Source organism: Ascaphus truei, chromosome 7 (assembly GCF_040206685.1).
Source record: "Ascaphus truei isolate aAscTru1 chromosome 7, aAscTru1.hap1, whole genome shotgun sequence".
In the NCBI taxonomy this organism is placed as follows: domain Eukaryota; kingdom Metazoa; phylum Chordata; class Amphibia; order Anura; family Ascaphidae; genus Ascaphus; species Ascaphus truei.
This window is the reverse complement of record NC_134489.1, coordinates 107,621,879-107,693,967: the sequence shown is the minus strand read 5'-3', so window position 1 is coordinate 107,693,967 and position 72,089 is coordinate 107,621,879. Positions and strand designations below refer to the sequence as shown.

Sequence of the window (72,089 nt, the reverse complement as noted above, 5' to 3'; positions counted from 1 at the left end):
GGGTTGGGGTTCCTTACAATGCATCTGATCTCAGACGCACTATTAGAGAGGGTTGGGGTTCCCTACAATGCATCTGATCACAGACGTGCTATTAGAGAGGGTTGGGGTTCCTTACAATGCATCTGATCTCAGACGCGCTATTAGAGGGTTGGGGTTCCTTACAATGCATCTGATCTCAGACATGCTATTAGAGAGGGTTGGGGTTCCGTACAATGTATCTGATCTCAGACGCGCTATTAGAGAGGGTTGGGGTTCCTTACAATGCATCTGATCTCAGACGCGCTACTAGAGAGGGTTGGGGTTCCGTACAATGTATCTGATCTCAGACGCGCTATTAGAGAGGGTTGGGGTTCCTTACAATGCATCTGATCTCAGACGCGCTATTAGAGAGGGTTGGGGTTCCTTACAATGCATCTGATCTCAGACACGCTATTAGAGGGTTGGGGTTCCTTACAATGCATCTGATCACAGATGCGTTATTAGAAAGGGTTGGGGTTCCTTACTATGCATCTGATCTCAGACACGCTATTAGAGAGGGTTGGGGTTCCTTGCAATGCATCTGATCACAGATGCGTTATTAGAGAGGGTTGGCGTTCCTTACAATGCATCTGATCTCAGATGCGCTATTAGAGAGGGTTGGGGTTCCTTATAATGCATCTGATCTCAGACGCGCTATTAGAGAGGAAAACAAAAAGAATTGCGCTCAATGTGGTCTGTGCTAAAACAAAATAGTGACTTATATATAAATTAATAATACAACCTGATAAGTGAGGTTTTATGCTGCTGATCAGTGGGAATGGTTTAAACACCAAGCTAGATAGAGACAAAAAGAGAACAGCGCAAAAAAACCATTGTGTAGTATATATAAATAATTTTATAAAGGGTAAGGTGAGTATTGCACGTACATCAAAAAGAAGGGTTAAAAGCAAGACATGTTAGGGACATGTTACCACTCGGCAGGCACAACGGGATACAGGCACCAGGAATTGGACGTCCTCCCTCAAGATGCTGGTATCTGGATGCAGAGTATACAGCTCAGCTCGGTTCACAGCGTTGGGGAACCTTCCCGCGCCTTCACGGAACTCGCAGCAGTTGATTTCGGGGGTAGATCACCGCGTCTCTTCCTGCTTAGTCCACGTTGGCGTGTGACGTCATCCGGCAGCGTCTCTCAGCCGGTCGCGTCTTTAGTGCGTCACTCCTTGGCGATTTGCAGTCGGGCAGTATACAGAGTCCCATACAGGTCCCGCAATGAAATAAATGTCCCAATATAATGCCGCAATGGGAGTATATGTAAAGAATAAAGGAACGCGCCCTCTCCTACGCGTTTCGTACTTTCGTACTTCGTCAGGGAATGATGGAGGAGATTCCAAGGGCGGTTCTTATACACTCAGCATTATTGCTATTGGTTCAGAGTAATTGTATTCAACTCCCCCCACCTGGAGAGACATTCACTCATCCCGTGGAGGGACTCAAGTTACAAAAACATTTTAGAAAAACCATACATGGGATAGAGCACACTTAAATTAATAATAAACTTTAATAATTCAAATCAAGACTTTAAAAATATATATATATATCAAATCAAGACTAAAAATAAAGAGACAAAAAGTTAGTCACAAAATAAAAATCACATTTAGAGATGTAAAGTGCTAACTCCCAATGGTTAAGAATAACATAGATTAACATATGATTTCTAGTGAATATATATAAATACACATGGAAATCTATAGGGTAATGTAATGGTCTAGGAATAGATCTTAGGGGATGATTTTTAACAAAATTTATAGAATTAATACCTTTAATGATTATCAGAATACCTTCTCTCTCGAAATAACTCTAACAAACTTCATCCCCTAAGATCTATTCCTAGACCATTACATTACCCTATAGATTTCCATGTGTATTTATATATATTCACTAGAAATCATATGTTAATCTATGTTATTCTTAACTATTGGGAGTTAGCACTTTACATCTCTAAATGTGATTTTTATTTTGTGACTAACTTTTTGTCTCTTTATTTTTAGAGTCTTGATTTGAATTATTAAAGTTTATTATTAATTTAAGTGTGCTCTATCCCATGTATGGTTTTTCTAAAATGTTTTTGTAACTTGAGTCCCTCCACGGGATGAGTGAATGTCTCTCCAGGTGGGGGGAGTTGAATACAATTACTCTGAACCAATAGCAATAATGCTGAGTGTATAAGAACCGCCCTTGGAATCTCCTCCATCATTCCCTGACGAAGTACGAAAGTACGAAACGCATAGGAGAGGGCGCGTTCCTTTATTCTTTACATATACTCCCATTGCGGCATTATATTGGGACATTTATTTCATTGCGGGACCTGTATGGGACTCTGTATACTGCCCGACTGCAAATCGCCAAGGAGTGACGCACTAAAGACGCGACCGGCTGAGAGACGCTGCCGGATGACGTCACACGCCAACGTGGACTAAGCAGGAAGAGACGCGGTGATCTACCCCCGAAATCAACTGCTGCGAGTTCCGTGAAGGCGCGGGAAGGTTCCCCAACGCTGTGAACCGAGCTGAGCTGTACACTCTGCATCCAGATACCAGCATCTTGAGGGAGGACGTCCAATTCCTGGTGCCTGTATCCCGTTGTGCCTGCCGAGTGGTAACATGTCCCTAACATGTCTTGCTTTTAACCCTTCTTTTTGATGTACGTGCAATACTCACCTTACCCTTTATAAAATTATTTATATATACTACACAATGGTTTTTTTGCGCTGTTCTCTTTTTGTCGCTATTAGAGAGGGTTGGGGTTCCTTACAATGCATCTGATCTCAGGCACGCTATTAGAGGGTTGGGGTTCCTTACAATGCATCTGATCTCAGACACACTATTAGAGAGGGTTGGGGTTCCTTACAATGTATCAGATCTCAGACGCGCTATTAGAGAGGGTTGGGGTTCCTTACAATGCATCTGATCTCAGACGTGCTATTAGAGAGGGTTGGGGTTCCTTACAATGCATCTGATCTCAGACGCGCTATTAGAGGGTTGGGGTTCCTTACAATGCATCTGATCTCAGACACGCTATTAGAGCGGGTTGGGGTTCCTTACAATGTATCTGATCTCAGACGCGCTATTAGGTAGGGGGTTGGGGTTCCTTACAATGCATCTTATCTCAGACGCGCAATTAGAGAGGGTTGGGGTTCCTTACAATGCATCTGATCTCAGACGTGCTATTAGAGAGGGTTGGGGTTCCTTACAATGCATCTGATCTCAGACGCGCTATTAGAGTGGGTTGGGGTTCCTTACAATGCATCTGATCTCAGACACGCTATTAGAGAGGGTTGGGGTTCCTTACAATGCATCTGATCTCAGACGCACTATTAGAGGGTTGGGGTTACTTACAATGCATCTGATCTCAGACACGCTATTAGAGAGGGTTGGGGTTCCTTACAATGCATCTGATCTCAGAAGTGCTATTAGAGTGGGTTGGGGTTCCATACAATGCATCTGATCTCAGACACGCTATTAGAGAGGGTTGGGGTTCCTTACAATGCATCTGATCTCAGATGCACTATTAGAGAGGGTTGGGGTTCCTTACAATGCATCTGATCTCAGACACGCTATTAGAGGGTTGGGGTTCCTTACAATGCATCTGATCTCAGACACGCTATTAGAGAGGGTTGGGGTTCCTTACAATGCATCTGATCTCAGACACACTATTAGAGAGGGTTGGGGTTCCTTACAATGCATCTGATCTCAGACGCGCTATTAGAGAGGGTTTTGGTTCCTTACAATGCATCTGATCTCAGATGCGCTATTAGAGAGGGTTGGGGTTCCTTACAATGCATCTGATCTCAGACGCGCTATTAGAGAGGGTTGGGGTTCCTTACAATGCATCTGATCTCAGACGCGCTATTAGAGAGGGTTTTGGTTCCTTACAATGCATCCGATCTAAGACGCTCTATTAGAGAGGGTTGGGGTTCCTTACAATGCATCTGATCACAGATGCGTTATTAGAGAGGGTTGGGGTTCCTTACAATGCATCTGATCACAGATGCGTTATTAGAGAGGGATGGGGTTCCTTACTATGCATCTGATCTCAGACACGCTATTAGAGAGGGTTGGGGTTCCTTGCAATGCATCTGATCACAGATGCGTTATTAGAGAGGGTTGGGGTTCCTTACAATGCATCTGATCTCAGACGCGCTATTAGAGAGGGTTGGGGTTCCTTACAATGCATCTGATCTCAGGCACGCTATTAGAGGGTTGGGGTTCCTTACAATGCATCTGATCTCAGACACACTATTAGAGAGGGTTGGGGTTCCTTACAATGTATCTGATCTCAGACGCGCTATTAGAGAGGATTGGGGTTCCTTACAATGCATCTGATCTCAGACGCGCTATTAGAGGGTTGGGGTTCCTTACAATGCATCTGATCTCAGACACGCTATTAGAGCGGGTTGGGGTTCCTTACAATGTATCTGATCTCAGACGCGCTATTAGGTAGGGGGTTGGGGTTCCTTACAATGCATCTTATCTCAGACGCGCAATTAGAGAGGGTTGGGGTTCCTTACAATGCATCTGATCTCAGACGTGCTATTAGAGAGAGTTGGGGTTCCTTACAATGCATCTGATCTCAGACGCGCTATTAGAGTGGGTTGGGGTTCCTTACAATGCATCTGATCTCAGACGCACTATTAGAGAGGGTTGGGGTTCCTTACAATGCATCTGATCTCAGACACGCTATTAGAGGGTTGGGGTTACTTACAATGCATCTGATCTCAAATACGCTATTAGAGAGGGTTGGGGTTCCTTACAATGCATCTGATCTCAGAAGTGCTATTAGAGTGGGTTGGGGTTCCATACAATGCATCTGATCTCAGACACGCTATTAGAGAGGGTTGGGGTTCCTTACAATGCATCTGATCTCAGACGCACTATTAGAGAGGGTTGGGGTTCCTTACAATGCATCTGATCTCAGACACGCTATTAGAGGGTTGCGGTTCCTTACAATGCATCTGATCTCAGACACGCTATTAGAGAGGGTTGGGGTTCCTTACAATGCATCTGATCTCAGACGCACTATTAGAGAGGGTTGGGGTTCCTTACAATGCATCTGATCTCAGACGCGCTATTAGAGAGGGTTTTGGTTCCTTACAATGCATCTGATCTCAGATGCGCTATTAGAGAGGGTTGGGGTTCCTTACAATGAATTTGATCTCAGACGCTCTATTAGAGAGGGTTGGGGTTCCTTACAATGCTTCTGATCTCAGACACACTATTAGAGAGGGTTGGGGTTCCTTACAATGCATCTGATCACAGATGCGTTATTAGAGAGGGTTGGGGTTCCTTACAATGCATCTGATCTCAGGCACGCTATTAGAGGGTTGGGGTTCCTTACAATGCATCTGATCTCAGACACACTATTAGAGAGGGTTGGGGTTCCTTACAATGTATCTGATCTCAGACGCGCTATTAGAGAGGATTGGGGTTCCTTACAATGCATCTGATCTCAGACGTGCTATTAGAGAGGGTTGGGGTTCCTTACAATGCATCTGATCTCAGACGCGCTATTAGAGGGTTGGGGTTCCTTACAATGCATCTGATCTCAGAAGTGCTATTAGAGAGGGTTGGGGTTCCTTACAATGCATCTGATCTCAGACGCGCTATTAGAGTGGGTTGGGGTTCCTTACAATGCATCTGATCTCAGACACGCTATTAGAGAGGGTTGGGGTTCCTTACAATGCATCTGATCTCAGACGCACTATTAGAGAGGGTTGGGGTTCCTTACAATGCATCTGATCTCAGACACGCTATTAGAGGGTTGGGGTTACTTACAATGCATCTGATCTCAAACACGCTATTAGAGAGGGTTGGGGTTCCTTACAATGCATCTGATCTCAGAAGTGCTATTAGAGTGGGTTGGGGTTCCATACAATGCATCTGATCTCAGACACGCTATTAGAGAGGGTTGGGGTTCCTTACAATGCATCTGATCTCAGACGCACTATTAGAGAGGGTTGGGGTTCCTTACAATGCATCTGATCTCAGACACGCTATTAGAGGGTTGCGGTTCCTTACAATGCATCTGATCTCAGACACGCTATTAGAGAGGGTTGGGGTTCCTTACAATGCATCTGATCTCAGACGCACTATTAGAGAGGGTTGGGGTTCCTTACAATGCATCTGATCTCAGACGCGCTATTAGAGAGGGTTTTGGTTCCTTACAATGCATCTGATCTCAGATGCGCTATTAGAGAGGGTTGGGGTTCCTTACAATGCATCTGATCTCAGACGCGCTATTAGAGAGGGTTGGGGTTCCTTACAATGCTTCTGATCTCAGACACGCTATTAGAGAGGGTTGGGGTTCCTTACAATGCATCTGATCACAGATGCGTTATTAGAGAGGGTTGGGGTTCCTTACAATGCATCTGATCACAGATGCGTTATTAGAGAGGGTTGGGGTTCCTTACAATGCATCTGATCTCAGACGCGCTATTAGAGAGGGTTGGGGTTCCTTACAATGCATCTGATCTCAGACGCGCTATTAGAGAGGGTTTTGGTTCCTTACAATGCATCCGATCTCAGACGCTCTATTAGAGAGGGTTGGGGTTCCTTACAATGCATCTGATCACAGATGCGTTATTAGAGAGGGTTGGGATTCCTTACAATGCATCTGATCACAGATGCGTTATTAGAGAGGGTTGGGGTTCCTTACAATGCATCTGATCTCAGACACGCTATTAGAGAGGGTTGGGGTTCCTTAAAATGCATCTGATCTCAGACGCGCTATTAGAGAGGGTTGGGGTTCCTTACAATGCATCTGATCTCAGACGCGCTATTAGAGAGGGTTTTGGTTCCTTACAATGCATCCGATCTCAGACGCTCTATTAGAGAGGGTTGGGGTTCCTTACAATGCATCTGATCACAGATGCGTTATTAGAGAGGGTTGGGATTCCTTACAATGCATCTGATCTCAGACACGCTATTAGAGAGGGTTGGGGTTCCTTACAATGCATCTGATCACAGATGCGTTATTAGAGAGGGTTGGGGTTCCTTACAATGCATCTGATCACAGATGCGTTATTAGAGAGGGTTGGGGTTCCTTACAATGCATCTGATCTCAGACGCGCTATTAGAGAGGGTTGGGGTTCCTTACAATGCATCTGATCTCAGACGCGCTATTAGAGAGGGTTTTGGTTCCTTACAATGCATCCGATCTCAGACGCTCTATTAGAGAGGGTTGGGGTTCCTTACAATGCATCTGATCACAGATGCGTTATTAGAGAGGGTTGGGGTTCCTTACAATGCATCTGATCTCAGACGCGCTATTAGAGAGGGTTGGGGTTCCTTACAATGCATCTGATCTCAGACCGCTATTAGAGAGGGTTGGGGTTCCTTACAATGCATCTGATCTCAGACACGCTATTAGAGAGGGTTGGGGTTCCTTACAATGTATCTGATCTCAGACGCGCTATTAGAGAGGGTTGGGGTTCCTTACAATGCATCTGATCTCAGACGCGCTATTAAGAGAGGGTTGGGGTTCCTTACAATGCATCTGATCTCAGACGTGCTATTAGAGAGGGTTGGGGTTCCTTACAATGCATCTGATCTCAGACGCGCTATTAGAGTGGGTTGGGGTTCCTTACAATGCATCTGATCTCAGACACGCTATTAGAGAGGGTTGGAGTTCCTTACAATGCATCCGATCTCAGACGTACTATTAGAGAGGGTTGGGTTTCCTTACAATGCATCTGATCTCAGACGCACTATTAGAGAGGGTTGGGGTTCCTTACAATGCATCTGATCTCAGACGCGCTATTAGAGTGGGTTGGGGTTCCTTACAATGCATCTGATCTCAGACGCACTATTAGAGAGGGTTGGGGTTCCTTACAATGCATCTGATCTCAGACGCGCTATTAGAGTGGGTTGGGGTTCCTTACAATGCATCTGATCTCAGACGTGCTATTAGAGAGGGCTGGGGTTCCTTACAATGCATCTGATCTCAGACGCGCTATTAGAGAGGGTTGGGGTTCCTTACAATGCATCTGATCTCAGACACGCTATTAGAGTGGGTTGGGGTTCCTTACAATGCATCTGATCTCAGACGCGCTATTAGAGAGGGTTGGGGTTCCTTACAATGCATCTGATCTCAGACGCGCTATTAGAGAGGGTTGGGGCTCCTTACAATGCATCTGATCTCAGACGCACTATTAGAGAGGGTTGGGGATCCTTACAATGCATCTGATCTCAGACACGCTATTAGAGAGGGTTTTGGTTCCTTACAATGCATCCGATCTCAGACGCGCTATTAGAGAGGGTTGGGGTTCCTTACAATGCATCTGATCTCAGACGCGCTATTAGAGAGGGTTTTGGTTCCTTACAATGCATCCGATCTCAGACGCTCTATTAGAGAGGGTTGGGGTTCCTTACAATGCATCTGATCTCAGACGCGCTATTAGAGAGGGTTTTGGTTCCTTACAATGCATCTGATCTCAGACGCGCTATTAGAGAGGGTTGGGGATCCTTACAATGCATCTGAACTCAGACGCGCTATTAGAGAGGGTTTTGGTTCCTTACAATGCATCCGATCTCAGACGCACTATTAGAGAAGGTTGGGGTTCCTTACAATGCATCTGATCTCAGATGCACTATTAGAGAGGGTTGGGGGTTCCTCAGAATTTCACTTGGGGTTCCTTACCCAAAAAACGGTTAGAAACCACTGGTATAACAAGATCAAAGCCCAGAGATTGCCAGATAAAAGCAGGAATCTGCGCTACTTTATTTTTTTTTTTATATAGTATTTAACTTTATTCAATTTCATTGTTGTGTTTTTTTGCCGGTATATCAAATAGGCAAAGATGGTCGTGAGGTCGCCTGATAGCAAGCGGACATCTTGTCTTTCAAACAAGTGTTTCTCTCTGGGAGTTATACAACTTCTATTTTGTGATTCAGCTCCAAGAGATCCAAAATTATTCCTAACACAAATATAATATTCTTAATAATGCAGATTGCTGTTATAAAAATATATATATATATTTAAAATAATTTCTGATATTTTATACCATAAATGTTTACACATTACATCACACAAGCCAATGTTTAGGATAAAGTTATTGTTCTGCTTCACCAAATTCTCTGTCTTTCTAATCTCCTCTGTGACTCTTCCCTCAAACTTAGCACCACAATGAACTAAGAATAGTCACAAGATTAATGGTTAAAACTAGAGGACTGATGTCCTTATTAAAGAAGATATAATCAGACAAGTACATAAAAACACTTTGTTCCTTCCAGCCTCCAACAGCGTCATACCTCACGGATCTGGCGAGACCAGTCACTCACAAGATGGTTCCTGCGAAAGAAACTGACAGGCATGAACTGTACAGTTTAAAGGCCACGCGAGTTCGCGCTGATGGGTGATTACTCATCACGTTTTAGCTACGTTGCTTGATAAATAGTAAATACACTTTTACATACAATTAAAACAAAGTATTAATACAATTCTACATAGCACTGCGTTGCCACCTTAAAAAAAAAACAGAACAAAGAATATTAACTGTATATTCATGTGTCTCCAGAAAACCATACACGTAAAATAATATTTAAAGGGACGCAATAAACTGGACATTTAAATGGCCGTCCTACAGAATCTACAATGGATGACATTTCGGATCCCTGTTTGTTCACAGAACCATAAACATTTGGTGGCCATATTGAACCCCCTAAAGAGGGGGAACACACTGTTACCTTTACACTCCGAAGCCAGGGGGACCCGGGGGCTTAAAGTAACACGGTCCCACCCTGGAGGACGCCCGGATTCCAGTGCTCGTAAAATAAATGCTTCCTTTAAAGTGCTAATCCAAGATAGCTGCTTTCCCCCACCGTTTATACATAGAATTGAAACAGGGGGTCTTCGGAGCCGAACCCCATTAATTTAAACTCCAGAGACCCCCTGCTCCCTGAGATACTCGCCTCCGTAGGGGGCGCCAGTAGCCACTGTGCTCGGCTAGCAGGGGTCACTTTATGGCTGCATTTCAAAGCTCCTGCTCCCTGCGGGCCAATAGGAAGCCGTGATGTCATCCAGTGCGGCTTCCTATTGGTCCACGTGATGCAGGCGCTTTACACTTGGCTGAGAAGCTCTGTGTCTCCGGGAAGCCGGGCCAAATAAATAAAGAGGGGTTACATCTTGAATCTATTGATTTTGTGCGAGGAATTCCGGCAGGTGTAAGAAGCGTCTAAAAGCTCCGCCGATCAGGGCACATTGGAGTCACTTGGAGTTTCTTTGTGATGGAGAAAAACAATGAGATCCTAAAACTGCACCCCCCCCGCATGTAACTCCCCTTTACTCCTCCTGTACTTCCATATAACCACTCCCCAAAACTCGCTGGTGCAAGAGGGGCAAAAGCAAAGCACCTTGATACAATGCCTGTCAGAGATGCACCTTGATACAATGCCTGTCAGAGATGCACCTTGATACAATGCCTGTCAGAGATGCACCTTGATACAATGCCTGTCAGAGATGCACCTTGATACAATGCCTGTCAGAGATGCACCTTGATACAATGCCTGTCAGAGATGCACCTTGATACAATGCCTGTCAGAGATGCACCTTGATACAATGCCTGTCAGAGATGCACCTTGATACAATGCCTGTCAGAGATGCACCTTGATACAATGCCTGTCAGAGATGCGCCTTGATACAATGCCTGTCAGAGATGCGCCTTGATACAATGCCTGTCAGAGATGCGCCTTGATACAATGCCTGTCAGAGATGCGCCTTGATACAATGCCTGTCAGAGATGCGCCTTGATACAATGCCTGTCAGAGATGCGCCTTGATACAATGCCTGTCAGAGATGCGCCTTGATACAATGCCTGTCAGAGATGCGCCTTGATACAATGCCTGTCAGAGATGCACCTTGATACAATGCCTGTCAGAGATGCACCTTGATACAATGCCTGTCAGAGATGCACCTTGATACAATGCCTGTCAGAGATGCACCTTGATACAATGCCTGTCAGAGATGCACCTTGATACAATGCCTGTCAGAGATGCACCTTGATACAATGCCTGTCAGAGATGCACCTTGATACAATGCCTGTCAGAGATGCACCTTGATACAATGCCTGTCAGAGATGCACCTTGATACAATGCCTGTCAGAGATGCACCTTGATACAATGCCTATCAGAGATGCACCTTGATACAATGCCTGTCAGAGATGCACCTTGATACAATGCCTGTCAGAGATGCACCTTGATACAATGCCTGTCAGAGATGCACCTTGATACAATGCCTGTCAGAGATGCACCTTGATACAATGCCTGTCAGAGATGCACCTTGATACAATGCCTGTCAGAGATGCACCTTGATACAATGCCTGTCAGAGATGCACCTTGATACAATGCCTGTCAGAGATGCACCTTGATACAATGCCTGTCAGAGATGCACCTTGATACAATGCCTGTCAGAGATGCACCTTGATACAATGCCTGTCAGAGATGCACCTTGATACAATGCCTGTCAGAGATGCACCTTGATACAATGCCTGTCAGAGATGCACCTTGATACAATGCCTGTCAGAGATGCACCTTGATACAATGCCTGTCAGAGATGCACCTTGATACAATGCCTGTCAGAGATGCACCTTGATACAATGCCTGTCAGAGATGCACCTTGATACAATGCCTGTCAGAGATGCACCTTGATACAATGCCTGTCAGAGATGCACCTTGATACAATGCCTGTCAGAGATGCACCTTGATACAATGCCTGTCAGAGATGAACTTGATACAATGCCTGTCAGAGATGCACCTTGATACAATGCCTGTCAGAGATGCACCTTGATACAATGCCTGTCAGAGATGCACCTTGATACAATGCCTGTCAGAGATGCACCTTGATACAATGCCTGTCAGAGATGCACCTTGATACAATGCCTGTCAGAGATGCACCTTGATACAATGCCTGTCAGAGATGCACCTTGATACAATGCCTGTCAGAGATGCACCTTGATACAATGCCTGTCAGAGATGCACCTTGATACAATGCCTGTCAGAGATGCACCTTGATACAATGCCTGTCAGAGATGCACCTTGATACAATGCCTGTCAGAGATGCACCTTGATACAATGCCTGTCAGAGATGCACCTTGTCAATCACTATTTTTAACTCCAGAACACATCAAAACAGGGGTTCTCAACTCCAGTCCTCAACCCCCCCCCCCCCCCCCACAGGTCAGGTGTTCAGGATATCCCTGCTTCAGCACAGGTGGCTCAATCAGTGGCTCAGTCGGAAAGCATGCATCAGCACAGGTGGCTTAATCAGTCCCTGCTTCAGCACAGGTGGCTCTTCGACTAAGCCCCTGATTGAGCCACCTGTGCTGAAGCTGGGATACCCTAAACACCTGACTTGTTGGGGGGCGGGGGGGTGACGAGCCCCCCTTCAGTCTGCATACTAGGCGTTGAAAATTGCTTTTTTTGTGTGCAAAATCCACGCACGGAAATGTCATATTAACTGAAGCTTGTGTCCCCCTAAGTACTAACCTGAAATCTCTCAACCTGCCACATCAGCGTCCAAAGTGATTGTTTTTATTTTGTTCGCGCATAGAAACGGCCGGTGCTAGGCGAACGGATGTAAATGATATGTACTCAAATAAAATATTCCTGTGCGCCCAAATAAAAGGAGAAAGTGCTTCAAAATCTCTGCGTAATTCCCAAAAAGTCAGCGCAGAATTAAGCTGCTATGTATCAAGCAAAAATGCATTTGACGCACCATGGATATTTAATCATATAGGTTAATAAAATGCATTATTTTCACAGTATGGTTATTATTCACATTATTACAGTAATAATGTATATTTGCTAATACCGGTTGAGAATTTAAAGAAAACACACAACGTTATGAGTCAAAATGAATTTCAATAATGAACTAAGCGTTGTGTGTAAAGTGACACAATGATCTTCTTACATATGATGCTGATTTTATAAAGGTTCGTTCCACTTTATAGCACAAAACTTTTTATGCACAACAACATGTCAAGTATGAAGAGAGAGTGGCTCAGTGAGTAAAGACACTGACTGGCACTGAGTGTGAGGCAGGAGAAGGAGTGACTCAGTGAGTAAAGACACTGACTGGCACTGAGTGTGAGGCAGGAGAAGGAGCGGCTCAGTGAGTAACGACACTGACTGGCACGGAGTGTGAAGCAGGGGAACCTGGGAGAAGGAGCGGCTCAGTGAGTAACGACACTGACTGGCACTGAGTGTGAGTCAGGGGAACCTGGTTCAATTCCCGGTGTCGGCTCCTTGTGACCTTGGGCAAGTCACTTTATCTCCCTGTGCCTCAGGCGCCAAAAAATAGATTGTAAGCTCTGCGGGGCAGGCACCTCAGCCTGCAAAAAAAAACCAATGTCTCTGTAAAGCGCTATGTAAAAAACTAGCAACGCTATATAAGAACATACTAAAAAAAAATCTAAAGCTATAGACCAAGCGGGCTCAACTCCAGTCCTTAGTCAAAGGACTGAGTCACTGATTGAGCCACCTGTGCTGAAGCAGGGACTGATTGAGCCAGCAGGGATATCCTGAAAACCTGACCTGTTGGGGGTCTTGAGGGCTGCAGTTGAGCACCCCTGATCTAGACCAAGGCCCATGGACTAGTCTGAGTTGTATTGTCCTTGATACTTCAGTTCACTGCTCAATGCTAACTTACTGACTTCAAGGCCCCACAAACTGGTAGAAACCATCTCTTCTCTGCAAAATGAGCCTATCTGGGGCAATATGACACAGGAGGTCAGTGGGGAGCAGCCAAAGTTTGTTACAGGCATTTGAGACAAATACTAGACATTTCTTCTGTCTGACACACAACTGCTTTTAATATGACACTCCATTACCCACTTCTGTGCGGGAGGCACTTAAAGTATTATCTCTTGGTTATATATATATATATATATATATATATATATATATATATGTAACGGGTATTCCCTCTATCCCAATCAGAGAGATTGGGTGTGTGGGTGGAAACCTATGTGTTACCAGGTGTGGTGCAGTATACCTGTCAGGCTCACAGGAGGTCTGAGGCTCCGCCAGTGAGAGCCTGGGGTGAATCCTCTGGAACGTTCTCGGTTTCAGCGCCTCCACCTGTGTGGGGTTCTAGGGATGTAGAAGGTTGCCTACACAGGACCCGTATGTACAATAACCACATACACAGGAATGTATATAACCACCTGACCGTAACGCAGAATAATCACACACTTATAATACTAATACTACCCCTAGAGGGTAACTCCACAATATAACTCAGTCCCAAGTGTCTTTCACTCCACTAGGAGTGTACCTACCCACCACCGTGTACCCCCACACCGTGTCCACAGCCTAACCCCTTTGTCCCGTGGTCAGCGCTGCCACTATGTGTAATTATAAGATGTATAGGATACGTTGGTGCACTTAGGAAGGTACCTGCCGAGCGCTCCTGCACTCGGGCCTGCAAGCAACTTCGAAAAGGATCTGCCGCTTGGTGATCCCGTCTGATCCGGTGTTTCCTCGCACGAGGGTCCGCGAGGGGCGATCCCACCCTGGAGATAGTCTCTGTCTCTTTAGCACAGACTTGAGCCCAAGTCTCCTCTCGGTGAACGCAGCGTCCGCTGTGTCCCTATCTAACACTAGTACTACTGTGACAGGGTCCCTAGCCTAGGGCCTGTCCCTGTAGCACCACAAACTGGGGAGTTCAAGACCTATCTGGGGCCTAAGGGGTTACTGGCCTAATGCAGTGGGTCACTGACCCCTGCACTCACCTCCTTCTCCTAGCTCTTCCCGGTCTTGACTGATTAGCGTGGGCTCAGCGCGCGAAATGTATCAAAAGCCCTGCTGCAGGACAATCCTAAGCCTTATCGGCTCCCTGGCGTCACATGGGCCGCTGCTGAGGCTCATGGGACTTGTAGTACCTTCCAAGAGGCTTCCCTGGTAGGCTAGCGTTCGCGCGCTGCAACTGCGCATGCGCCACTATTCAGGGCCGCCGGGGACTCACTGCGTGTGCGCGAACTTGCGCAACATGGCGGCACCCTGCACGGGAGCCGCCGGAGCGCTCCCTACTCAGCCCCCACCCTCCAGATTGGCCGTCGGGTCTGCCGCTTGGCTCCGGCAGCACCCACCAACGATCCCGGCCACGGAGGTAATGGGGGTCGCAGAGCAACGAGGGGTGACCTGGCTACATATATTATACACAGTGGTGTGAAAAAGAAAGTACATCCTCTTTGAATTCTATGGTTTTACATATCAGGACATAATAACAATCATCTGTTCCTTAGCAGGTCTTAAAATTAGGTAAATACAACCTCAGATGAGCAACAACACATGACATATTACACCGTGTCATGATTTATTTAACAAAAATAAAGCCAAAATGGAGAAGCCATGTGTGAAAAACTAAGTACAGGCATACCTCGCATTAACGTACGCAATGGGACCGGAGCATGTATGTAAAGCGAAAATGTACTTAAAGTGAAGCACTACCTTTCCCCCACTTATCGATGCATGTAGTGTACTGCAATCGTCATATACGTGCATAACTGATGTAAATAACGCGTTTGTAACAGGCTCTATAGTCTCCCCGCTTGCGCACAGCTTCGGTACAGGTAGGGAGCCGGTATTGCTGTTCAGGATGTGCTGACAGGCGCATGCGTGAGCTGCTGTTTGCCTATTGGGCGATATGTCCTTACTCGCGAGTGTACTTAAAGTGAGTGTCCTTAAACTGGGGTATGCTTGTACACCCTTTCTGCTTCCATAGGAATTAAGATGCTAAGTAGCAGACAGGTCTTGGGAGACACGGTCGAAGGCCTTCTCCATGTCCAAGCAGACCAGGCCCGCATATACGTGCCGGTCTTTGATGTAGTGGACTGTGTCTCTGATTAAGGTGCAGCTGCCTGCGATCCTGCGGTTAGGGACGCCGCACGTCTGGTCTGGGTGGATGATCTGTTGGATGACCTTCTTTAGTCTGTTTGCAAGTACTTTCGCTAGGATCTTGTAGTCTACGTTTCAACCTTGATGGGTATCAGCAGTGTGAGGTTGGTTTATACTTGCTTTGCAATTTTCTAGGCTGGGTAGGTTTACCATATACATTTTAAGTTATGGTGGGTGAAAAAGGCAACAGAAAACCTGCACCGTTAGCGTATAGCCAATAAAGAATATCACTTGTGAGCACACTCACATGTCTTAGGCTGAGTCCCCGCTGGCGCTGAGCTCGCTATGCGCTTGGCGCGCTTACCTTCTGCAATGTGGATCAGCACATCCCCTCTCCCGCTGTGCTCGCGCGCTCATGCGCGTGCACACACGCTCTCCCAAGCGTTGTGCTTGGGGAGACAAGGGAGAGATACTTTCGTGCTGAGAGCAGGGTCACATGACCCTGCTCTGACCAATGGTAAGAGAGAGGGGGCGTGTTCTACTCTCCTGTCACACACACACAAACATTACATTTTTAGCCCAGAGGGAGCAGAGAGAAGTGGAAAGGGGTGGGGCAAACGGACTACTGCTGGGGTGGGGGGGCAAACGGACTACTGCTGGGGTGGGGGGGCAAACGGACTACTGCTGGGGTGGGGGGGCAAACGGACTACTGCTGGGGTGGGGGAGCAAACTGACTATTGCTGGGGTGGGGGGGCAAACGGACTACTGCTGGGGTGGGGGGGCAAACGGACTACTGCTGGGGTGGGGGGGCAAACGGACTACTGCTGGGGTGGGGGAGCAAACAGACTACTGCTGGGGTGGGGGAGCAAACGGACTACTGCTGGGGTGGGGGGGCAAACTGACTACTGCTGGGGTGGGGGGGCAAACGGACTACTGCTGGGGTGGGGGAGCAAACTGACTACTGCTGGGGTGGGGTGGCAAACGGACTACTGCTGGGGTGGGGGGGCAAACTGACTACTGCTGGGGTGGGGGGGGCAAACGGGCTGCTGCTGGGGGGGGCAAACGGGCTGCTGCTGGGGTGGGGGGGCAAACGGGCTGCTGCTGGGGGGGCAAACGGACTACTGCTGGGGTGGGGGAGCAAACGGACTACTGCTGGGGTGGGGGGGCAAACTGACTACTGCTGGGGTGGGGGGGCAAACTGACTACTGCTGGGGTGGGGGGCAAATGGACTACTGCTGGGGTGGGGGGGCAAACTGACTACTGCTGGGGTGGGGGTGGGGGCAAACGGACTACTGCTGGGGTGGGGGGCAAACTGACTACTGCTGGGGTGGGGGAGCAAACGGACTACTGCTGGGGTGGGGGGCAAACTGACTACTGCTGGGGTGGGGGGGCAAACGGACTATTGCTGGGGTGGGGGGGCAAACTGACTACTGCTGGGGTGGGGGGGGCAAACGGACTACTGCTGGGGTGGGGGGGCAAACGGACTACTGCTGGGGTGGGGGGGCAAACTGACTACTGCTGGGGTGGGGGGGGCAAATGGGCTGCTGGGGTGGGGGGGCAAACGGACTACTGCTGGGGTGGGGGGGCAAACGGGCTGCTGCTGGGGTGGCAAACGGACTACTGCTGGGGTGGCAAACGGACTACTGCTGGGGTGGGGGGGCAAACGGACTACTGCTGGGGTGGGAGGGCAAATGGGCTGCTGCTGGGGTGGGGGGGCAAACGGACTACTGCTGGGGTGGGAGGGGCAAACGGGCTGCTGCTGGGGTGGGGGGGCAAACGGGATGCTGCTGGGGTGGGGGGGCAAACGGACTACTGCTGGGGTGGGGGGGCAAACGGACTACTGCTGGGGTGGGGGGGCAAACGGACTACTGCTGGGGTGGGGGGGCAAACGGACTACTGCTGGGGTGGGGGGGCAAACGGACTACTGCTGGGGTGGGGGAGCAAACGGACTACTGCTGGGGTGGGGGGGCAAACTGACTACTGCTGGGGTGGGGGGGCAAACTGACTACTGCTGGGGTGGGGGGCAAATGGACTACTGCTGGGGTGGGGGGGCAAACTGACTACTGCTGGGGTGGGGGTGGGGGCAAACGGACTACTGCTGGGGTGGGGGGCAAACTGACTACTGCTGGGGTGGGGGAGCAAACGGACTACTGCTGGGGTGGGGGGCAAACTGACTACTGCTGGGGTGGGGGGGCAAACGGACTATTGCTGGGGTGGGGGGGCAAACTGACTACTGCTGGGGTGGGGGGGGCAAACGGACTACTGCTGGGGTGGGGGGGCAAACGGACTACTGCTGGGGTGGGGGGGCAAACTGACTACTGCTGGGGTGGGGGGGGCAAATGGGCTGCTGGGGTGGGGGGGCAAACGGACTACTGCTGGGGTGGGGGGGCAAACGGGCTGCTGCTGGGGTGGCAAACGGACTACTGCTGGGGTGGGGGGGCAAACGGACTACTGCTGGGGTGGGGGGGCAAACGGACTACTGCTGGGGTGGGGGGGCAAACGGGCTGCTGCTGGGGTGGGGGAGCAAACGGACTACTGCTGGGGTGGGGGGGCAAACAGACTACTGCTGGGGTGGGGGAGCAAACGGACTACTGCTGGGGTGGGGGGGCAAACTGACTACTGCTGGGGTGGGGGGGGGGCAAACGGGCTGCTGCTGGGGGGGGCAAACGGGCTGCTGCTGGGGTGGGGGGGCAAACGGGCTGCTGCTGGGGGGGCAAACGGACTACTGCTGGGGTGGGGGAGCAAACGGACTACTGCTGGGGTGGGGGGGCAAACTGACTACTGCTGGGGTGGGGGGGCAAACTGACTACTGCTGGGGTGGGGGGGGGCAAACGGACTACTGCTGGGGTGGGGGGCAAACTGACTACTGCTGGGGTGGGGGAGCAAACGGACTACTGCTGGGGTGGGGGGCAAACTGACTACTGCTGGGGTGGGGGGGCAAACGGACTATTGCTGGGGTGGGGGGGCAAACTGACTACTGCTGGGGTGGGGGGGCAAACGGACTACTGCTGGGGTGGGGGAGCAAACTGACTACTGCTGGGGTGGGGGGGGGGCAAATGGGCTGCTGGGGTGGGGGGGCAAACGGACTACTGCTGGGGTGGGGGGGCAAACGGGCTGCTGCTGGGGTGGGGGAGCAAACTGACTACTGCTGGGGTGGGGGGGCAAACGGACTACTGCTGGGGTGGGGGAGCAAACTGACTACTGCTGGGGTGGGGGGGGCAAATGGGCTGCTGGGGTGGGGGGGCAAACGGACTACTGCTGGGGTGGGAGGGCAAACGGACTACTGCTGTGGTGGGGGGGCAAACGGACTACTGCTGGGGTGGGAGGGCAAATGGGCTGCTGCTGGGGTGGGGGGGCAAACGGACTACTGCTGGGGTGGGAGGGGCAAACGGGCTGCTGCTGGGGTGGGGGGGCAAACGGGCTACTGCTGGGGTGGGGGGGCAAACGGACTACTGCTGGGGTGGGGGGGCAAACGGGCTGCTGCTGGGGTGGGGGCAAACAGACTACTGCTTGTGTGGAGAGGCAAATGGACTACTGCTGGGGTGGGGGGGGCAAACGGGCTGCTGCTGGGGTGGGGGGGGGCAAACGGACTACTGCTGGGGTGGGGGGCAAACTGACTACTGCTGGGGTGGGGGGGCAAACGGACTATTGCTGGGGTGGGGGGGCAAACGGGCTGCTGCTGGGGTGGGGGGGCAAACGGGCTGCTGCTGGGGTGGGGGGGCAAACGGACTACTGCTGGGGTGGGGAGGCAAATGGGCTGCCGCTGGGGTGAGGGGGCAAACGGACAACTTCTGGGGTGGAAGGGCAAATGGACTACTGCTGGGGTGGTGGGGGGGGGGGGGCAAACGGGCTGCTGCTGGGGTGGTGGGGGGGGAAACGGGCTGCTGCTGGGGTGGGGGGGCAAACGGAGTGGTTTGGTGGGGGGAGAAGGGAGAGAGGGGGGAGAAGGGCGAGAGAGAGGGGGGAGAAGGGAGAGAGAGATGGGCGGGAAGAAGGGAGAGAGAGAGGAGGGGAGAAGGGAGAGAGAGAGGAGGGGAGAAGGGAGAGAGAGAGGGGGAGAAGGGAGAGAGAGGGGGAAAAGGGAGAGAAGAGAGGGGGAGAAGGGAGAGAAGAGAGGGGGAGAAGGGAGAGGGGAGGAGAAGGGAGAGAGAGAGGGGGGGAGAAGGGAGAGAGAGAGGGGGAGAAGGGAGAGAGAGAGGGGGGAGAAGGGAGAGAGAGAGAGGGGGGAGAAGGGAGAGAGAGGGGGGAGAAGGGAGTGAGAGAGGGGGGAGAAGGGAGAGAGAGATGGAGAAGAGAGTGAGAGAGGGGGGAGAAGGGAGAGAGAGAGAGCAATGGGGGGAGAGAGAGCGCAATGGGGGGGGGGGGGGGAGAGACATACACAGAAACACAGACAGCCCCTATACAGCCAATGAAACACCCCCTCCCATAATAGCCACGCCCCCCGCACCTGCTCTAAAAATGTTGCAGGACAGCGATCGCTAATGCTTGGAGAGCTAGTAACATCACCGCTCTCCAAGCATGAGCAAGCACAGCGGCAGCGTGGCCGCAGCCTTAGGCCTCGCCCAGGGTTCCGGCGGGCGTGCTGAGGCTCAGGGAAAGCGGGTGCTTTCGCTGGCCTTAGACATTGCTATTTCCCCCCGAAGAAGTCTCTGTTTGAGATGAAACGCGTAGGGAGTGTTTTGTGATTTATTGTCCAGTTTTATATCATTCATATGCCACTCTGACTTACGGGACTTTTATTGTTTGGTACTCAAAACCAAGTACAGCCATACTATTGACATCCTTGCGGGGATCGCCGCAGTCTATCCGGAGAGCCCAGTGACTTCACCAAATCTCGCGAGACTGTTACCAGAGGCTCATTGCGGTGACGAAGGGCTGGAAGTAGAGAGACACTCCCCACTTGCTCCGGTACACGGAGTAGAATCGCAGTGTTGCTGTGTTCCTTCACATCGGACGGTGATACCGGAGCGGCTGTATCCTGCACCTGGGCTGGCGATAGAGTATTACTCATGAATGCTTTTATTCCCTATATGTTTGTGAGTGTGCATTTTTATATATCCAACCCCATATAAATTTGTAAACCGTAATACGCTATGAGTACGCCTGTTTTTTGTTTGTTTTTTCTGTAGATATTTTGGAGGGAGTGGTTACCCCCGGCATTCAGGCTGCAAAGACCCATCTGGACAGCGTGTGGAGCTGGATTTTGATTTGTATTTTATTTTACACTAGCTGAGAGACCCGGCGTTGCCCGGGATTGAATGGTCCCGCTCCCCCTCTCTGTCCACTCACCCCCTATCTCTGCTCCCCATTGCCCTCTCTCTGTGGGTGGGTGAGTTAGTGACTGGGTGAGTTAGTGACTGGGCGGGTGAGTTAGTCAGTTAGTGATTGGGTGGGTGAGTTTGTGAGCGGGCGTGTTAGTGAGGGCGGGTAAGTGAGTTAGTGAGCGGGGTCTCAGCTAGTGACTGGGTGGGTGGGTGAGTTAGTGAGTGGGTGGGTGAGTTAGTGACTGGGTGGGTGAGTGAGTTAGTGACTGGGTGAGTTAGTGACTGGGTGGGTGAGTGAGTTAGTGACTGGGTGGGTGAGTGAGTTAGTGACTGGGTGGGTGAGTGAGTTAGTGACTGGGTGGGTGAGTGATTGAGTTAGTGACTGGGTGGGTGAGTTAGTGACTGGGTGGGTGGGTTAGTGAGTGGGTGAGTTAGTGACTGGGTGGGTGAGTTAGTGACTGGGTGGGTGAGTTAGTGACTGGGTGTGTGGGTGAGTTATTGACTGGGTGTGTGGGTGAGTTATTGACTGTGGGTGGGTGAGTTCGTGACTGGGTGGGTCAGTGAGTTAGTGACTGGGTGGGTGGGTAAGTGAGTTAGTGACTGGGTGGTTGAGTTAGTGACACTTGAGTTAGTGACTGGGTGGGTGGGTGAGTTAGTGACATGAGTTAGTGACTGGGTGGGTGGATGAGTTAGTGACTGGGTGGGTGAGTTAGTGAGTGAGTGAGTTAGTGACTGGGTGGGTGAGTTAGTGAGTGGGTGGGTGAGTTAGTGACTGGGTGGGTGGGTGAGTGAGTTAGTGACTGGGTGGGTGAGTTAGTGGCTGGGTGGGTGAGTTAGTGACTGGGTGGGTGGGTGAGTTAGTGACTGGGTGGGTGGGCGAGTGAGTGAGTTAGTGTCTGGGTGGGTGAGTTAGTGACTGGGTGGGTGGTGAGTTAGTGACTGGGTGGGTGGTGAGTTAGTGACTGGGTGGATGGGTGAGTTAGTGACTGGGTGAGTTAGTGGCTGGGTGTGTGAGTTAGTGGCTGGGTGGGGGAGTTAGTGACTGGGTGGGTGGGCGAGTGAGTGAGTTAGTGTCTGGGTGGGTGAGTTAGTGACTGGGTGGGTGGTGAGTTAGTGACTGGATGGGTGGGTGAGTTAGTGACTGGGTGGGTGAGTTAGTGACTGGGTGGGTGAGTTAGTGACTGGGTGGGTGAGTGAGTTAGTGACTGGGTGAGTTAGTGACTGGGTGGGTGAGTGAGTTAGTGACTGGGTGGGTGAGTGAGTTAGTGACTGGGTGGGTGAGTGAGTTAGTGACTGGGTGGCTGAGTTAGTGACTGGGTGAGTTATTGACTGGGTGAATGAGTGAGTTAGTGACTGAGTGAGTGAGTTAGTGACTGGGTGGGTGGGTTTGAGTTAGTGACTGGGTTGGTGACTGGTTGGGTGGGTGAGTAGTGATTGAGTGGGTGGGTGAGTTAGTGACTGGGTGGGTGGGTGAGTGCGTTAGTGACTGGGTGGGTGGGTGGGTGAGTGCGTTAGTGACACTTGAGTGCGTTAGTGACTGGGTGGGTGGGTGGGTGAGTGCGTTAGTGAATGGGTGGGTGGGTGAGTTAGTGACTGGGTGTGAGTTAGTGACTGGGTGGGAGTTAGTGACTGGGTGGGTGAGTGCGTTAGTGACTGGGTGGGTGAGTGGGTGAGGAGTGAGTGACTGGGTGACATTTCCCCCTCCCCCCCATACCGGTGGTGGCGGCATGAAGCTAGAGGGCAGGCCGGCATCCCCCCGCCCCCGCACCCCCCATACCTCCCGTGGCAGCGGCATGCAAATAGTTAGCGTCCCGGCATCCCCCACACCTCAGGCGGCATGAAGATAGCGGTTAGGGGCCAAAGGGCAGGGATGGGCGGGGGGGCCAAAGGGCAGGGAGGGGCAGGGGGGCCAAAGGGCAGGGAGGGACGGGGGGGGCCAAAGGGCAGGGAGGGGCGGGGGGGGGCAAAGGGCAGGGAGGGGCGGGGGGGCCAAAGGGCAGGGAGGGGCAAGAGGGCAGGGGGGCAAGAGGGCAGGGGGGCAAGAGGGCAGGGAGGGGGGCAAGAGGGCAGGGGGGGCAATAGGGCAGGGAGGGAGGGGGGAAAGAGGGCAGGGAGGGAGGGGGGCAAGAGGGCAGGGAGGAGGGCAAGAGGGCAGAGAGGGAGTGGGGCAAGAGGGCAGGGGGATCAAGAGGGCAGGGAGGGAGGGGGGCAGGGAGAGAGGGGGCAAGAGGCCAAAGGGCAGGGTGGCAAGGGGCAAAGGGCAGGGGGGGCAAAGGCCATTGGGAGGGAGGGCAGGGGGGGCAAAGGGCATTGGGAGGGAGGGCAGGGGGGGCAAAGGGCATTGGGAGGGAGGGCAGGGGGGGCAAAGGGCATTGGGAGTGAGGGCAGGGGGGCAAAGGGCAGGGGGAGTGAGGGCAGGGGGGGCAAAGGGCAGGGGGAGGGAGGGCAGGGGCAAAGGGCAGGGGGAGGGAGGGCAGGGGGGCAAAAGGCAGGGGGGCGGAGAGCAGGGGGGCAGGGAGGTCAGGGGGGGAGGGAGGGCAGGGGGAGTCAGGGACGCGGTAAATAAGGCATTTCCCTGCATGTACTCGCCTTGCACACGGCGTGCGGGTCCCGGCCGCCCTCCTCCTCCACCTCGGGCTCCTCCGCGGAGAGGCGGAGACAGCCGGAGGAGCGGCCCGTGTGAGGGGAGAGCCGCGTGCTCTCTGTGTGTGTGGGGGGGGGGGAGGGGGGGTGAGCGCCGGGTGAGAGAGCGGCCTCGCCGGGTGAGAGAGCGGCCTGTGTGAGGGGAGAGCCGCGTGCTCTCTGTGTGTGTGTGGGGTGGGGGAGGGGGGGTGAGCGCCGGGTGAGAGAGCGGCCTGTGTGAGGGGAGAGCCGCGTGCTCTCTGTGTGGGGGGGGGGGGTAGGGGGGGTGAGGGAGAGCGCCGGGTGAGGGAGAGCCAGAGCCGCGTGCTGTGTGTGTGTGGGGGAAGGGGGGGGGTGTGAGCGCCGGGTGAGAGTCCCCCGCTGTGTCCCGGGCGCTCGCTCTGCTCCCCCGCTGACTGTAGCGGCGCCGGGGGGGGGGGGGGGGAGGAGGAAAAAGCGCGGGAAAGCGGGAGACCCGGGGAGGTGGTAGGTGGTGTGTGGTGTGTGGTGTGTGGTGTGTGGTGTGTGGTGTGTGGTGTGTCCCCTTCACTCCGCCTCAGGCCAATGAGAGGGGGGCGGACCAAGGGAGCAATCTCATTGGCCTGGCCCAAGGCCCAAGGTCCAATGAGATTGCCGCTAGGGACACAGGGAGGGACACAGGGAGGGACATACAGACACGGACACATAGAACACTTTCAGAAATATATAGTAGATATCTGGACACTATTCATTTATTTGTTTATATTTTTTCATATGTATTTTTCATTTTTTATTGTTTAGATTCAAATAGCATTGATTTCATCACTAATTGCTATATTTATGGTGAATTAGATTTAGGTGGCGCCATATCTCTTTCTTTTTCTCTTTCCTATATGTGTGTGTGTGTGTGTGTGTGTGTGTGTGTGTATATATATATATAGGCGATACGATACCGTGTAAGCGAATATCAGAGGCAGCACTCCACGAGTTTGTCAAAAAAAATTGTATTTAGTGAGACATCATATCCATGATGTCTCACTAAATACAATTTTTTTTGACAAACTCGTGGAGTGCTGCCTCTGATATTCGCTTACACGGTATCGTATCGCCTATATATATATACACACACACACACACACACACACACACACACACACGTTGTAGTTTGGCTCAGGTTCAGTGCTGGCACGGTGTAGGATGCATTACCTAATTCCGTGGAAGAGAAAACTAGGTGAAAGTTGGAATATCCTTTTGCTCATGAATTTTAATTACATTACATGATGTGCTGGGAGTCTCCTTTTGTAACCCTTTAATGATCATATTTAGTAAAGTCATACAGAAAACGATTACTTCAAGTTATTGCTGCTAAAGGTGGTTCTACAAGCTATTGAATCATAAGGTGTACAGTACTTAGTTTTTCACACATGGCTTCTCCATTTTGGCTTTATTTTTGTTAAATAAATCATGACACGGTGTAATATGTCATGTGTTGTTGCTCATCTGAAGTTGTATTTACCCAATTTTAAGACCTGCTAAGGAACAGATGATTGTTATTATGTCCTGATATGTAAAACCATGGAATTCAAAGAGGGTGTACTTTCTTTTTCACACCACTGTATATATCTATTCAGATAGATAATTACGAGGATAAATAGAGAGGTGCAATATTTTCACAGAAGTTTGCAAATCAGCAAATGCTGCCCTTTTTTTCTGCTAAACATTTTGTGAAAATTGGCAAACTTTGCAAATAAAATTCGCTGACCATTAAAAGTCCCGTTATAACACTGCCTTTCTCTCGCTAAGCAAACGTACAGATGTAGTAAGACTCTCTGCCCAGGGCGGCCGCAGCCTGAGGACAGTGTTAGCCGCAGGACCACGACAGGCCTCGGCAAGACTAACAGGAAGTCTATCTGCATCTGTGCAAACTCTGTGCTCTAAGCCTCAATGCCTATTTGCCACGTTTAACTCCCTTCTGCGCCCAGATACACCTGCACCCCCCTCGTCCCTCACAGCCCGAGAACTGGCCCCTATTTCACAGGCAAGATTAAGTAAATCAGACAAGACATCTCTATATGTCAAGTGCCACACGCAACACCTACCTCCCCTCGCACACCTATCTCTGCTCGCACACCTACCTCCCCTTGCACACCTATCTCTGCTCGCACACCTACCTCCCCTCGCACACCTATCTCTGCTCGCACACCTACCTCCCCTCGCACATCTATCTCTGCTCGCACACCTGCCCCCCCTCGCACACCTGCCTCCCCTCGCACACCTATCTCCCCTCGCACACCTAAATCCACTCTTAGCTCATTTTCCCCTGTGAAAGAGGATGAGGTCTCCATGCTCCTCTCATCATCTCGCCCTACATCCTGCCCCTTGATCCTGTTCCCTCACATCTCCTCCAAACTCTCTCTCGCACACTAAGCCCCACCCTAACTCACCTTTTTAACCTCTCTCTCACCTCTGGCACATTCCCATCTTCTTTCAAACATGCACTCATCCCGCTCGTTTCTAAAGAAGCCCTCTTTTAACCCAGCCTCCCCCTCTAACCACCATCCTATCTCTCTGCACCCCTTTGCCTCCAAGCTACTTGAGTGACTTTTATTTCTCTCTTTTCTCCTCCAACTCCCTGCTTGACCCTTTGCAATCTGGTTTCGTCCCTCTACACTCCACCAAGACAGCACTAATAAAAGTGGCCAACGGCCTAATCACAGCTAAGTCTAAGGCCCCGCTCCCTCAGTCAGCGCGCCCGCACTGCAGAGAGGCGGCGCGCTGACAGGCACAGACCGCGATATGCGGTCTGTAGGGAGCGGGAGTCGGGCGGGAGCGGGGCGTGGTTTGAGCGGAGGGACCCGCTACTCCCCCCACGGGCTCGGGCTCCCGGGCTGCAGCTGGAAGGTAAGACACACATACACACCACCCCCTACCTTGTGTAGGAAGCTGTCGCCCCCGCCCCCGATAGGCTCATCAGCGCACCATGTGACGCGTCACCGCTCGGGATCACAATTTTCTTGCATCCCCTGGCGGCTGACGCGTCACAGCGTGTAGTGAGCCTATCAGTGAGGGGGCAAAGGAAATCCCAGAATCACTTCAAGGAAACACCGATGCTCCAAATTGTGTGCCAGTAATACCAATCATCCAGAGTAAACAGACTGTATGTATATGAATAAAGTAGACTTCCGTTCAGAGTCTCATTGTGTTATACATATAATAAGTATATAATCACCCCACTTGATCGAGTGTTGTAGCTTCACACGGGTAGGGGCTGTGTCGTGGTAAGGAGGCACTGTAGCAACAATACCGCCGCGTCCCCTGAGAAGGAACAGAACGGCTAAGTATGCCGCCACCCTCCGCCACTGCCTCTCTGCTCCCGGCGCCACACCAGAACAAGAACCCCACAGCGGAGGTAAGTACGGGGGATACATGGAAGAGCAAAAGCACTCACTTTCTTGACACGACGAGTCTCTGATCCGCGCTCCGCGTTCGGCGTCCACCATCAGCCGATGACGTCAGGATCTCTGAACCGGAAGTGACGTATAGCGTGCTCCAAGCCGGGGGAATCAAGCAAAAATAGAACAGGTAGGCCATGCACTGCTGCCGTCAGGGTTAAAGGGAAACGTAGTCCACACGCAATGTAAATGAATAAAAAGGTTGTTTATTTGAGTGCATATACACTAAAAAAGTGCTACAGAGCGAACTCTGACGCGTTTCGTCCCTGCCTGGGACTTTGTCAAAGAGTATCTGGTACTATACATGATGATGTATATATAGTGAACCCTTACTGTCCATTGGTCCAATTTAATTGGATGAGCAAATGATAACACAGGTGATGCATAAATCATTAATGATTCACCAGGGAACACCTATCCCTTAATAATCAACGGAGTTCACATACACAACATCATCATGGACAAGCAGATGTATAAACAAGATACTATGAGACACAAATTGCAATTAAAAACAATACTTGTATACAAAGAAAAAACATAATGTATATATTACAAGTACCAGTAACTAAGTAGCACGAACCAGCAACATACACACACATATATATATAGAGAGCCTTATAAAGCTCTTATGTAACCAAATTAGGACTTTTATTATCTTTGATCATATTTAACATACATGGTAGAAAATTTCGGGTTGGTCGGTGGGAGTTTTCAAACTGAAAACTCCACCGGCGGCAAAGTACAGCGTTGACGCTGCTACTTTTTGCCGCTACAACCCGAAATTATTTTTGGGGCTGCAGTCGCGTCACGTGAGCTGGTTCAGCGAACCAGCTCCGTTACACATTTGCCACGCCCCCAAACACCGCGACCCAATTCCTGCAGCCAAGGCACAGATCGCCAAACTGCAGGAGTGCGCGGGGGAGGCGCGCACGGACGCTCGTGGCCGCGGCATCCACCCTGAACTCGGCCTTACTCACGAAGTCCCGCCATCTGCACCTCCGAAATATTGCTAGGATACGCCCATTTCTCACTCATGATGCACCTAGAATCCTGTCCCGCCTTGATTACTGCAACCTCCTCCTAGTTAGCATTTTCCTTTTGGCACCTCTCCCAACTCCAATCCAGCCAAAATGCTGCTGCCAGACTAATCTACCTCACTCAGCCCTCACTCAGCCCTCACTCAGCCCTCACTCAGCCCTCCACTTCTGCTGCTTTATTTACATTTAAAACCAGAGTTCTGATTTCAAAGTTCTAAACGACACTGCCCCCCCCCCTTACATCTCAGCCCTCATCCCCAAATATATCCCTAAATGCCCCCTAGGCTCCACCCATGATATCTGCCTTTAATCCTGCCTAATTACCACCTCACTCCCGCCTGCAAGACTTTCTCCTATGCTGCCCCTCTCTCTGGAATTCCTTACCCCCGCACCATCAGACTCTCCCCCAGCTTTCAGGCCTTTAAAAACTCCCGGAAAACTCCCCTTTTCATGGAAGCCTATGTAGCAAACGCCTAACGCCCTCCCCGCCCTCTCCCCCTCCAACCCTAATGGTACCAGTTGTTGGACTGGACCGTACTCCACCCTGAGACACACTCTGTCCCATTATAAGCAACCGCTTTACTGTTTTTCTTTTCATCATTGTCCCTCATTCCCTGTAGAGTGTGAGCTCTCCGGATCAGAGCCTCATTACCTTCTGTATCTGTTTGTGCTAGCCTGTCCTTATTTGTATGTAATGGTTTATGTAATTATCAAATCTCTGTACCCCCATTGTACTGCACTACGGAATATGTTGGCGCCTTACAAATAAATGATTAGAATAATAATGTGAATGGCCAGGTGACCCTTCCTATACTGCTATTTACAGCCATTTGCACTTAACTCTGGTGACATAATGGCAAAACTCTTGCATAACACGTGGAAATGAAAGATGACAGAGAATATATAAAACTATTCAAAGGGACAAGAACTGAAACATCACATTTTAACGTGGCTGCAGCTCAGAAACTCTCGCACATTTTGAAACCGACCTCAGAAAAGCCTCTCAGCTCTAAAACGGAGGCAGAACAACGGCACAACACAGCTTACAAAAAACAGCACCAGATTTACGGAAAGGGATACATTTGAGGACTCTATTAAAAGCAGTGTCATTTGAACACAGATTTGGGCAGAATTTGCAATATAGATTTGAAAATCCATGGCAACGAGTCGCCGTGTGACGTCACATTGGTGACGCCCGCGGCGTCATTCGACGCTTCGATTTGAAAGGAGAAGGAGGGCGTCAGCGAGGAGGCGGCCGCCACAGCTAGGCGCCTTCCCATTAGGCCTGATTGACCCGAGCACGGCAAATGTATATGGACATTTTTGCCGCCCCCAAAATTTTGCCGCCCACACCTACGGGCCTAACGGGAAATCCGCCACGGAACGGAATAAATGTAAGTGTTCCCATTTCGGACCTGGAGAAATACATTTGGACAGAGCTGTGCGAGCTGTAAGTGGTTAGATCAGTGTTTTTAAACCTTTTTTTGGTTAAGGAACCCAATAATTAGACTGAAATTCTGAGAAACCCCGACCCTCTCTAATAGCGCGTCTGTGATCAGATGCATTGTAAGGAACCCCAACCCTCTCTAATAGCGCGTCTGTGATCAGATGCATTGTAAGGAACCCCAACCCTCTCTAATAGCGCGTCTGAGATCAGATGCATTGTAAGGAACCCAAACCCTCTCTAATAGCGCGTCTGTGATCAGATGCATTGTAAGGAACCCCAACCCTCTCTAATAGCGCGTCTGAGATCAGATGCATTGTAAGGAACCCCAACCCTCTCTAATAGCGTGTCTGAGATCAGATGCATTGTAAGGAACCCCAACCCTCTCTAATAGCGCGTCTGAGATCAGATGCATTGTAAGGAACCCCAAACCTCTCTAACAGCGCGTCTGAGATCAGAAGCATTGTAAGGAACCCCAAACCTCTCTAATAGCGCGTCTGAGATCAGATGCATTGTAAGGAACCCCAACCCTCTCTAATAGCGCGTCTGAGATCAGATGCATTGTAAGGAACCCCAACCCTCTCTAATAACGCGTCTGAGATCAGATGCATTGTAAGGAACCCCAACCCTCTCTAATAACGCGTCTGAGATCAGATGCATTGTAAGGAACCCCAACCCTCTCTAGTACCGCGTCTGAGATCAGATACACTGTAAGGAACCCCAACCCTCTCTAATAGCGCGTCTGAGATCAGATGCATTGTAAGGAACCCCAACCCTCTCTAATAGTGCGTCTGAGATCAGATGCATTGTAAGGAACCCCAACCCTCTCTAATAGTGCGTCTGAGATCAGATGCATTGTAAGGAACACAGAGAAAATAACTGGGGCGCTTCCCAAACTCAAATATAATATAAAATAGAATAAATAAAACGCAATGTGATAAGGCCGGATAAACAATACAAAAGTGTAAGATACTGACCCGAGAAGTGTGTCGCAGCTCAACCCGTTGATGAATCTCCCACGATCCTTTGGTTAACAGCAGAAACAAATTGGGGGGCGCGAAACATGGAAAAGAAATACACAGACAATAGTCAGTAATCATCCTACTGTGAGAATTCCTGAACAGAATTAGGGTAGGTTTCTATAGCTGTGAACAGTGGTGAGGAAAATACTATAAAATACTATAGACTTACACGGCCAACTGTAAGTCCGTGCTTATAAAGGTATCTTAGCCAATCCACTCCAACTGTTTCTCACAGAGGGCTGTGCCATCCAGGTGCTCCACAACAAATATCGCTGGTGCAGCAGTGATGGTGATAATATACGGAAGGGGGTGATGGTGAATAAAATATATATAAAATAAAATATAATAACCCAACCGGTATCTTTGCCTGCAGTGTGTGTTCCCGGGATACTCCCCCGCGTATTCTTGCTCGCGCAGTCAAGCAGGTACGTATGTCCCGTTTACACCGCAAACATCCGGAGACATTGAGCATGCACGTACGCTCACGGGCACTTGCCGAGACAAATTAAATTGATTTTCAGGTGTGCTGAGGGGTCACATGACCTCCGCAGCCAATCAGCGCCAGTCAGTGTTTTGGCCACGCCCCCCCCCACGCTCACGCTGACAGAAAAAGTTGCCGGACATCCGAACGCTCATGCTTGTAGAATTGGTGACGTCACCACTCTCAAGCATGAGGGCGGTCCACGGCACAGGGGACGCAACCTTAACTGCGGCAAAACCAGAGCAAAAAACAGCAATATATAAACAAAAAATAAACAATTGAAAGTAATAGGATTTTTTGTTTTCTACAAACAGTGCTGTGTGTTGGTGTTTTGCAGCGGGCAGACTTTGAGAGACAATCTATTTGATTTCCCGTGTTTGTAAAACAAGGATAACTTCTACCTAATGAAGGTCATTATCTTGTGCTTGTTTTATTATGCCCTCATTTCGTTTACTACCCTGGGGTGGATCTCAAAATCTACAAAGAAAACACTCCCTATGTGTATTATTTGCATATATAAGTAGTCCAGCAGAGCAGTGTCATGAATGTGTAAATAAAGATTTGACGGGAATGCCTTCAGTAAATAGTGTTTGATAAATGCAATTTATTTCAGGCCGATCAGTCAGCGAAATACACGAGCTTTACAGTTACATCTTAGCCTGTCACTCACCGTTGCATGGTGTGTTCACTGGCGTATCCCATTGGCAATTATTGGGGTTATTTACTAAACTGTGCCAGCTGCAAAACTGGGGTAAAACCGTTGCAAAATAATGACAGCAGATTTATCACAGGAAAATTTCCAAACGCGTTCAATTATTTTCTTTGATAAATATCATTGCTCTGTTTTTGACCAGGTTTTGGAGCTGGGAGACTTTAGTAAATAGCCATCTGATAATACTGAACTAAGGTGCTGATAATTGCACCCAGATACAATTTCTGTTGCGTCAGTATGTATGTATGTATATCTTTATTTATATAGCGCCATTAATGTGCCTAGCGCTTCACAGCAGTAATACACGTGACAATCTTATAAATAACAAATAATACAAGCATGCATAGGAACCAGCTACTAATCATGTTTCCTACATGGATGTCTTGCGGAACCTTTGGACCTGGTGTATTTAGTCTGCAATGCAAAGCAGATGCCAACTTTGATGTACTGCATCATAACTCACCCTAATAGGGTACCACTCCCCAAATCACTCGCTTGTACCAGAGCTAAATCAATGCAGAACACTTTCGGAGACTCAACATGCCATGCTTCATCTATTGTTCCCTTTCCCCTATCTCCCTGTATCTCAGCCTAGTTACCTGTGCAAGTGTAATACTGTAAATATGATAGTATCTATATTCCCCTCTTTTGGGGGCTGTAGGGTTGTGTGAAGCAGGATCCCAGCTTAAACCTACTGCTAAATTGGAAACGTAAAATAAAAGATGAAATATTCTAACCCTTCCAGTGCCAGCAATGCAATATTATAATAAAGCCCCACAATGAGTAATTGGGCAATGTGGCACTGCAGGGGTTACTTCATCACTCCTTGGCAGGTTTTCTCTGCTAGTGTAGTTAATAAGGTTTGCTACATAATAATTAATATTCTAGGATACATTTACATGCCAACAGCAGTAACCAGGTGAGCTCTGCATTTGCCACTACTTTGGGTGTCATTTATCTAAGTCTCCCAGCTGCAAAACCAATGAACATGCCAGATTTGTACCAACACCCAGCTGCTTCAATAGGAACGCTTTTATTTATTGCGTTTGGTGCAGATTTGTGTTTGACCTAATGATGCATTTGTTGAGAATGAGAGAAATAACCCAATAACCCCCTCCCACATGTGCAGACAGAGCTCATGTACTAACTAACCCACTGCACACAACCACCTGCACTGTGCTGCACACATGCACCTGCACTTCTGCGCACAAGCACCTGCACTCCTGCGCACGGTGCTGCACACATGCACCTGCACTTCTGCACACATCAACCTGCACTCCTGCACATGGTCCTGCACACCTGCACTCCTGTGCACGGTGCTGCACACATGCACCTGCACTCCTGCGCATGGTGCTGCACACATGCACCTGCACGTCTGCACACATCCACCTGCACTCCTGCGCATGGTGCTGCACACATGCACATGCACTCCACTCCTGTGCTGCACACATGCACCTGCACTCCTGTGCACGGTGCTGCACACATGCACCTGCACTCCTGTGCACGGTGCTGCACACATGCACCTGCACTCCTGCGCATGGTGCTGCACAATTGCACCTGCACTTTTGCACACACCCACCTGCACTCCTGCGCATGGTGCTGCACACATGCACATGCACCCCTGTGCACTCCTGTGCTGCACACATGCACTCCTGTGCACGGTGCTGCACACATGCACCTGCACTCCTGCGCATGGTGCTGCACACATGCACCTGCACTCCTGTGCTGCACACATGCACCTGCACTCCTGTGCACGGTGCTGCCCACATGCACCTGCACTCCTGCGCATGGTGCTGCACACATGCACCTGCACACATGCACCTGCACTCCTGCGCATGGTGCTGCACAAGCCGGCACCTGCACGGGACACTCCCGCCTCCTCCCCAAACCTCTGCACTCCTGTCCCATCCCAGGGCAGGGCCACCAAGGGGGTGGCATGGAGCGTGACGTCACGGGCAGCCTCCCAACCACCGCGCAGCAGGCGGTTGGTAAATAAAAGCGCGTGCAGAGGCGCGAGCGCCCGATCTTCCCCGGGCTCTGTGCAGCAGGCGCGCGCTGTGGAACGTTGTGCTGGCGAGGCGCGCGCTGCGGGGCAGCAGGGGGTCAGCAAAGGGGGGAGCAGAGGTCACTGCAGGGTGAAGGAGAAGCAGCAGAGGAGCTGAAGGATCTGCTGCCTGGGGAAGAGGGTCTCTCTGTGCAGGGGAGAGGAGCAGGGGGCTCCCCGGGTGCACTGCACCTTCTCTGCTCCCGGACCCTCGCTGCATATTGCCCTGAGCCTCCCGGATTTGTTGCCCTCTTTGCGCCAGTCTGTGCCCCTGCTGAAAATGCTCTTCTGGCACACCCAGCCGGAGCACTACAACCAGCACCCGAGCGGCGGCTACCTGCGGTAAGAGCGGGGAGCGGGGTACCCGGGGGGGGGGGGGGAGGGCTGAGCTGTCAGGGGGGCTCTGCAATGGGGCAAAACCCCTCCAGCAAACCTACCAACGCAGGAGATGCCACTGCTGCCAAAAGCAATGACCCCTGGTAAATCTGGTGCCGGTTTTTTTGCCCCAGTTTTGCCCCCAGTGGGATGTATTTACCTGCTGAGGGGGTCTATCAAAGCAACAGGTGTGTGTGTGTGTGTGTGTGTGTGTGTGTGTGTGTGTGTGTGTGTGTGTGTGTGTGTGTGTGTGTGTGTGTGTGTGTGTGTGTGTGTGTGTGTGTGTGTGTGTGTGTGTGTGTGTGTGTGTGTGTGTATATATATTGTATTTCATATTTCATAAATATGGGGTAACTTTTTTTTTTTGCCCTAGAATTGCTCCACTTTTTCTTGATACCCCCTAAGCTTGGTGTTTGTACCCCTGGGTGCATGTGACGGATACTCCGGGTGCTGCGTTATGACAGATGCTTCCCCCAGTAATATGACCAGCAAACCAACTCCTGACAGGGAAACAGAGACCGGGTCACTGCCTGTACAGTATGCGTAGCTCACTGCACCAAGGTGCCTGAGTGTGGGTTATCTCCCGAGTGCCTTATTGCTGGGAGTGTGCACCATGGCTGCATGTAATCACTTGGGGGACATTACAGAGCAGCTTGATGAATAGTGTCGGGATAATGCAGACTCCAACACTAATGAACCGCTGCAATGGCAAAGTAACCGGTCTCTGCAGAGGTGACATGCATTCTTGTGCCAGTAACACTGTGATGGGATTGAGCAGTTTCTGCAGATGTGTTACAGAGTGTGTTACACACACATAGGTGCTGCTGCTGCTATCTCTCGCTGCCACCCAGTCTGTGCTGAAATGTGTACAGAGCAACATTCACAGATAGCCGGTTTCTACACTTCAAAAGCTTAACATTTAAATTAGGAAAGTGTCTCTTCTAAAAGCATCACTTTAAAAGGTAATGTTTCAGAAATGTGTATTGCTCTTTTCTCTATTCTGTGGCTAATTATAATTTGTACAAAGTTGGTTACTAACTGCCACCTTTAGTAGTTTTTATTAGTATTTTTTTTTTTAGCTATTATTATTTATTTATGAAATGTTTTACCAGGAAGTAATACACAGTTACCTCTCGTTCTGGGCTCAGAATTGTGATGACAAATACATGGCTATTTGTTCGATTTGTAGTTTAGTCGTTTTGAGGTCAGATGTTAATTTAAGAAACTTTTTGTAGATTTTCCAGCCTATCTTATTTTTCTTTTGAAAATTATAATGTTGCTACTTGGTACCTGTTTTTTCTAATTATTAATATACATTTATACTTTTTTTTTTTTGCGGTGAAATTGTGATGTTTTAAAAATGGACCTCTTCCTTACTTGATTTTGTTTATGAAAACTTGGTGCCCATATCTCTATTCAAAACATTACATGGCGGTTATTGGGCTTGGAAGTAGAATATAGGGAGGGTCATCATGGTAAACATGGGGCAGATGTCTGCTAGAAGGTTGACCTTTCACTATGCAAATGTCACCAGGAATGAGCTCAAGGCAGAGGACATGTTGGGCTCAGATATTGCGTACTAGCCGTTCTGGATCAGTGAACCCGATGTGAAATGCAGAACAGTCAGCAGGTGATGGCTCGGTAATAACGTTTAGGTTAATCCGTCCCCATAAGAGGCTTGTTTGGCTCTGTGAGAATCCGGTAATTGTGTGAGGGCTGGAAGACGCATTTGGTTCACCTTTCCAGGTAGATGACACTTCAAATAGAATAGCCATATGCAATGCTACTTTATATTGCTGCCTGCTCCTCTACTGAAGATTAAGCTTCATGGATGGAATGTAGTCAAGTTAACAAAGCTCAGATCCTAGCTTGGGCCTTACCTGAGGAATATACGTTTGTCCTCTTGTGTGAGCCCCGTGCTACTGACCGTAATAAAATGTCTCTGCAGGAACCTTGAGTTGGTCCAGTTGCACGTCTCTTGCCACGGATTGCTCCAGTTCGAGCAGTGGCTGCATCTCTTGCATTGTATTGAGTTTTGTTGGTTAAATCATTGACAAGCTTTCAGGATCTAAGCTTCTATCTTTATCATGTAATCATGCCTGATGGTAATATATTGGTAAAGGGTGCCACTTTATTTTGTAATTACAAACCTGTACTTTTAGCTTTCTCTGTTTATCCTTTCCCTGCTAAGCAATGCGTTACTGGCCTGCCTGGCAGCATGAGGGTTAACGGACTTAAAAGGGCTTCTCATTTTTATTTGTTTATAAAAAAACGTAGTTCATGGATCTTAAATATTGTGTAGTGAACGTGGCTCTCCTGTTTAGAAGGTTTCTTGTGCATGCATACCCACTACCACGGATTTTTCTTAAAAGCTGCAGTTCAGTCTTTTTTTTTTTTTTAATTAATTTTTTTACTTCAATAGTTTCATGTGGGCAATCTCTAATTACCTAAAGAACTGCATAGCGGACGGTCAATTCGTTCTCCGTCTATTGATCGGCAAAGTTTGGCGACATCTTTAAATATGGGGAATGTAAATCGTTGCTATAGGAACAAGCTTGCTTGTTAAAATAGAATACAAGAAAATTGGTCTTTCAAAGTTGTTGTTTTTTAAAACAGAAAATGCTAAAAGTATTTTTTCTTACTACAGAACTGATTTATTAAAAATAAACACACATGCAGGATATTGCCTGAACTGCAGCTTTAATGCCAGTTTGATTGGTGGCTGATGCAGGAAGAGCCTCATTTTTTTCCTTGCCCTTTGCCAGGTCTATTTTTGTTCCCTGCCCTCTCCCAGTGACTGCAGGAGGAGTTGCCAAGGTTTCGTGTGCTGCCAATGTCCGTGTCCTCTGCTGACATGACCCAAAATGCAAGATGATATGTTCTCACCTCTATCTCCAAGCGAGATCCTGGCTCAGATGCAAGCAGATCTGTACAATGATTTTGAACCTCCTGCCCCCCTGTAGCCCTAAGGGAGGTGATTGTGTTTGAGGTGCTTGATTAAAACTATAACTGTCTTATAGAATGTTGCTTAGTGACTCTTTATCCAGAAGATTAGATTTAGCAAACCAAATGTAATAAGGCAAAGTGCACGTTTTTTATTTTCTCTCTGAATTGCATTTGCTTTTCCTTCCTCATCTCACACGTTTTGGGGGAAATTGTCCACTAGGATTGGAGACATTTTGATGTAATAAAATATTTTTAAGTCCATTACTTATTCCTGGAAAGGTGGGACACTGAGCCCCTTTTCTATGGAAGCCACAGGTTACTGATTTGTGTTATTCTGAAGCAACCACATAAGAGCATATAGAGAGAAGCATGGGAGAAATACAGTATGATCCAATATAATGCAAGATTTAAAAGACATTAATAATAGCAATGCTCTTGAAACCTGTTCCAACTGTGATTGAAAGTCTGGTTTTGTTATTGGCTGCGTTCTAATCTGATTTGGGTACCAAAAGCAGTTATTTAATGACAGTTATTTTATATCTTTTAATAGTAACACAAAAAAGACTTTGAAATTCAACCGAATCCTACAAACATATATGTATATTTTGATTTGATTGCATGATGTAATACTCCTACAATTGTAATGTTTTAGGGTAATTTGATGATTGCTAGATTATTGTCAAATTGGGCTATGTATTTTCTATACATTAATTTTTGCTTCAATGCTTGTTGTTCTGCACTTGACACATCAGCATCAAAGTCCTCTATACCAAGGTGTTTTCGTAATAATCAATACAATTTAAAACACATTTTTTTTTCTCTACCTGTTTGCTAAATGTTTTTGTTTTGTGATGTTGCCCTCGAAAAAACTCCAGGGCTCCACTTATCCTGTAAGTTCAGTAATAACATTGTTATCTTTGCGTAACAAATTGCAAGAATACAGTAACACATTTTAAGTCAGAACTATAAAGATATTGGTGAAAATAGCCCTTGACTGTTTGACATGTTGTCACTGAGTGTATTGCTCCAGTGCATGATGGGTAATAGATATTTATTTCACTCGCTGATCTTGTTTGAACCAGATCTATCCTGCATGGAGTAGTCACATTTTGTTAAATGTGTTTAATACACATGGTCAGCCAACATCGATCTTCAGAATGTTCTAGGTTGTATGAGAGCAATGTAGAACATTACCTTTCTGTTTTTAATTAAGCATATCTTGGAGACATTAAAGTTTTGCTAATGGGAGTAAGGATTTAAATAATCTGGGATCCAGCATCTAAGAATATTGCAGTTAATATGGTCAGCTCTACAGCATGTGCACATGAAAGTGGTTTGTTAACCTCTTTTTACTACTGGAAGGCTCCATCCACCATGCTGTTACACTCCTCTCCAGCACGGATAACGTATGAGAAGCTGGGTATTTTGGCTCTTTTGACCTTGGAAAGCCCTTTCTATATGGTTTTGCTGTTTTCATATTTACATATAGATATCGGATCAAAATAAACTTCCTTCTTGCCCTGCAGGGGTTGGGTTGCTGTGTCTTCTGTTGCCTAAAATGTCACTCGCTGGTTTGCCTTCAACTATTTTTGTAATATTGCTTCTTTAACCCCCTTCACTGATGGAAGGACCTGGAATCCAATGAGAAGGATATTGACAAGCTGTATAACGAGTTGTCCAAGGAAGTGAAAGACCATCTTTCATAACCTGGATGTACAGCTTGAAGTTGGTCAGATAAAGCTACCCCTTACGGAGGGAGCCTTGTCCCATTTCTTTAGGGGGCCTCAAAAATTGCACATTTTTTATTGTGGCTCCAGACTTTATTTTTGAAAAGCCTGCAGCTTTTACCCCTTGGAATATGCTGACCCTGTCTGCTCGTGGTTTCGTTTCAGTGACGTCCTTGCACTGCCAATATTTAAGCAAGAAGAGCCCCAGCTTTCCCCTGAGAATGACACCAAGCTGCCCCCATTCCAGTATGTTCTGTGTGCAGCAACCTCCCCTGCTATCAAGCTACATGAAGAGACCCTGACCTATCTCAATCAAGGTATGATGCGCGTGTGTGTGTAATGACACAATGACATCGGCGTCATGCCTCGTTAAAGAAAACCCTTAACTTCACCAGTTTGGGGAGAAAAGGGGGAGAATAATCTTGTTGTTAAAGCTGAATGTTTATTGTTTTTGTTCAGTCTTGTTGAAATTAACATGTTAATATATTCATTAGGTTTGGGACACGTCCAGAAATTCTTGGGAGACATAATAACCCTTAGAGAGACTTATTTATTAAACTTTGGTAGCGCTCAAGTAAATAGGAGTTAATGTCCAGTTGGTATTGCCGTTCAGTGTTTAAAGATAACCTCTTCCATTCAGTATGTTTCCCTTGCCCAGGAAGATTTTAGCTTCATACAAATTAATGGAGGTGACACCTTAAAAAAAAGTGGAACTGGATTCTTCCGTGCACTGGGAAGATGGATTCATGGCATATTGATCTTGTATTCACATTTATTTATATCTTTGAAGATTAATTTATTTAAACATGCTTTAAAAACATGAAATTGAAGAATAACTGGGCAAAATAAACCTTGTAGAATTTACATACTTGGGGAAGAGTTTTGTGAAATCGCAGAACACAAAATATGTTGTTAGTCGTGCGATCGGCTGTTTGGGATATACATTTTACATCTTACATTTCTCATGCGTTTTTGTTTCATTCATTTTTTGCCATGTTGGTGGTAATACTCTTATATATTACATTTTTGGTTCATGTGCTTGCGCTGGAGTAATCCTTGTAGTACAGTTATCTACATACACAATACAGGCATACCCCGGTTTAAGGACACTCACTTTAAGTACACTCGCGAGTAAGTACATCTCGCTCAATAGGCAAACGTCAGCTCACGCATGCGCCTGTCAGCAAATCCTGAACAGCAATACCGGCTCCCTACCTGTACCGAAGCTGTGCGCAAGAGGGGAGACTATAGAACCTGTTACACATGCGTTGTTTATATCAGTTATGCACGTATATGACGATTGCAGTACAGTACATGCATCGATAAGTGGGAAAAAGGGAGTGCTTCACTTTAAGTACATTTTCGCTTTACATACATGCTCCGGTCCCATTGCGTACGTTAATGCGGGGTATGCCTGTACATAATCATGTTGCAATGCACGGTCCATCCCCGTGTCCGCAGACATGTGAATATATTGTAACATCCTGTGCTCCGTTAGCAGATATTGACGTTATTCAGGTAAGTTGAGGAGATATGAAACTTTCTGATTTGCAATTTTTATGTTCTTATGTCTGTGCACATATTAAGCTAAGAAAAGCTAAATGGAATTAGAGTAAATGTCAGTTTAAATAAACCTTTTCGGATGTATCGAGGTATCTCAAATACTGCAAGAAGGCTAACATTTTTATTTGCCTTCAGAGCACGTGAACTGTTTATTAAAAATTAAATAGATCAAAACCAGCAGAATTTCCAGGTAATTCTGTTCCTATGGATCACTGATAGTGTATATACTGTGCCATACATAGCTGTGTATATACTGTGCCATACATAGATGTGTACATGTTCCTTCCCCGTTTTCTAATTTTGGTACCTGAAATACGGGAGAAAGAAATGATTTACCTGTTACATAAAGAACTGATTTATTTTATTTAGTTTTAGTTGAGGATCAGGCTTTATTGCTTGGGACAGCATGTTAACATCTTGGATCATTTGTTCTCGAGTAGGTAAAGATATAGATTATATATTGTTCCAACATTTTATGGGTCATGGGTATAATTACAAAACACATAAACAGACTTATATTCAATCAAAACCTCAACCAGGGTAAAAGTAGTTAAAAATACTAACGTTGATTCCTAGACTTCTATTATTTTTTTGGTCTATTTTTATTTATGGACATTATATTTACATGAAGCCTGCAGTCATAGGATTCAAGTGATGAAATAATGATTTACACTTGGGAGACGATGTCAGATTTAGGGGGTAATTAATATGCTGTGAAGCAATCAGCCACTTCTGAGTATACTGAATTGCCCCCTTAATCAAAACGAGGAATGGGTGTTACACAGTTACATAACAGATGAGGTTGAAAAAAGACATGTCCATCATGTTCAAACCTATGCTAAATTTAGACGACAGATACTTATCCTATATCCCTATTTACAGTATTTGTGATCCAGAGGAAGGCAAACAAAAAAAAAACCCCCAGTGACACATCATCCAATAATATCTCATAAGGGGAAAAATAAATTCCTTCCTGACTCCAAATAATGTGACGAAGGAAATGCTAGGGCGCTCTCTCTTAATGGGAATAGCAATATAAAATAAAAACCGGATACGATGCTACCATTGTAGAGGACCCCTACATGCCCCCCAATGCCCCCCCCAATGCTGGTGCACTACGATGGGATCCAATATCTGCTGCTCAACCCCAGGGGTCTTTCCAGGATCCCCAAGTAGATAAGAGACAAAAGTAGAATAAGGGGGAGCGCAAATGTACAGATGGATAAACGATAGTGGATTGGCTAATAATCATATACACAGATAAATGCACAAGGGCTAATGAAGCCACAGTCAGTGCACTTACTTGATGGTGTGGGTAAAGATGGCGGCGTATATAAAGAAAGGTGCTACTTGCACGGCCATGTGTAAGCCAACGGTGCTTAAAGGTTTCTTTACTTTGTCACCATGCAAATTTGGAGTCTCCATGGGGTCTCCGGCGAGATGCTTTCCAGGGTGAAGGTTGTCAGATCGCCTCATCATGGGAGGGTCTCCCGAAGACATGTGTATAGAAAATGTTACGTTAAAACAGTATTTTATTTGTGCAGCATAAATGTAGACTTACATATTAAAAACTTCCTATACGCATTCAATGTCTTCGGGAGACCCTCCCATGATGAGGCAATCTCACAACCTTCACCCTGGAAAGCATGTCACCGGAGACTCCAAATTTGCATGGTGACAAAGTAAAGAAACCTTTAGGTATACAGTATATGGTGGTTTGGTTATATTATTAACCAATACAATATCGTTTGTCCATCTGTACATTTGTGCTCCCCCTTGTTGAGTTAAACTAGGGCGATCTGCAAAAGTGGCAGTCACAGAACATAGACTAAACGTGCTTTCCATTCTGTTCCATCATTCCGTATAACCTGTATCCCTGCACCTCGGAGAAAGCACACGTTGCCTTTTAGAGGGAAGAAGAGAGGGTTGAATTAGGACTTTCAATGTTTGCAGAAACACTTCAGTTGCAGCTTTATGGCTGCAGCTTCACCAGCTAATTTAAATGGCTATTTTGTGTTTCACCATTCTGATCCTTGCTCTAGTTCAAAATGTCTTCATAATCTCAGTCTGTCTCATTTGCATATTTTGTCATATTCCTTATCACTGGTAGACCAGGACATTGTACACCATACATAAAATTACAGCCATTCCCTATAGCCCACATGGCTGGCTTTTTTTTTTTATTAGGTGGAATTGCTGCATTTTATCCTGCTCTGGTGTTGCAGTAATGCCAATTTTATTATTACCGCAGCACTGGGTTTTGTTGCAAGGAAATACTCCAGCCAATGGTCTGAAGTCCTAAAGCGGCGTATTCCGAATATAGTCTCCCATAAATCTGAAATGCTGTGTCTGGTAAGTGCAGCCTTGTAGAAGAGGAAGTCTCAAAGTCCGATTATTAAGGAAAGAAACGGAAACCTTTTTTGATCTGGCTGCCGTCGTCCCGCGGGTTTCCAAACCCTTATTCAACAGATACAAGAAAAGAATGGCTCACGGTGCATGGATCGCAGTGTCCACAATGGAAGGGGAAACAAAGTATAATAATGTTACAACAATGTGCACGTAATGTTTCATTCACATTTTGTGATCAACATTGCGCCCACATTGTTATAACATTATTATACTTTTTTCTCTTCCATTTCGGAAACTCGGAAAGTTGCATGGGTGCACTTGAGACTCTGTCGGTCTCCCAGCTGTGGACTTTGTGCCAGTATTGTTGTCTGTATCCCTGTTTAAATAAAGCAGCCCCAGAGCTCTGAGAAAACAGCAGAGATAGTTTATTGCAGCCCCTCAATTAACTTGTCTCCACCTGGACTAATGAGATCTCGGTAAAAAGCCACGTGAGACACAGGAGAGGGACTCCTTAGCTCACAATTGGGGTGACACGGGAAACCAGAGAAGCCTGCACACCGACACTGTCTTGCGCACAAAGGTCTGCTGACATCAAGACACCCAGAGGCCTATATTTCCTGGGCATAGAGGACCCAGGAACCTGCCAGAGACTGACATGGAGGGCCACCTGCTTAAGGTACCTCCTGAGACTTTGGGGTGATAGGCTGGTAATGGGAATATCCCTCCAGTCCTGCAGATAGTGTCTGGGGAAGTAAGTTAGCCCTTACACAGGGATAGGGGTTTGTTATTTTCTTGGTTTTGTATGTTTTACCTGGATAAAGGAACAGGCTCAATAAAGCCAAGATATAATTTCACCCTAATCGGTCCCTATTATATGAACCTCTGCACACATCTCTTACAGGGCTCATTAATCCCTTGTTTTTCAAAGCACACACATTTAAAAGGAATCTTAAAACACTGATGCCATATTCCTGCATTAGTACATCAGGGTTAATTCCATCAACTACCTTCCTCCGTCCCGCACCCTAAACCTGCCCGTATAGTTTTGCAATGATGTACAGTTTATTCAGCACAGAAGAGACTAGTAAACACATTTTTGTCTAACAAACCCCCTTTTTCTTGACCACTTTGGGAGGGGGTGGGGTGGGGGGGATATATTCCAGAGCTGAACCATGTTATTTTCAGATCCTCCTGCTTTTGGAGATGCTTATTATTACGTGCTGATTTTTTCCAATACTGTATTTTTAAACTGATGCTCCTCCCAGGAAATATTAGCATTTTAAATAAGCATCCGGGAGTTTTAAATGGAGTTCTCCCCAGAGTCCTGTTAAGTTTAAAAGATGAAGAAAATCATGTTTTTTTTTAACATGTTAAAAATAAATCATAAAATGCTCAGGAGCCAAGATGCCAATGTTGAGTTCAACACACAGGCTGCCTGGCGGAGGGGGGAAGGGGAGGTGGGATTGCTGTTTTGATAGATAACCTCCAAAGTGTCCCTGTAAAAAACAACAGATTTAAAAGAAATCAAAAACCTTTAACAGCCAGAATTGATTGATGCGTTTGCTGCTAATGTTGTGCGTTCTTTACATAAGTGTAGCCCCCTTTCCCTACGCCTAAGGGAACTACACTGGCGACTACGCGCGCTGCTGTTACCTGTCTGCTCACAGGAGGCCCAAGCCTCCGCTTCTGGGAGCCTGGGGATGAGCTCTGTCTCCTCGCGTGCAGCGCCTCCACCTATGAGGGATCCCAGCGTTGTCGGGATAACCCCTCACAGGAACCAATACAACAGTAGTAAGCAATACACCACACAATGTATATAACTAATCTTTACTGTACACAACACTAAACACAGATAACACACAATATCAACACACAACACACAATAGTATAATGCAATGACCCCAAACACTGAGTGGTCCCCCCAAAGTACGGAGGGTGCCGTGGCACCAATAACCCCTGGTGTCCGTCCCAGCAATCCCACCCAAATATGAGGTAGTGCTACCCCCTGTAAATGTTGGTGCATGTTGGGTACCTGCCGGGGCACTCCAGTAACCGTGTGCTGCTTGGCACGGTGTGTTGGAGCGGGTCCCACGCAGCGGGGCCTCCGACACAATTCCCCTCTCTGCTAAGGGTCCCGATCCTCCTTGTGGGGTGAGCTCCAGCCAGAGGGTCTCACCCAAGTGTTCTGGGATACTGCGGCCTGGTCCCTGGTCGCAGATCGTAGTGTGGCCGTCCGCCACCGCCATACTAATGAGGGGAATGGTCCCTATCTTGGGCCTTGCCTGCAATATTGGCCTTCTGGTGTCTCAGGGTCTGACTGGGGCCTAGGGGCGAAGTTCTGGCCTAGTCATGGGGCTGCGGGCACCCTGGATGCATCTGTCCTCTGCTGGCTCCTGCTAGACTGATTTCGCGGGCTCTCCGCCCGCGAAAGATTTCCTGTTCCTCCTCCTGCCATAGTCCCATTGGGTGGGACTGTCCCCTGTGGTATTTCCCTCCCACCTGAGGATTCTGGGACATGTAGTCCCGCTGCTGCATATGCTGAGCCATTCTAAGATGGCCGCCGCACTCCTGACACTGCGCATGCGTGTCTAGCAACGTGGCCGCCTCCACACTCCCGATCGCGCAAACCTCCGGCGATAGCCAGGCAGATCCCGGCACTGGAGGCAGGGTAGGGGACTCGGCTACATATGTAAAGGATTAACAGAATATTCTCCCCGTCAGCTTTCCCTGTACAATTATCCCGTGTTTCATTCTCAATGGTCTTCTCCGTTCAGTGCAGGGAGACCTTGGGTAAGATGCAGGACCCTGCTACTTTGAAGCAGCAAAAACCATTTTATGAACACTAACTGCCATTGTACTGGTGTATTGGTCCCTGTTAGCATAAGCTCAGGGAATCTGTAGCACTTTGGGGTCGATTGTTCGTTCCTTTCATCTTCTCTCCACGATTTGTAACTTTATTTGATGTGAACAGTACACATTACTTCACGATTGTTAGAGAGAACTCTTCTGTTACATATATACATGGTTGTTTAGCAGCCCCTTTCTGCGTCGTTCTGGTATTTGTTATTGATTGATTTTTTTTTAATAAGCATACCCCCAAAAATAAAAAGTGAAAAAGATGTCACCCACAGGAAAATACAGTGTATCAGGATGAAAGCGAACATAGATCTGGGTACTTTTATTGGAAAACATGCGTCTTTGATGCAAGATCTTAACCCAGCATCTCAGTGTTTATTCAGGGACCTTAAGGACGGGGCATGAGTGTTGGAAGTAAAGCCGCTCCTCCAGGGCTAGATGTGCCAGCAACGCAGTGCTTGGAAAGGGTCCAAAAACACAAGAGCACCAAAAATGATATTCATAACTTCCTAAAGAGCTCTGAAGAAAAGACTTGACGTGACCCTGCTGAACTCTTCAATTTCAAATCTTCGATTGGTCAAAAATTGAACTCCCCCCAGTAACATGCTGTATTTTGCTTTCCGTTGATACATTGTATTTTGTACTGGCTCAAATCTAAAATACACAAGTCATCTTTGAGGTGTAAATGTTGTGTGTGTATGACCTCAGACATCATTTGTTGTAACTGCCCTCTCCCGGCAGGTCTCCTTCCCTATGTTTATCATCTTTCTTCAGTGTGATTTTTGTGTAGAAGCTATTTGCAAATCTGAGGGAGTGTTTTGTTTTCCCAGTTCTCACCTGTTTTCTTTCACCTGTTTCCCTGTGGAGTCATCAAAAAAAGCTTGTACTTGGCAAAGACATGGTCAGCTTGGGTGATGCTCTGGCCCCCGCTCTGAAATCTGCACCCTGCTGCCTTGTGTAGGTGGGTGGGTAGAGGAATGGCCTGATGTACACACCATATGGAGGTGATGATACATTTACTCCCTTCTCACAGGTATCTATTTCTCTTTTCTTCCTCTACCTTTTTGCATTTATCATCAAGGGCTCGTGATTTAAATGTACTTGGTAGTGTTTTGTACAGTCGATAGTAGACTCTATTGAAGGATAGCAACAAGTCCTAGGGTGTGTAAATTCACTGGGGATTGTATGGGTGTGCAAAAAATTGATTGTTAAAAATAAGGCGCCAGTTGTGTAGCTGCTGATATTGGCATCTCGGCACAATATTCACTGGCCTGTCAGAGATTCCATGATAAATGAATCCACGTGACATGAATCTGTGGCGTGTCAAAGCAGTAGGTCATTTTAATAAAATGTATTTTAGTTTCCAACCCAGAATACCACTTCTTTTTATTTTATTATTTTTAAACAGCAGGGGTGTTATGTTACTCTCCCTATGGGGAAGGTTCAGAAAGCCACGGTCTGGTTATCACGCCCGCTGAGTGGGGGTGTGATACTCTGCATCACGGAATGATGAATCCCAGTCTATGGTCCTAAAGCATAAATATCGCATACGTTTTTCTGAAAAAAGTCTAAAAAAAAAAAACTTTGGCCCTAATTAATACATTTTTATTTATTTTTAACATTGGGCCACCACTATTTTTTTCTATATGTATATATTTTTTTAAGCGACTTTAGCCATTATGTCAAAGTATGCTCCTTTTAGTCTGATTTATTTCCTTCCAGCCTTGATGAAATAATAGCTTTCGATGTAATGATCAGAAACTCACCTGTAGTCACTAGCTCTAAATTGAAGTCTTGCCAACCAGGGTGAAGAGCCTGTGTGTGAGTCATTCTGCGTTTTGTGTTCCCACAAATCCAGAACAGCAGTTGGCTGCTGGTTTGGAAACACATCCTTGCCTCTTAATTGCATGCTACCATGTTAATTACGTGGGATTGTAAACTTTATAGCCAACCGCTCTTTGTTAAAAATGGGTGGAATAGCCTGTAACCTAGAACACCCTGATCCCGAGGCTCTGCTTGCTGCGGTGCTGGAATAACCTGGCCGCCTGCACTGCCCTAAGTTTGGATCACTTATTTTTGGGCAGGGATCCCCTATTTTGCTGCTAGAGCATAGGTGGGCATCTCCGGTCCTCAAGGGACACCAACAGGTCAGGTTTCCAGGATATCCCTGCTTCAGCACTGGTGGCTCAGTCGAAGACTGCACACCTGTGCTGAAGCAGGGATATCCCTAATACCTGGCCTGTTGGTGGCCCTTGATGACTGGAGTTGCCCCCCCCCCCCCGCCCCTGTGCTAGAGGGAAGTGCAGTAGAGTTGTTAAAAGTCTTAGGTGTAATTATTTGCAATTAGTATTTTTTGGGGCTTCAAGTATGAATGCAAAGGCTTGCAATGCTGCACTGACATCTATATTCATTCATATTTAGTTATCCCATCCTTAAACTTCTTTCAAGTTTGGGACTTTTGTGTACGTATAAATTGTATAAGTATAAAACGGCTTTTTGCTATGTAGGCACAGGTAATGTTTTTGTGTCATTTTCGAAAATATATCTCTTAATACTCAACTTAATTTTTTTTATTTTTTTCACTTCTAGTACATAACTTTTATTTTTTCTTCTCGCATTTAAAGAATGGAAAATTGGCCCCAGCACAATCATATTGCGGATGTTTAAAAGAAAGTGTATTTCATCCTGAAATTTTTATTTTCTTGACCTCCATGGGGGTGCAAAAAGGGCCACAGCGCCTTTCCATTAAAAAAAGGCATATTTTGTATACTTCAACCATGTGTTTGGCCATTTAACTCGCTTTTCCCATTTCCTGATTTTTCATTAGCAGTGCTTAACCCAGGGGTGGGCAACTCCAGTCCTCAAGGGCCACCAACAGGTAAGGTTTTAAGGATATCCCTGCTTAGTCTTTGATTCCGTCTTTGACTGAGCCACCTGTGCTGAAGCAGGGATATCCTGAAAACCTGACCTGTTGGTGGCCCTTGAGGACTGGAGTTGCCCACCCCTGGCTTAAATGGTCTTCAATTTTAGTAATGCTTCTTTATTTACGGTTGGGACTCCCCTTCTTTAAAAAAATGTCATAATAAATAAAACCACTAAGTTCTTCTGTTACTGGGAAGGTGAGGCTTTGGAAAGTGTTGCGGTCTCTCGGATGCTGGTGAGTTGGTATTTTCCATGCCCCTTTCACAGAGCTCTGCCATATTGTGTGCAATTCTCATTGTAGATTATGTCTGAGGTGCTGCCCTAGAAGAGCTTGCAGTCCTCTTCGTGGTAGCACAGGGTGATAAAGGAGCTTGTGAAATATAAAAATGACACATTCTCCAGCTTCAGGGTTCTAAGGCACTAATGTCTAAAATAACTGCAATGAAGACCTCAAAGAATAAACTGGAAATTCTGCATAGTTTCTGCGTCCTGCAGCTGCTCGAGCAGCAGATCCTGCCCTAACCAGTTTTGAAGGTCAGTTTCCAGAATTGCCATTATTTTGAGATGGTTCATTGGAACGAAAGGTAGCCTGCAATATTCCTACATTTTGTTCACAGAAAAGAACAAGACAGATAAGTGTGTGATATATATATATATATATATTATTGTATTGTATGTCTTTATATAACGCCATTAATGTACATAGCGCTTCACAGTAGTAATACACGTGGTAATCAAATAAATAACAGATAATATAAATAACAGTTCATGGAAATAAGTGCATCAGACATAAAAGTAACATTAAGGAAAAGGAGTCCCTGCTCCGAGGAACTTACAGTCTAATTGGTAGGTAGGGAGAACGTACAGAGACTGTAGGAGGGAATTGTAGTAAGTGCGTCTGCAGGGGGCCAAGCTATATGTATCATGTGTCCAGTATAATCCACAGTGCTATTCATATGCTTCTTTAAGCAAGTGTGTCTTAAGGTGGGTCTTAAAGGTGGATAGAGAGGGTGCTAGTCGGGTATTGAGGGGAAGGGCATTCCAGAGGTGCGGGGCAGTAAGTGAGAAAGGTTTAAGGCGGGAGAGGGCTTTAGATACAAAGGGGGTAGAAAGAAGACATTCTTGAGAGGAACGCAGGAGTCGGGATGGTGCATAACGAGAAATTAGAGCTGAGATGTAAGGAGGAGCAGAAGAGTGTAAAGCTTTAAAAGTGAGGAGTATTGAGTGTGTGATACGGGATTTGATCGGAAGCCAGGAGAGTGATTTCAGGAGGGGAGACACGGAGACAGATTTAAGAAAGAGTAGAGTGATTCTGGCAGCAGCGTTTAGGATAGATTGTAGGGGAGACAGGTGAGAGGCAAGAAGGCCTCTCTCTCTCTCTCTCTTTCTCTCTCTATATAGATAGATAACATAAAATAGAACTTGCTGCTATGTACTGAAGATGTTTAAACCTTTCACTGCCAGAGGCACCAACAACTCTCTGCTACGCAGTGTCCGGAGTTCTCTGGCAGTGAAAAGGTTAACACAGGGATGGCAGCTGTCCTTTTAAAGTATACACCTAAATGGGCTATATATGTGGGGTTGTACCTTGTCTTCTACTGGCGCAGAAAGCCAAATGTACATGCAGATTTGTGTTTAGAAAGTGCCCGCTGTGACTCTTCTGAAAATCTCTGACCTAGGTAATATGTTTAAAGGTGTGAGAGTTTTAGGTGAATTTGTTCCTTCCTCTTCTTAGTAGATCAGTAACTACAATCTAAATAATACATTCTGAACCCGGTTGTGTCATTCCAGGACAATCTTACGAAATCCGTCTCCTTGACAATAGAAAATTGGGAGAGTACCAAGAGCTGAATACCAAATATATCAAGGTACAGGGACATACATACACACGTGTGTGTGTGTGTGTGTGTGTGTGTGTGTGTGTGTGTGTGTGTGTGTGTATGTGTATGTGTGTATCTATCTCTATAAAACACTCCAAAATCCGAAGATGACCTTTGGATTTTGGAGTGCCTGTCCTGTTTTTCTGTATCAGATGTGCTGCATTGCTGACACTGGGCCAACCTGCTCCCTGCCTATCACCTTTAACTTTACATGGGACTGTCTCCTCCTTTTGACTGTGTGTGTGTGTGTATTCACACGAACACGCATTCCATATATAACACACCATTTATTTCCCCTCTCCCGGGTTTCAGAGCATCATAAGGGTCGTTTTCCATGACCGGCGTTTACAGTACATGGAGCATCAGCAGCTGGAGGGCTGGAGATGGAGCAGACCTGGTGACCGCATCCTCGACACAGGTCAGTCTGATTCAGTGTGACATTCCCAGGTGCTGTAGCAGGGACAGCACCAACTCTGACGATATCGCTGAAGCACGTAGCTGCGTCCTGAGGAAATGTACATGTGGCTGCGATAACGTTAAATAGACCAGCAATAGCTCTTCAAAATACAGCTCCCAGAACTCTCTGACCTTTCTTGTGTCCTGCCCTTCATCTCTACGTGTTCACAGTGCTGATGGAGACTTGTGGGATTAAACATACTTTTACTCTTGTTGATCCTTAAAAAATCTCACACAGTTTGTTTTGTCCGTGGTGTCTTAAACATTTTGAGTGACTGGCATAATCCTACTAAGAATTATTAAAGGTATCTAATGAAATAGTCCCCTCTCTTCCATCTGTCTTGTACATTACTGTAGGCAGATTTGTACCAAAATATCTTGGGCCGATGCGGATAAAAAAAAGTCTATTATAAATGAGTCACACAAGAACTCGGCCACAATAGTTTCCCCTCCTGAGAGCTTATTCAACCTTTCTCACTCGCCTATCTCTTTCAGTCTACAAAGAAAACGCTTGCCCAACGTTTTCAGCCCGGTGGGCCATATTTATTAAGCGGTGCAAATGATTCTGGCCCATTCATCTGAACCATGAAGTACCTTAGTGTGTAACGTTACATTCGTGTCTCATGTATGCTGTGGTGATAACATGCAGGAGGATGCAGCATGGTTTTTGCAGTAACTCACCATGAAAGGTGTTCGTTTTTAGGCAGGCGTGTGTTCTCTCTTCATTGTAATCTTTTTAATATTTTAGGGGTTTTCTTCTGCAGATATTCCATTGTCGGTTGGTATCTTGGATCCCAGAGCCAGCCCAACGCAGCTAAACACAGTAGAGTTTCTATGGGACCCAGCAAAACGAACTGCAGCCTTTGTTCAGGTAACATACATTTGGTAACATTTGTTTATACCACAACTCCTCATCACATATCTCATTGAAACACTTGGGGGGGTTTCTGTGTTTTGGTAGGAGAGGGCCTCATTGTCTAAGGGATGGTTAAATCGTTTATCTTAAGCTCCCTTCTGACCTTGGGTGGTGAGAGCAGTGAGGCATGGAAATTAAAGCAAATTAGAGGAATAATGGGATTCTCTGTATGCATATTTATGACCTTCTTAATACGTGTAAACCTGACTCTATGCATACGGTCATTTTGAAAGAATGTCACACACCACTCTTACGTTGCCCTGCTTCCTTACTTTTACCAGGTACATTGTATCAGCACAGAATTCACTCCTAGAAAGCACGGAGGGGAGAAGGGTGTCCCTTTTCGGATTCAAATTGACACGTTTAAACAGAATGAGAATGGAGAATACACAGAACACCTGCACTCTGCCAGCTGCCAGATCAAAGTATTCAAGGTACACAAGGAGTCGTGTGCCGCTTTGCTTCTTCCGCTGCAACAAAAGAACAATTCTTGCAGTTTACCATTCCATTGCATCCGTGTGACCTGCAAGCCCTGTATGTTTTTAGTACCCGTTTATCAGGACTTGCAGAACATGCCGCTGACGGTTCATTCTGGTACTAGGAGGGACTGGTTCTTTTTTTTTTTTTTTTTTAAATGTTATCCTTTAATTTTTAGTAGTACATGGAATCCACAGAATGTGAGCCGATGGTTTTCAGAGTCGTGTGTGTCTTGTGAATCTGTCCACAGCCCAAGGGAGCAGACCGAAAACAGAAGACCGACAGGGAGAAGATGGAGAAGAGAACCGCTCAAGAGAAGGAGAAATACCAGCCTTCCTATGATACTACGATACTGACAGAGGTGAGAGAACAGTGCGGTGATACTGTGTGGCAAATCCCTGCAAGTGAAGTAACCCCTCAGTATGATGCCTGGGGAGAGCACTGTATTTCTGGAGACCTCCTATGTTATTTTTGAGCAGTCTTTGTTGCTTTATACTGCATAGTGTGTGCAGGGAGAACCCAAATAGAGAGAACCTGTTTCAACTTGCAAAACTTTTCATGGAATCGGCTTGTGATGAAAGTTAAATCCTGTACACACAGCTCTCTCTGTATATTGCATGTCCCTCGTACTTTTATTTTTCTGCAACCTAAATTACAAAATGAAAATTGGGGAAAATATAAACTGAGAAATAACTGATACTTTTTATTGCCTTTAAATGATAGCCCAATTATAGGGAATATGTTGGGTGTGAATTAGGATATTCTGCATCTGGCGCTTGATACAGAGACCTGCACAGACATCTCCCTCACACCTGGAATTGCTCCATATGACATAACCACTCCCTATAACTGCTCCTTTATTCCTCATATTGCTCCATATAACACCTCCCTAATATCCCCTGTTGTTCCATGTAACTTCTCCCTAACTCCTTCTCCTCTGTATAACTGCTCCCTATAATTCCTGTTTCTTATTTGCTCCATGTAGCAACTTCCTGTCACTTTTTTGATACATTCCCCCTGAATACAACAGCGAGCTCGCCTGTATATCATTGCAGTGACGCAGTGTAACTCCTTTCTGCTTCTCTTTGTGCAGTGTTCTCCTTGGCCAGATTTGCCATGTCAGCCAAACAGCTCCTCTTCCCCTGGTTACAACAGCTCCCCAAACAGTTTCAGCATCGGAGATGGGTATGTTCATGTCCCTTGGTGCTGGAGGCTTTGTACAAAAACTATGTACAGGGCTACAAATACTATGGCCTGGATTCTCTAAACCAATACTAAGCCTTCAGCCGCCTGAATTCTTGTCCGGGGGAATCAATATGGCTGTCAGGGTGTGCATCACTACAGCAGCCAATAGAAAACCACAACGTCTTCAGGACATACAGTTGCAGCTTTCTATTGGGTGATCATGATGACCATATTGGATGGATCGATTTTATATCTATATATCTTAATAGTATGTAAGAAGCTTTATATGTAGGGGGTCTCCAGAGCTGATGGTAGTAATATTCAGCTGCACAGCACCTCCCATTTCAGATAATGAGAGAACAAAAATCACTATTTGCCCAAACATTAATTTAGATTACTTCATTTCTCATTTTGGTGTGTCATATGGCTAAATTAAACTTTCACGTGCAAAAAAATTGGCATGTCAGTCATGGCGAGGGCATGGGGTTATATATGTATTTATATATATATATATTCTCTTATCAGGGCTCAAAAAAGTCCAAAGGCCCACTCGTGGCCCCCACCCCCCCCCCAAAAAAAACCTCAACCCCACTTATTTTACGTGCTCGCGAGTGGTAGCGGCGGCGGGGTGAAGCATCGCCCGAATTGTCCTGATTCCTCCCCAGCAACTTCTGTGTCTCTGCTGCAGCTCCCGTAAAATGGCTGCCATGACAATGGGACGCTAGGTGACGTCACGCAGTGTCAAGTTGTCATGGCAAGGTGACGCCACATGATGTCATGGCAACGCGGCGTCCTTTGATGCCCCACAGCCATCTTTACTGTAGCTGCAGCGGAGACACAGAAGTTGGTAGGGAGGAGTCGGTAGAATGCCGTGAGATGCTGCCACACTCCACCGCCGGTAATGCCAGCAGATAAAATGCACTCGCCCCAGGTGAGGAGGCGAGTGCATTTGTCGAGCCCTGTATAGAATACTAAAGTTCCCATTGTATATGATGTGAGGAGGTCTTCCCTGTTCTTGAACAGATCAGCGCCGTTCAAATGAATGGAGATGAAATCTTCTCCAGCACAGGTGAAGCGGCTTCAGAGCATAGGGAATAAGGTGCAGGTGTGGTCAGACTAATATTAGAAACCTTCCTATACGCAGGCCTGCACAACTCCAGTCCTCGAGGGCTGCAAACAGGCCAGGTTTTCAGGATATCCCAACTTCAGCATAGCTGGCTCAGTTAGTGGCTCAGTCATACTAAACCACTAATTAAGCCAGCTGTGCTGAAGTAGGGATATCCTGAAAACCTGGCCTGTTTGCGGCCCTCGAGGACTGGAGTTGTGCAGGCCTACTATAAAGCGTTCACACATCTTCAGCACTGCTGTCTTGGACAGCGACATATCAGGAGTCCTCTTTCTTTTTGCATCCGTAGAAATGCCCTTCTATGCATTTCCAAATCATGATGATTTTATTAAACCTCCTTTTAACGAAGGCTTCATAATTCTTCTTTCCCAACTCTCCTGTCCATTTTAGGAACTGTTCTCCCACCCCCCAAGTGGAGCCCCCTCCTCCCAGAAATGATGTAAGTATCTTTGCAATGTGGGTCCTTTACCTGCCCGAGGTCCCGGCAAAGGATTTCAGGCAATGGTGGAAACCAAGGGGTTAAAAGTGCATGAGTTAACTACCTTCTGCAAATCATTAACATGCCTCCAATGTAGGAAATGTGAGCACAGAACATGAGGAGGAAGGTGGGTGTTTGGGGAGCTTGTCGTGGTATTCCGATCAGGAAGTTTATATTGTCCAATGTGTGAAAAGTTAAGGGTTAGAAAATGATTTATTTCCTCCCTTTGTCCCTAAATAAATCTGCTTCGGCTTCTCCATAACCGCGATCAAAGTTGTTTTGATACAAAGCAGAATTTTGAATGCCACTTAACTCCTTCCTTGCCAGAGGGGTAAAACGCATTGCAAAGCGCTGGTGGTTAAGGGGGCTGTTGGGAAATTACATTTTGCATCTTTTGTCTCTCAAAATAGAAACCTCCTGCAGGATTTCAGAACGATGTATTGTATCAGGATGAAAAAGGAAAAGTAAAAGCAATTTCTTTTTATATATATATATATATATATTTTTTTGTTTGTTAAACTGAAACTTTGAACTTTGAGACTGTGTGTAGCACTTACTTGAAATAACACTTACTTTTTTTTTTTTTTTTAAAGTCATTGCAGCACCTTAACCCCTCAGCCTCAATCCAAGATGCCCAACAGTGGCTGCAGCGTAACAGATTCCCTCAGTATTGCAGACTCTTCTCGAGTTTCTGCGGTGAGTGCTAGGAGCTCCGTCGCACTGCTGAGCTCTCATCCCTCGCTACCAATGTGACTAGTTCTATGGTAGAAGGGGTCACCTTGCCCTGTATGCACTCACAGGTCTGCTACAAAATAACCTTGCTTTGCCATTCTGTGCTTTTTTACTTTCCCTGCTGTGTGATGTCTTGTTAATAAGATCCTACATCGTTTTAATGCAAAAACGTTCTTCACGGCTACACTGCCACCTCTGGGGTGGAATCCTGGGAACACATTGCTGCTGCCATGAGTGATATATTATTAATAATTGAGAATGCAGGTAAGGTCAGAGAGGGCGTGGAAGTGTGTTGCCCAAGAATTTAGATATAAGGGTGGAATCAAAACTCGCAAGCTATTTCTGTCAAAGGCAACACCTTCACCTGTACATAACTTGTGTTACTATAGCAGGGTGGCCAACTCCAGTCCTTAGGGGCCACCAACAGGTTGGGTTTTATGTATATTCCTGCGTCAGCACTGGTGACTTGGTCAACAACTGAGACACCTGTGCTGAAGCAAGGATATCCATAAAACCCAACCTGTTGGTGGCCCCTAAGGACTGGAGTTTGCCGCGCTTGTACTAGACGCTGGCAAAGACCAAGTCTTGTGTACAAGAGCAGCTAAGTGTATTTACTGCTAAAGCGATACCTTCACTGTCTGAACATCTGATAGTCTGATATACATGTCACTACTCTACTAGTTATACTCTGTTATATGCGCTGCCACATGTGTTTGTGATGATTATTTTTGGCAAATGCTGCAGTGTACTCTCATGGAACATCTAATGAAGTTCTTTGAGTTACATAGCTTTGTATACGTTATCTGTGTTCTCTAAAAACATAAACTGCTGTTACAGTGTATAGAAAATGATGATAATGGGGACTGTTCCAGGTGCTGACTTATTAAAGATGTCAAAAGAAGACTTTGTCCAAGTCTGTGGACCTGCGGATGGGATCCGGCTCTTTAATGCAGTTAAAGGAAGGTCAGTAAGAGCGGGTTTGCTGTAATTTAATGACTTTCACTGCCAGAAGGCATGCAACGGCAGCAAAAGGATTAATGATTATATATAAATATTACTCATTCCCTTTTTTTTTTCTCATTTAAAATTATATCTACAGAAACGTGAGACCCCGGCTGACCATATACGTCTGCCAGGAACCAGAACAGAACCGATCTAACCAGCAACAGAAGCGGGAGCTTGGGGATGCCACTGTGTGTGGTATGTGTTTCTTTGGGGATGCCACTGTGTGTGGTATGTGTTTCTTTGGGGATGCCACTGTGTGTGGTATGTGTTTCTTTAGGGATGCCACTGTGTGTGGTATGTGTTTCTTTGGGGATGCCACTGTGTGGTATGTGTTTCTTTGGGGATGCCACTGTGTGGTATGTGTTTCTTTGGGGATGCCACTGTGTGGTATGTGTTTCTTTAGGGATGCCACTGTGTGTGGTATGTGTTTCTTTGGGGATGCCACTGTGTGTGGTATGTGTTTCTTTGGGGATGCCACTGTGTGTGGTATGTGTTTCTTTGGGGATGCCACTGTGTGGTATGTTTTTCCTTGGGGATGCCACTGTGTGTGGTATGTGTTTCCTTGGGGATGCCACTGTGTGTGGTATGTTTTTCCTTGGGGATGCCACTGTGTGTGGTATGTGTTTCTTTGGGGATGCCACTGTGTGTGGTATGTGTTTCCTTGGGGATGCCACTGTGTGTGGTATGTGTTTCTTTGGGGATGCCACTGTGTGTGGTATGTGTTTCTTTGGGGATGCCACTGTGTGGTATGTGTTTCTTTGGGGATGCCACTGTGTGGTATGTTTTTCCTTGGGGATGCCACTGTGTGTGGTATGTGTTTCTTTGGGGATGCCACTGTGTGGTATGTGTTTCCTTGGGGATGCCACTGTGTGTGGTATGTGTTTCCTTGGGGATGCCACTGTGTGTGTTATGTGTTTCTTTGGGGATGCCACTGTGTGGTATGTGTTTCCTTGGGGATGCCACTGTGTGTGGTATGTGTTTCCTTGGGGATGCCACTGTGTGTGGTATGTGTTTCCTTGGGGATGCAACTATGGGGTACATTTATAAAGTGCTGGTACAAGTTATTACTATAAGCGCACGCGACGGCAATGCATTTGTTCTGCATGACGTTGCGTCGCCGGCACTACAAGCGCAGCCTAATGCAGAAAATCTTTGTCCTCTCCAGCAACCATAAGATATTATATGTGAAGTCCTTGCCAGTATAATCTATAAAAGGTGGGTGTTTTATTGATGATGGACAAACCTGGTGCGATTCGCTTGCCCTGGATTTGTCTTGGGAAACCCCCCGTCACTTTGTATGGAATTCCTTTTCTTTGATAAACATGGGGCTGTTTTATTACTCTGTGTATCTGGGGACTTTTTAGTTAATAGGCCCCGAAATTAGAGAAATCACTTCAGAATATTCGGCATTTCCTCGTTTCACTTTATAAATCATGTCAGTGCTGGCACGCTCACTGCTTTGAACAGAAAACTAGATTCACCAGGATTGCACCTTCTGTAGATATTATTTTAGGGTCTGTATTTCCTGCTGAGCAGGTTTTTGACAAGTGATTGCAGCAGATAATTTGCTGTGTGAGGTGACAGCGGTTTGGGTATCTGCTCAGATGGAAGATTGAAGTCACTTTTGTTTGTGTGTGTGCGTGTGTGTTTGAACGGGCCCCACTATTTGGGACCCAGTCCCCCCCCCCTTCCACCCGAGTATGTCTTCACAGCGCTGTGCCAAATGTTTCAGCTGGTGCTTCTAACAGTTATTCTAGGGAGTGGTTAAACCAGAAATATAGCAGCCGTGCAGAAGGCCAGTGCGGTCAAGTCTAATAATCTACTGTATGACAGTTTTAGGGGGAATTTTGGGGTATAAATCTTGAACTTTCACAGCAACCCCCTGGAGCTATTGAAAGCACTAAAAGATTAAAAGTGCTGATTTCAGAAAAAGTTGCCAATTGCCTGCGCTGACCCTGCTAAACACATGGCTTTGGTGTTAGAGGGGACTGTACATTTAATTCTACTTTAATTAAAACAGCCTAATGAATCGACATGTGGATGATATAATAACTTGAATGTTTTAATAAAATCACTACTCCATCCCTATTCATGTGCAACTTGTATCAGAAACCTAAACATGACCCAGTAAAGCAAGTGCATTTCATGAGCAATCAGCCGCCTGGTTATACACTTGAGACAACAAAAGAGTTTGCTACATTCAAATCTTCCTTTGAAACGTGGTATCATTGTGCCTCGCGCTGTGCGGCAGCTGCCTTCACCAGGAATAGACGCAGGTGTTTTCTCTGTTGCAGTGTACCATGCGATTTTCTTGGAAGAGCTAACGTCCCTGGAACTGATAGAAAAGATTGCAAACCTGTATACGATTTCGCCTCAGCAGATAAATCAGATTTATAGACAAGGACCAACGGGTATCCATGTGGTGGTGAGCACAGAGGTGTGTACTGAGCTGCAATGTAATGACTGGAAAATATTACTGTGTCCAATAACAAAAAATCGCCCTTAAACTACATTTCAATTCTGTATAATTTCAGTTTTTTGTTTTTTCTTCACAAATATCTTTATTGGAGGTGTTTTTTTAAAGGTTGAATACGTGAATAAACGGTACCGTTTTGCATTTGCACTCTAGGTGGCAATGAATCTTTACTAAAGGTTCAGTCCCCCTTTTGTACCCAAGTGAAATGATGGCTGGGATATAGGTATGAAAGTGCAATGTTTAAGGAAATCACAGTGTTTACATTTAAATCTAAATATTAACACTGCTTGTACAGTTTGTGCCCCACCTGAGTTATTCCCTTCCTGCAGCCGGACTGATCCAATCCTGCTTGCCCCTGTGTTAACCCCAGATGCAAACAGACATCCCCATTTGCCCTATGAAGCAGAGTTACATGTTTTACTCCTTCCTTGTATATGAAACAAAGTACAGTAACCAGATTCTCATTAGTGTCACAGCCATTTTTTGATACAAGGCCAGGAATTTCCCCTGCAGCATTGTGCAGGGGGGGTGCTGCATGATGATTAATTAGTGTCTACATTTTACAACATTGCTGTTCTCAAGTACAATTGTGACACAATTGAGCTGTTAGCAAGTTATTGCTGCAATGAAGAGGCAGAGCAGGGAAGACAGCCCCCTTTGCTGACACGCATAGCTGGAGGGGCATACAGGCGGCTGGTGAGTGAGCGTAATTGTTTTCACACTTAGAATAATAATGGCATATGACAGGAATCCCCAGAAGATGGTTCAGCCATTAACCACTTCAGTGTTAATGTAGGAGAGGGCATGGCTTGTTCTATAGTAGGTGCGTGCACGTGACGCACACTTTTTGTGTGTACAGTGCATGCTGCCAGGAGCGACAGGTTTGCTGTGTGTGTGTGTGTGTGTGTGTGTGTGTGTTTATGTAGATTGTGTGTTATTAATTTATTATATATTTTTTAAATAAAAAAGACGCGTGTAAAATAAGAATAAATTATTTATTAACATTGTACGTACGTACGTACATTACAGCGGCGGTAGCGGCGCGAATACTTACTTTTTGTGTCTTCCCAGCTATCGCCCGGCTCCATGCTCACTGCTGTGCGCGGGTGCAGCCCTAGCATACAATGGCTGGCTAACCACAGCCAACTATAACTGCCGCAAGCGCGCACGGCGCAGCAAGCGTGCCCACTATATTACGGGTCTTACTGTTTTCTGTGTGGTCCGGTGGCCGCTCTGATTCCACCCCCCCAAAAACGTTATCTGCCTGGGAGGAATATCTCTGCGGGGGTCCCTGCTTCTGAATACGACCCACGCAGTGTTAACCTTACCGGGCCAGATCCTGTCTGGAAGAGCTGCACAAAGGGATAACATTCAGGAGACGTGGAGGAATTTGGGACTTGAAAGTGAATGTTCAGAAGAAGCGAAATGTGAGGAAAAAAAACCTATTCTCTATTGCAAATCACTTCTTCTAAACCGCTTCTAAAAAACAGTGACAAACCGCATGATTTAGCAGCCAAACCGCCCGGATTGTAGGTGCTTTAGAAGTGAATGACCAGAGGTGCTAACTCCACCCCCGGCCTGATTTATGGGTTTTGCGGTCTCGCCAAACGTATATTTCAAGCTCTGAATAAAACTCGCGATCCAAATCTCGCCGGCCTTTACGTGCGGACTAAAAAAAAAAGTGAGTTTTTTTAGAAGCGGTTTGCATTACGGTGTTACTACAATAGCAGTTGTGGGCCAAAAATGCGAGTTTGAGGATTTTTTTGACAGACCGATCGGATTGGCAGAGCCGGAGTGAAACTGCTTCTAAAAAAGCTGTTTAGACGCGGTCTGAACATGCGATAAGAGCTTACAGAATGGCAAAGCATTCCAGGCCGCCTTCTAAGAGCACTTCAGAAATCGTTTGTCACACTTCTGATGTACAAGAATAGGCAAATTACAAATAATGGTTTCTGTGGTTTTTTTTGTTTTTTTGACCATTATCACAGGTTTTTGGTTCATAGCACAGCATGACATGTAGCCAGCTCCCTGTAACATGAATACCACTTTACTTTTCAGATGGTTCAGAATTTCCAGGATGAGGCCTGCTTTGTAATCGGCACTCTAAAAGGTATTTGACACTTGTAATTACTCGGAAATAATCGCAGTCTTTGCTAGTGAAATGTAAACTTGTTTGACATGGCACCTAATGATTTGTTTCCATGATCACTGTCACGGGGTCTGCAAGTAATAGATCCAAAGTTTTTTAGTGCCCGGACAACCCAAGGTTTTCACACAAATGTAAGTGATTCGGTGTTTTAAATAACTGTCACACTTAAGCACACACAACATTTAAACAATTTCATTTATTTGATTTCTTTAAAGGACTAATTCATGCAATATCCTACATGTGTGGTTTTAAAATAATAATTCCGTTCTTTAGTATTAGATAATGCTTAAATGTTTTTTTATTCAACTCTTAATGTCATTTTTAATGAGTTTTAATATACGGCGATAATTTGTTGCCAATATTCCCAACAGTTTGAGCTGCAAACTGTAATAATAGATAATGTTACAAGTGATAATGCTCGGCGGCAGCTCAATGGGGAATCACAACACACACACACACACTCACTCAATCAGCACACACGGTCACGTCACACACACTCACAACAAACACACACAATCACAACCAACACAGGCAAGACACACACAACACACAAACTCAATCACACCACACACACGCAATCACAATCACAACACACACTCATAAGTCATACACTTTCACCTATGGAGTAATAAGCATGCTCCTGTGGGGAAACAAACAGGAGGAGGGGATGTCTGTGTGCAGAGAAGCCCCGCCCCCGCAGCACAGAGAGAAGCAGACAGCACAGAGAAGCCCCGCCCCCGCAGCGAGTGACAGCCAATGAGAGCCAAGGCCCGTCCTGTAGTCCGTCAATGAGCTCCAAGCCCCGTCCCGCAGTCTGCCAATGGGAGCGCGCACAAACCCACAGACAAACATCTTTTGAGATATATATATTGAAGCAGGTGGTCTCTAGAGTTAACATTAACAGGGTTTAGCTCCAGAGACCCCTGCTTCCAATTATATGTAGATTATATATAGATATCTATATATATCTTTTTTTGTTAAAGTGCTGCTTGGGTTTCCTCTTTAAATAAATGCAATCATCCTTAATGTGCTACGTCTCCTTTTTAACATGCAGAAAGCTTATTTTCGCTTGTCAATGCTTCTTTTTGTTGGCTGTAATTCCATTTCTAGACATTTTTGCTAGATGTTTTGAAAACCTGTGATTGTTTAGATGTGATTTGCCTGATTTTAATAAGAAATGATTGTTCTTTATACACCGTTTTGTAAATGAGTTTTTTCTCTTCTTGCAGCAGAAAGTAATGCAGGCTACCACATCATTTTAAAATAAAGGTCCCCGGACTCTGTACAACCGCAACTAAGAATCTCCGTCCCGGCAATCACAGACAATGCGCAAACAAGTATTAAAGAGCCAGTGAACACAACGCTGGTTTAAATGTCACCGTTTGTTCCCTAGAAGTGGAGAACAAAAGTTGTTTTCTATCTGCTTTTACTTTTAAATCCAAAGTTCCTGTGCTTTATCCAAAGGGAATGTGTAGGAGAGAGGAGGCGTATAGATCCAGGCAGCTGAAACTCCGTGCATGTTGAGGAAGTCACGTGCAGGGCTTTTACACCACCAACTGCACAGGTTACTCGTGTAAATCTGCCTCCTTCTGCTCCGTGTCGTAACCCTTTGTGTACATGCAAACCGTGAGATATTGTAAATAGTGGGGATATTGGAAGTGTATTTTGTATTTCCTGACACGCACATTCTTTCATCGCTGCAGATAACTGAAAATGGTCCAGGTTTAAAAAAAAAAAATAATAATAATAATTTAATGCCTTCCTACTTGCGGGGGAAAAAAGATGAATTTTTGTACTTTTTTTTAATGTGTATATATAATATTTCCCAATGCGGTAGCAATCGTTTTCTAGCCAAGGGGCCTGCGTTTTTAAGGGCTTTTAACCCCTTCACTGCCCGTGAAAATAGCATTATGGCAGCTAAGGGGTTAATAAACAGGCCTGGTTCACCCTGAGCTGGAAGGCGTTTTATAGATATAGCCCTAGAGCTGATGCATTAAATGCACGGCCCATACTCTGTGGCTTTGTACCTGCAAAACTGGGCATACTGTATGTTTCTCTCACAATCCCCTTTAGTGGGGGAAATTATACAATTCTGTTAGTGTAGAAATAACAGTTCAGTCCTACAAGTAATAGGAACCAGTTTTGTTTAGCCCTGTCCAAAAGACACCGGCAAAGGCACAACTCAGTTTAATATGTGATCATCGTGAATACAGAAATCTCCTATGTTACTGTATTTTATTGGGAGGGGTGCGCTGGTCCTCCTCCCCACTAATCCCCACCATTCATAGCCCCATAGAGATCAATTGGGTTTCCGTGCTTGACTTGAGTTCCTGCCAGGGTACCTTTAGGAATAACTAAACCTCTTGCAGTGCATAAATGCTAACAGGATGTGAGGGGTGGCCTAGTTAATACGAATGTAAATATATATTTACAGCTGAGCTGTTTGCACTCAGGGCCTATTTTTATTTTTGTTGTAGAGTGTAATATTGGTTTTAACATATAGAATGAGTTTTGAATTCTTTTAACATTCTGCACACCTGTAGAAATAATTGCATACCCCCCTCACCACCTAAAATATATTTGAATTATAATTTGTGTTTCATCCTCTCTGAACATTTCTGTAATCTGATGATAAAAGGTGTTGAATAAGATTTTTTTCACTGAATTCAAAGTGCACAAGGTATTAGTGAGAGCTGAGAGGGCTTTTGAGAACTTTATCTGTTAAAGCTGAATGAAACACTGACATCTTTTTCACATTGAACAATTCTTAAAGCAGCAATCCCCCACCCTCACCCCCAAACAATATTATTGGTAATTAAAGTAGTAATTTACCCTGCCTGTGTATGCTGTCATCAGCTGTTTATTTGGGGGCTTAATGAGTGAGCACAGCCTTTTCAAACTCCAGGAGAGGGAAATAACAAAATATCTCCAGAGTATGACTACAGAATATAAAAGGGTTCGGACCAACAAAGACAAAAGCTGGAACTTCAAAATAACCCACTTTGCTTTAGCGAGCAGAAAGGATTGCTGCTTGGATATAGAATGAAGGGTGTTATTCACTTCCTTTTGCCAATCGCTGGTTGTGTAAAAGGTTTGCTCTTTGCAGAGCGGTGTTCCCTCCTGGGGACGCGTGGAGACGTGTAGCAAGGCTGTGGGTGGATGCTTGTTACAGCTCTGCTCCAAACAAACCAATCCTTTCTTCACAGAATGCTGAATGTCTCATGGGACTGTGAAATATGTTATGTACTTTGCACATTTTAAGTTACGGTGGGTGAAAAAGGCGACAAAAAACCTCCACCGTTAGCATGTAGCAATAAAGAATATATCTTGTGAGCACATTCACGTGTCTTAGACAGGTCTGCAACCCTGCCTTTCAACCATTATCACCTAGCATACAGTGCTTCCACTGCAGCAAGGGATTCTGGGAAATGACATGCAAATGAGCACACAATGTGTCACCTTTTGCCTGAAATCTTTGTGTGTTTTGCTCTTGAAACTGTTCTGTTTTTTGGCATGAGCCAGATAGAATAATAAACGGGTAATATTAGAAATATATAAAATGCATATAATCCTCCTTCCAAAATCCAGCCCAATCTGCAGCCCATATTTTAATAGTATTCAGTTCCTGCATAATCCTGCAGGTTGTTTTGTAATATTTATAACAGTGAAAATTCAGCCAACCTAGAAGGCGAGGATGCAGGCTTTGTTAAAAGGGAACACTGATTTAAGAGTCTTAATCCATAATGAACACTGAATATACAACTGAGCATCCTATATGTACAGTACAATGCAGCTGCCTTTATGATTTCTCATCCATATCACAATGTTGTACCTGTGTTTGCTTTGCTGGGCATGGCTAGTGGCCCTCCTGCCTTTAAAACACAACAGTCTAACATTCTGTAGCTCACCTTCAAGCAGCAAGAAAAAGAAGCACTTAACTTGGCATCAGACACAGTACATAGATTCTTTCTACCTCGTCCTTTCAACCAAAGAAGGGATGGAACAGGGGCATTTTATTTACACTTCCTGGAGTGACAGGGGGTCTCTGCTGTCATCGGACACAAAGCTGCAACATTTATACCAAAAACCAGCAAGGGGGGGGGCTTCACATTTCTGGGCTTTTCTGCTTGTGCTGGATGCTCTTTAGATTACTGAATGAAGTGTATGTCTGTTCTTTGAATGTTCCAGGTGTATAGGGGGGTGGGTGAGGTGTGGGGTCCTGGATACGATGTGCTCAGCAGGTCTGAGTGCATTGCACGGTGCCTTTAATTGCTTTTGCTCCAATAACTTTGGGCAATAATGACAATAAATGTGTGTTCAATGCCGAACTACAGTGACATTTTGCTTTTGGAAAACAAACTGTCCCCTGTCTGTCTCTGAAGTAATTTGTAGTAACCTGAAATGATTAGGGTGAAGGTGTATATAGGCCCCGGCTTCTAATACTGGAGCTTCTAACCTCAGGTTTATTTTCTCTCTTATTCTGCAAATTAGACTTTTTTTTTCTACTGATTATGCAAGGAGGGATTTTTTTTAAGTGGTTTCCTATGCATTGTGGTGTAACAGATTTGCTACCTTTGTGTTAAGGTAATTTCCTTTCCTGAATGTATCTCTTCCTTTAAATGTTTCCGCACTGGATGATTTGGCGATGTCGAGCCCCCGGCACTGAGTGGGGGCTGCTGATTTTGTTTGATAAATTTCAATTTTGCGACCGGCATATTCTTTATACTTTCTATGCAAGAGATGTGGGGGGTGGGAGTTCTGTGGGGGTGGGCCGGGCCGACTGAACCGTTATTATTTACTGCCACATTTTGTTTTTTGTACATTGAAAGAAAAAAAAAAGCATATTTTGCACTGGCTATTTTACTCTTGTACAGGAAAACAAAAAATTGGAACTGGAATCTGTAATAAATGCAAATAAACTTTGTACAAAAGTACGAATTATTGTAATGTGTTTTGTTTTTTTTTCACATTTCAAGTTGGAAATTCTGGCTGTTGCACATTCCATATGTAGAAAAGTGGAGTCCTTATCGCAGAAAAAAAGTTAATTTCTGTGTAGGTAAAAGGTCAGAATCTGAAACATTTTGTATCTTGCGGAGAGTCGCTCACAGCGGGGGAAATAAATAAAAAATGTAAATTTTTTTATATATATATATATATATATGACAAACAAAAAAGAAAAAAGCAGCGCCTCTATTAAGCCAAATCAATAAAGTGCATGAACTGTATATAATAATAAATTATAATAAATTATAATAATATATGATAAATAAACAATATAAACTATATAGTAAAAAATATATATTCAAATCAATAAAACTGTAAACCATGAACTTATTAGATAAATATATAAATATGCAACATAAAATATCAAAAACAGAAGAAAAAAGAGTATAAAAACCAGTCCTCAAAAATAAGTCCAATAATGATGTGGGTTCCGGTATGGAGGGTCTCCGGCAGCTCTCAGTGTGGTCAAACCAAGTCCACAGTGAATCTAGGGGAAAAAAAGGAAGAGAGAGCGCACGCCCATAGCGTAAAATTGCATTTTAATGAGGGGAGGGGGAAAGGGGGGGGAAAAAATGCACTCACAAGGGTACAATAAAATCAAGCATTGTGTGATATAATCACCACCATCCGGTACGTGTCTGCAACATCTTGGGGCAGTCCCTGTCTTGCAGTCTCAGGATCGTACTCCTAAACAGATGTCCAGAGCAGATGGTATTCACTCCTGCAGTATGAGTCCTGTAAGATGGCTCCGTGTTGTAGGGGCTTCTGCAGCAGTTGCGCATGGATCAGTCCGTTCCAGCGCTCGTTGATGACGTCAGTGTCAATGCGTCTGACGTAATGACGCTCCCTGACGCGTTTATATATATATATATATATATATATATATATATACACATACTCACTCACTCTCACACTCACTCACTGTAGTATGTATAGAGGGTAAGTATTACACGTACAAAAAGTATTTTAAAAAAGTCAAGCGTGTACAGTATCAGTAACACTTTGCCTGTCTCCCGCAACGTCCAAACCGGTCAGTGGGCCCCTGACATCCAGTATCTGATCGGTAAGAAGGACTCCAAGATTCCAGCAACAAATGTAGCAAGCAGCGGTCTGGGTTACTCAAGTGTCCATACAAACAGCTACAATGTAGCGAAATGGAAGGTGTGCATGCACCTGGATGACATCACACTCATAGGTGGAACCGCGTATAGAGCAAATATTAGCCGGATTCATTACTGCCTCACTGTTTTTATACTGTTATATCTATAACACTTTTCTGGCTAATCCTGTGACGCACCGAGCATGCGCAACTGCAGAAGATGGCGGCGCCCTGCAAAGGGAGCCACTGGCGACGTGATCGCCCCCTCCATGTCACCGGCACTCACCAGACACACCCACACCCCTCCCACACCGATCGAAAAGTAGAGAGGGGCAGGGGAAAGCCCAGAGGGGGACCCTGGCTACATCATATATAGATATACACATTTATTTTTTCCCCCCTTAAACTAAGCACTTGGGTACATTTAAAGAAATAGAGATTTATTTGGTCCAATATTTCAGTAAAATTACAGAACCTATCAAGAAAAAAAAAATGCTGTTCTACAGGAGCACTTTAATTGGCTGACTATTCCCTGTCCTACAGATTTTGCCCTGTATTCTGTATTCCATGGCATACAAAGAACAGTTGAGGTATTATGGTGGTCCAGTTTTATCAGTTTAAACTCTCATCCACAGCTTTAAGAACACGACTGATAGAATCCAGTGGAATTGTACAGCACAAAGAAGATGACCAGTTTTACCCTATTATAAGGAGAGGTTCTTTTTCAATAAGTTGAAAAAGACATACACTCCTTATAATCGGGCTCCTCCCACTTTGTGAGCCAATTAGCAGTCAGATGTATGAGGTAGGCGGGTAAAACGGAGGAAGCTCCTCCTTGGGGGGCCTGAAGTAGCCATGTTGCTTGTGGCAGGAAGCAGGAAGTTCAAACCGAGAGACAGTGTGTGAGCCTTTTTCTTTCCAGCTACTGCTGACATTAGAAGGTCGCGTTATGTTTAGGGTCGACCTATAATTGTGAAAATACACTACTTTATAATGTCAGGTGTTTGGGTTTTTTAACCCTGACCTCTGCATTTTACTCATTTTATTGGTTCTTCAGACTTATGCCATGGTAACTCGAAAAGCCTCGTCAGGGTGGTGTTCACGGACAGCTGGCTTGAGCCGTACATTGTTGGCTCTTCTGGTTTCAAAGGAAACATAGAACCATATAAACGGACACTAGATGAGAACCACCGAGTCCCAGAGCCACAGAAGGGTGCTAAGCTTCAGCATGCCGCGGCTCCCAGTAATATGAAAGGGAGTAAAGGCGTAAAACCTCAGACCTTTGATCCCTTCTATCTATCCCAAGCCCTTTGTTTACTTCATTTGTTTTACATTTTTTTATAATATTTTAGGGTTCAAATAGAAAGTGTGGGGGGTGTCGCAGGATGCAATGTTGGGGGGGAGGGGGTGGGTGGTGTTACGCAGACTCATAGATAATAAAAGACAACTAAAATGCATGCTGGAACTGTTGGGTGTCGGCCAGGTAGCGGTTTATCCCGGTCTGGTGGAATTCTTTCTCTTCTTCCATCGTCGAAGTTGGTTAGGGAGGGAGGGAGCGAGCAGGCGTACATCTTTGCAGTAGTACTACCACCACATGCGTCTGTGGCTAAGTCTCCAGAACCGCGGCTCGGTAGCAGATAGATACGCCCTCAGCTCCTCCCTCTGGTTGGCAATAGTACACGGTAGAGAACAGGGTGGGACTGGCACTCATGCCAATCCCAGATAATTCTGCCAGAAGGGCGCGGCCAGGCTTTGCGTCAAACCCAGAGATTTGCAGATAGTCTTGCAACTTTGCACAAGTTGCCATGCGGTCTCCCGGTTTCATCGGGAACACCATTTTACATGGTGAAAGTACGGTATGCAGCTCCCTTTTTGGGGGCCGCGTTATGCGTGGCTGCAGCTCCTCAAACAGAGGTTCTGGTCACCCGCATAGTAAAATCCTGGCTAACAGATTGAACCCTATACTTCCTAGATTAATCCATTATGACCAAATGGGTTTTGTGCGCGAACGCCAGGTGTCGGATAACACAAGGAAAATTTTTAATGTGATTGAACAGATACATAAAGTGAAAGCAGTGTTGTTGAGCCTGGATGCGGAGAAGGCATTTGATAGGATAAGATGGGATTTCCTGGATAAAACGTTAGAGGCATTTGGATTTTCGGTGCTTTTTTTTACAAGGGGTTCGGGCCCTCTATCAGACATCAACAGCCACTCTGAAGATTCCAGGGGGGGAGAGGAATCTAATAACAATTAAGAATGGGACCAGACAGGGGTGCCCCCTCTCTCCTCTTCTTTTTGCCTTGACAATCAAACCCCTCGCGGCTACAATCAGAGCTTCCCCAAATATACGGGGGATTAAAGTGAAAGATGAATGTTACAAAATATCACTCTTTGCAGATGATATTAATCTTACTATATCTAACCCTTTGACATCTCTCCCGAATTTACAATCCGCTCTCCGGAGGAATGTGGAGCTATCAGGGTATAAAGTCAATGTAGGAAAGTCGGAAGCGCTAAATTTAACGTAAACGGAAAAGGAGGCTGAGGTCCTTAAACGACACTTTGACTATAAGTGGAAAAAGACCCAACTAAAGTATTTGGGATATACCTTACTATATAAATATAACTATCCTGAGCCTTTTTCTCAGATGAGAAAAGACCTACAAGCCTGGAATTCTCATTGCATCTCCTGGATAGGGCGTATAACCGCGGATAAGATTAATTTCCTCCTCAAACTTCTGTATTATTTCCAGACGCTACCAATATCTGTCCCACATACAAATATATAAGAAAATCAAAATCGAATTATGCAATTTATTTGGAAACATAAACAACTGAGAATAGCCAGGTCAATTATGTTGGAGTCTAAGGAAGGAGGGGGTTTGGCAGTACCAAATATTCTAAAATATTATTTAGACTATCATTTGAGACAAATGGTGTACTGGCACTCCCCGGGAGGGACTTATGCTTGGGTGGATCTGGAAAGCTTACTTAAAATTCTGGTCAGTCTGCCTTCTTTACTATGGTCGAGCTCCGGGGGTGTGCTTGGGAGACAGTCTGAGCCAGCGGTAATCGGGTTTACCCTGAAAATCTGTCAGTGGGCAAAAAAGAAATATAAGGTTATGTCAATTCCATCTAGACTTACGCCCCTGTTCGGTAACCCAGGGTTCCTGCCGGGTTTCCAGGGTCAGGGTGTTGAAATCTGGAGACATAGAGGGATTCTAGAGACGGGAGATTTATTAGGAAAAGACAAGTTGATGTCATTTGAGGAAGTGATGAGAAAATATGGTCTAACTCTAAGATGTTCAAATATACGCAGGTCCGACATTTTGTTCCTCAGGGTTTCTATGAGGAGGAATTCCCTAGATTCACATGATTTGAAGATTTATGCAAAGCAAAAAAATACCAAAAAACCTGATTTCATCTCTTTACCAAAGTTTAATCCCCCAAAAGGATGATAACCTGGCCCATAAATATATGGACCAGTGGGCTCTGGATTTAGAGACTGAAATACCAAGAGAGGACTGGGAAGATATTTGGGAGAATACGGGTAAAACCTCTATATGCACAGTAACAAAAGAGAATATTTATAAAATTCTGTTACGCTGGTATTACACCCCCAAAAGGTTAAAGCAAATGTTTCCGGAGTCTTCTGATAGATGTTGGAACGGATGTGGACAGATAGGGGACCTAGCACACATCCGGTGGTTTTGTCCAGTAATTGCAGATATATTGGAGGACAGTTCTGACATTAATAGAACATGTGACGGGAATCAAGATTCCGCTAGACCCAGTTTTAATTATTCTGGCTAAACCCACGGAGGATGTGAATCACTACTCAGCTAAACTGATCCTGCATATTCTAACGGCAGCAAGATGCGCTGGAGCAGAAGAACACACTCCCGCCCTTCAGGAGAGAGGTTATTAGAAGGGTTAATGATGTCCAATTAATGGAAAGACTCACCTCATTCCTGAATCATACCACAAGGAAGTTGGATAGGGGTTGGGATCCCTGGGATGTTGGATAGGGGGATGATCATAGGGGGATGATCTCAATGGGAAAGAGGATTTGGGCTTGAGGAGGGTAGGATATGGTGCTTATAAAACATTGTATGCTATGTAATGTGACTGTTGATGACTGTAAGAATTCTGTTACAAAATGGTTGTTACCCCTCCCTCCCTTTTTCTTTTTGTACCCCTTTCTTTCCCATTTATACTTGAAAATCTTAATAAAAATGTAAGTAAAAAAAAAAAAAGATATGCTGGATATTGTGTCCCATATTTCTGCCCACTCCTGTGTCTCTAACTGTTCACCGATACCCTTCTCCACACTGCCTAATGTATAGTCACTGAAAATCACCAGTACGGGAAAGGGGGTCAAGATAGAGGCGCGAGATAAGCTGCTTTGCAAAAGGAGTGGAAGAACAGATCCCGTGAAGCCGTA

At 46.2% G+C, this 72,089-nt stretch overlaps 1 protein-coding gene across 5 annotated transcripts; it reads left to right on the top strand.

Moving 5' to 3' along the window:
• Positions 1-33,906: 33,906 nt before the first annotated feature.
• TFCP2L1 (transcription factor CP2 like 1) lies at positions 33,907-66,450 on the top strand. 5 transcript variants are annotated; one of them, XM_075609801.1, is made up of 16 exons: positions 33,907-34,265; positions 39,137-39,288; positions 50,453-50,529; positions 50,854-50,959; positions 51,762-51,868; positions 52,195-52,347; positions 52,641-52,751; positions 53,484-53,575; positions 55,092-55,140; positions 55,590-55,643; positions 55,773-55,875; positions 56,784-56,874; positions 57,011-57,111; positions 59,211-59,353; positions 61,451-61,502; positions 62,774-66,450. In XM_075609801.1, exons 1-16 carry the CDS (start codon positions 34,204-34,206, stop codon positions 62,806-62,808), a joined length of 1,488 nt encoding a protein of 495 aa, XP_075465916.1. In that variant the 5' UTR covers positions 33,907-34,203; the 3' UTR covers positions 62,809-66,450. The 5 variants fall into 5 exon arrangements, with proteins under 5 accessions (XP_075465916.1, XP_075465915.1, XP_075465917.1 ...); XM_075609800.1 differs by having other exon boundaries at positions 62,771-66,450; XM_075609802.1 differs by lacking the exon at positions 62,774-66,450 and adding an exon at positions 59,546-59,615 and having other exon boundaries at positions 61,451-61,478.
• Positions 66,451-72,089: the final 5,639 nt, after the last annotated feature.

Excerpts from the sequence above, each read along its gene's own strand:
- TFCP2L1 (XM_075609800.1), top strand. The coding sequence starts at position 34,204 with ATGCTCTTCTGGCACACCCAGCCGGAGCACTACAACCAGCACCCGAGC. Across the intron at positions 34,266-39,136 it reads CCGAGCGGCGGCTACCTGCG|TGACGTCCTTGCACTGCCAA; the intron begins GTAAGAGCGGGG and ends GTTTCGTTTCAG. Across the intron at positions 55,141-55,589 it reads CCCCTCCTCCCAGAAATGAT|AAACCTCCTGCAGGATTTCA; the intron begins GTAAGTATCTTT and ends CTCTCAAAATAG.